The sequence below is a fragment of the Helianthus annuus genome, chromosome 17, assembly GCF_002127325.2.
Source record: "Helianthus annuus cultivar XRQ/B chromosome 17, HanXRQr2.0-SUNRISE, whole genome shotgun sequence".
NCBI classification, from domain to species: Eukaryota; Viridiplantae; Streptophyta; class Magnoliopsida; order Asterales; family Asteraceae; genus Helianthus; species Helianthus annuus.
Genome location: NC_035449.2, coordinates 183,532,396 through 183,604,484, shown reverse-complemented (window position 1 = coordinate 183,604,484; position 72,089 = coordinate 183,532,396). Strand labels below are relative to the sequence as shown.

Genomic DNA, 72,089 nt, shown 5'->3' with positions numbered 1-72,089 from the left:
GACACTTTGGATCCTTTTACTCACATATTTACATTGTTTGACAATTTTAGTCCCTCGGAAACAATTCCTTACACGTTTAAAGTCCATGACACGTGTCTTTATTATATTGGTCGTGATTTTATGAGGTGGTACATCCAAGCACGACGCGTTTCATCGTAAAATCATATCATCAAAAAAGGGTTTACAATTTTTTTGCTGCTAGTCTTCCTAAGCGTGGCTATACTTTTGAGTTCGCCGCTACAGCTGCAATAAAGCCATACCCTCATGAAGAAACACTGACCTGAACGGTAGGCTCCGAATAGGACTTTAACTCTTGGCGATCCAAACCACTAACTGCAAAACAGAACACCATTAGAACTCGTTACAGGAATGGGGTTTTTCCTGTAACCACCCTCCGGTGTGAGAATAAGTCTCGGTTTGGGAGTAAGAAAATATGTATAGAGAGAGAGAGAGAGAGAGAGTAAACGAGAGCAGAATATGCATACCTTTGATATTTACTTCTATTTATAGTTTACCATTAGGATTTCCTCTAACTTAGGATGGGATTCGATAAGTTAGGGATTTGCATGATCTTCCCAAAAGATTGGGGATTCGGTTACGTGGTTTATCCATGCAGAATAGAAGATTCTAGAATAAACATGCAGAATAGGGATCCGCGCCGTTCCGCCGTTATCATTGCCTCAATGCCGTAAGTTAGGCTGAAGGGGGTCTCATTGTTGCTTGTCTTGGGCATGGTTCGATGTGCCCTGAGGACGTTTGGCAATTCTTCTACCCAAGAACTTCCCTCGTAGCCTAAACTTCTTTTGATTCCATCCAGCAGACTTCTGTTTGCACTCTCCACTTGGCCGTTTCCTTGGGGGTGTGCAACCGATGTAAAGATTTGTTGAATCTGAAGCTCTACACACCAATCTTGTAGGACCTTATCTGTGAATTGTGTTCCATTGTCGCTTACAAGATATAGCGGCAATCCAAATCGGCAGACTATATGTTCCCATAGGAATTTCTTGGCATTTTCAGCAGTTATCTTGGCCAAAGGCTTTGCTTCAACCCACTTGGTGAAATAATCGATTGCCACGATTAAGTACTTTAGCTTTTCGGGGCCAGCAGGAATGGCCCATGATATCAACTGCCCATTTTTGAAAAGGCCAGGCCGCCGTAACGGGAATCAAGTTGTTTTTAGGGCGGAGTGTTTGTGGGGCATACTTTTTATAGCTGCGGCATTTTCTGAGTTCACCTACCGCGTCTTCATGCATCCCGGGCCAATAGTACCTAGCGTTTAGGATTTTAGCAATGACTGCCCGGGGTCCAGCGTGAATGCCACATATACCGGTGTGTATTTCTTGGATCAAGTACTTAGCTTCCGCTGGGGATACACATCATAATAGTGGTCCCAAATACGACTTCCTGTACAGGACGCCGTTGTTTACTTCATATTGTAACGCCTTTGTTTGTATCTTCTGGGCGTCGCCTCTGGTGGAAGGTAATTCCCCTTTTGTAAGGAATTTTAAGATGGGAGTGTACCAGCAAGGTTCTCCCGCTGTGACGGCAGACACTTCTCGAGACTCTATGGAAGGTGACTGGAGCATTTCCACCTTTACTTCCTTTTCCATGCCAGAAGTAGCTAGCTTGCTTAGGGCATCAGCTATTTGATTCTTTCGTCGACGAACGTGATTAAGTGTAACGTTATCAAAAGAAGCTATGAGTTCCTTGGTTTTAGCCAAGTACTTTGCCATCGTCTTATCTTTGGCTTCGTAAGTCTCATTCACCTGGTTATTGACCAGTAAAGAGTCAATATATGCATCGACCCTTGTTGCTCCCATGGACTGAGCCATTCTCAGACCCGCTACCCGCGCTTCATACTCTGCTTCGTTGTTGGAGCATTCAAAGTCAAACCGCATAGCGTACATCAATTTTATTTCATCCGGACTTATTAGCATGAAGCCTGCTCTGGCTCCTTTTCCACTGGAAGACCCGTCTGTGTATAACTTCCAGGTTTGCCTGGCTGTTCTAGATTCGGGTATGTCGTTGACCACAGGGTCTTGTATTACTTCTCCGTCAGGAATTTCAGCTAAGAAGTCGGCGATTATCTGCCCCTTTATTGTTGTTCGTTTTCGATATTCAATTTCTAGGACTCCCAACTCAATTTCCCATTTAGCTAACCTTCCCGAGATTTCTGGCTTGTGTAAAATTTGCTGCAGGGGATAGTTTGTTAAAATTTTCACGCGATGCCCTTGGAAGTATCTTCGGAGGCGTCGGGTGGCTTGTACCAGTGCAAGTACCAATTTTTCCAATGTTGGATACCGCGTTTCAGGGCCTACTAGTACCCGGCTAATATAGTATATGGATGTTTGTTTGCCATCCCTTTCAACCATGAGTACTGCGCTTACAACGTTGTGGGCTGCTGCCATGTACATCTTCAAAAGTTCCTCTAGGTATGGCGCTGTCAACTTAGGTAACTTTTCAATGAACCGCTTCATGTCTTGGAAGGCTTCTTCTGCTTCACTGGTCCATTTGAAGTTTTTCTTATTGAGACAGTCTTTCAACGTTTTTATAAATGCCAAAGATCTTTCGGCGTGTCTTGCCAAGAACCTGGTTATAGCCACTAAACGCCCATTCAGTGCTTGTGCCTCTTTTAAAGTTCTGGGGGAGGGCATTCGCGTTATAGTGGTTATCTTTTCCGGGTTGGCTTTAAAGCTGTCCCGGGTGACCACTACCCCCAAGAACTTTCCTTCTTCTACCCCGAATGAACACTTCTTGGGGTTGAGTTTAATGTTGTATTCTTTCAGCTTTTGGAAGGTTTCTTCGATATCTTCGAGCATTTGTTTTTCTTCCCTGCTCTTGATTACTAAGTCATCGACATATACCTCCAAATTTCTACCAATTTGCTTTTCAAATGCTTTGTCCATTAGCCGCTGGTAAGTGGCCCCAGCGTTACGTAGACCGAAAGGCATTTTGGTGTAACAAAAAATACCCACGTCGGTGTGAAATGCAGTTTTTTCTTCGTCTTCTCTTGACATCTTGATCTGGTGGTATCCCTTGTAGGCGTCTAAGAAGCACTTGTACCTAAAGGAGACCAAGGAGACAACTTTGAAATCCATCTCGGGCAGCGGATAGGCGTCTTTTGGGCAGGCCTTGTTTAAGTCTTTGAAGTCAATGCACATCCGCCATGTGCCATCTGGTTTTTTTTACCATAACGGGGTTTGATACCTATGTATGGTATTTTGTTTCCTGAAGGATTCCGGCTTCCACCAACTTTCGTACTTCTTTTACTACTGCATCTCTTCGATCAGGGGCCGTGCTACGCTTTCCCTGGGCCACTGGTTTTATGCCTGGGAGTGTAGCTAACCTGTGCTCTGCCTTATCTCGGGGTATCTCGGTCATACCAGAATGTTCAAAGGCAAAGATATCGGCGTTCCTCCTTAGCAACTGTTTCAAGTTGTTTTTGACTTCAGGAGAGAGGCTGTCTCCTATTGTAACTGTTTGCTTAGGGTGGCGTGTGTCACACCCCTTTCTACGGCGGAAGCACGAGGTATGATCATGAAAGGTTCTCATTGCATACGGAAGGTAAACATACTACATGCTCAAAAATAACTTCAAACATTACATTACTGAAAACATAAGTCCAGTGTTTACAACACGTGATATCACATTGTCTTAAAAGTTACAACTTTATGTAACAATAAACATAGCGACATCCACGAGCATGGGTAAGACCGCGCGCACATCCACTTCTAGTTACCTGAAATACATGTGAGTTTTTGGAAAAACGTCAACATAATGTTAGTGTGAATTCATGCAGTTTATGTATTGAACGTTTGTATACTTTGTATGAAGAACATGGTATATATTTTGTTTCGAATCACGTATTCATGTATGAGTCAAGTATCTCTATATGTATCAAGTGTTAATGGGTTGCAAAGCCATTAACATGTGACACGACATAGGAAGTCACCAAACCATAGGCATTTTTCTGTAGTCGATTCACAACTGAGACACAAAAACACTGCTTGGTTCTAGTTGTCACCAAGAGTGGGGCTGCCCTGGAACCCATTAGATCTAACCTTTTGTTCTACGGTCTTAGTATGTACACGATTAATGGTGCTTATGGTACCCTATTCGTGACATGATTTCTCGTATCAATTCTTGGCACTAGTTTTCGCGAAGAGTACTTCTCGTTTTAGTACACAACATACCAATTTGTAAATATTGAAGTATTTGTATGTGACAACCCTAAAAATTACGGGTATCCGTACAATTAGTTTATATTTAATTAATGCTTAATTACTGTGCTTGCTTACAATTGTGATTAAACTGCTACTTGATTTCTGATACATACATATACATGCATCATACTTTATCTCTGTTACTTCATTTATTACACACGAAACAATAGTGACAAACTTGATGCACAAAAGCACAGTTAGTACAGTAAGCGGATAACCCAATAAACTTGTTGACATTGTCAGCACTAGACAGACATTGTCTCTGAGGCTAGTATGAGCCGGGAATAGATTACTACACTAATAGGGAGTGTAGGGAAGTGAGAATCATAAAACTGCGTCACTAGGTGATATTTATAGTGACCGGATGTGCCTAAAACATGTTTTGAATACAAAATTCAGCACATTAATACAAAAATTCAGCAATTAAGCTAACTAGTAAAGTTCAAAAACATGGGAAAATAATACTAAACACTTTCCAAAGTGACGGGAATTCATTGTGTCACTAAAAATAATATTAAAGACACTCTAAATGCTTAATTAGCACTTTAACGGATCAATATCCAACCGAACAACCGGACTTTACCCGGAACATAAAAATATTGTCAATGACATTGTTTTTCCTTTTCTGAGCTAGTTAGGGTCCCCGAACACCCTAACACCCGTTATAATACATAACACTCTAGTAACTAGTTTAAACTCCTAACTATCTAAACTAGACACTAACTAGTTGGTTAAAATCAAACCATACCCCTTAACCCCCCAACCGATCGGTTTCCTCCAAGGGGACACACTCTTAGAAATTTTGAATATTATATTACTTGTTGTCTAATATCTTGGTTACATAATATATGATGGACAATGGGAAAATTTGGTCTATAAGTAAGACCCTAGGATCACCATCTCATTTGTGTCAACACTCAACAAACTTCTCTCTCTCTCTCTCTCTCTCCCTCCATAACCACTCACGGCCACCACCATACCACCACCAAACCATCACTTTCAATCTTCAAACAAGCAATCCAAGTGTACTTCTAGGTGCTACAAGGCGTTCAACGAAGCTCGGTGCTCACGGAATCACAAGGACCTCTCTACAACGCTATTATCCACCACTTTTACGCTTTGAAACTTCCCTAGCCTTGTGCTAGTGGTAAGCACTTAGATCCTTGTATTTTACTTGTTATTTAGGTGGTTAATGATGTTTAAAGATCAAAAACATAAGAACTCTAAAGAACATCATCAAAGTCTTGAAGTTTAAACTAACTAGAGAAGATATATGGTTAAATGATGTTGAAATCATGATAAATCTGAAATAAACAAACCATAATCTGCTGTAACAGACTTATGATCTGATTTTAATCATATTAGAATGAATGGTAATCGTATGTGTACTTTTTAATGGCACTTATACTATAAACAGCTTGCTGAATTGCCTTTTCAGCCGACTTTAACTGGCTGTAACAGGGCCTTAATAAAACGAAAAATGTATTTTCTGAAGTCTAGGTTTATGTACTATGAAATACGGTTCTAATGGCACCAGAATCATAATTTTTGGACTTCGTTTACTATTTTTAAAGCGTCGATTTGTAACAGCAGCTAAAGCTGCATTTTTACAGCAGTAAAAGAGAGTCATATTTTCAGTCATAACTTGAATTCTGTGTAGAGTTAGATCATAAAATTTATACTGAAGATAGTCACTGTTGTCGCCGTGATCCTCCAACTGGAATTACATCAAACGGACTTACAATAAATTTTAAATAAAATATTCCGTGCACTGCAGTCAGAAAAAGGTAGATCTGAATGCAGTTCGGAAAATGAATTTTTGTAAAATATTGGTGATGATTTGGACCACGATATTTTTACACAATAATAGTTGGAACGTATAAGACATTCTGTAAAAACTTGGGGATTTTCGGAATAAGATAACTATTTTATTAATATATATCCGAAAACAGCCCAGTTTTGTGTTTGAAAACTGAATCGGTATAAGTAGTATTTTGCATGCCTAAATGTCGGGTTGGTTATTTGGAAGTGATCTAACGTGTTATATGTTAAAGAAAATGATACGCTTGTAAGCGTGGACGCCTCCATTTACAAAGGGAACTCTGGCGAAATTTTTCTAGAAATATAACGCTTAGAAATATTTTCGGTGACAAGTGTTATAAATATATTTTTAACTTGTTTTCTAAAATATAAATTTCGCCATGATTTTATTACAAAATAACCAAGTGTCGGGGGTGGATTTTTGTAAATGAAACCTCTTAAATATATATTGAGAATATATATTTCATAATAAAACGCTTGTGTGCTTACGTGACTATTTTGTGAACTAGAGATATATTATTTTTAGGGTAAAAATAATATTACTTGGAATGCCATGAATATACGATTTCAAATAATACCAACGCCCTCACAAATAAATATTTAAGTTACGTTGGTATTGTTTTTACAATGCGAACTCTAAAATGTAACGCGCGTGTTTTCGGAAAATACTCTTAATGGTGTATTTTGAAAAAGTATTATCTTGGGAAATTGTATGGAATAAAATATAATATTTTTGGGAAAAATATATATATTTTGGAAAATTGTGAAGTAAAATATAATATTTTTGAAAAAAATATGTATATTTTGGAGACAGAATATTTTAGATAAGTGGGACTTAAAGTATATTTTCAGAATTATAAAGCATACATGTATAAATACCCTCATCCTTGGGAATGAAATACGCATATACAATACTTGAGAAGTATAACTCTAAAATAGTTGTCTAACTATTATCCCAGAACTAAATACAATTATTATAACTTGGAATAATACCAGAATCGTAACTCAAAGTCATACATACTAAGACAAGGCACTACCCGTTCGTCTAATAGGCATTAGACCATTGTAGGTAGTCGTGATTGCCACGGAGATTTGGGTTACAAGTACGAAGACGCAATACTGTGAGTTCATGTCCCCCTTTTCTTTTAATTGTTTTCAGTTTTACAACTTCGGGGGTGAAATACATGTTACATACTGTTTACAAACGCTTTTATACATGGTATAATTAGCTAAGGAATCTACTGGTAGATCACGTGAATGGATATGCTATTATCGTAAGACCATTAATCCTTGTATAAGGACCGAGAGGCATGAGTGATAGATCTATCGGGTGTTGCGAGCCCCACACATGGGCCAGCGTGTGGCTGCATGTGGTGACTATGTCGTTCCGCCGGAAGGACCGGTATGAAATACGCGTTACAGGTTTGAGTGCTTCCTAGGCCATGTCACTTATTAATGTATTAGCTACACATTAATCGATCTCTTTTTCCTTATTGCTACATACCGAGAACATACATCTATACAGACACGTTCTAACGATTTTTACTTACTCACTTACACATGAACTCGCTCAACTTTATGTTGACTTTTCAAACTACATGTATTTCAGGAAACTAACGGATCTGGCACGGTATGCATATATATTTCAAGTTGCGTTTGAATAAAGAAGTCATTCCGGGTTTAGAAGGTGTAACCTCTTCCTGGACGGGTTACATAACTCTAAATCTAGTATTGTTTAAAGTCTTTTGCTGAGTTTTAGGAACTCATTTAAATCAAGTCAAGGGTTGTAACTTATTTTGTGGTTGTGGTTTTAAGACAAGTATAAAATGGGATTCTTCTAAACTTTATTAATGGATGAATATCTCATGTTTTTATCATTTAGAATTGTTATGATTGTTGCAATGGTATTAAGAACTCACACCAAATAACCCACGCTTCCGCAAAGCCCGGGTGTGACAGCTTTGTATCAGACTCTCGATCATAGCGAACTAGGATTCTTTCTCGAGTCTAGACTATGATCATCAAGGCTCTCACGAAAACGTTTTCAAACCATTTTTACATTGCATACACTATACGTCCAGATCCAGGGAACAAACATTTTTACAAACAGAAAGGCACAAATACACATTCCCAAATTTAAATTTATAGTTCAGTCTGGGAGGGTGGGAAGTTAGTCTAGTGGGACTAGAGAGTTCAGTCTGGGAGGCTGGGAAGTTAGTCTAGTGGGACTAGAGAGTTCAGTTTGAGAGACTGAGAGAGTAATCTAGTGGGACTAGGAGGATCAGTCTGAGAGACTGAGAGAGTAATCTAGTGGGACTAGGAGGATCAGTCTGAGAGACTGAGAGAGTAATCTAGTGGGACTAGGAGGGTCAGTCTAAGAGACTAAGAGAATAATATAGTGGGACTAGGAGGATCAGTCTGAGAGACTGAGAGAGTAATCTAGTGGGACTAGGAGGATCAGTCTGAGAGACTGAGAGAGTAATCTAGTGGGACTAGGGGATCAGTCTGAGAGACTAGAAGGATCAGTCTGACAGGCTGGAAGGATAGTCTGAGAGACTAGAAGGATCAGTCTGAGAGGTTGGGAGGATAGTCTGAGAGACTAGGAAGTTCAGTCTGAGAGGCTGGGAGGATGATTACTTGCTTACAATAATTGAGACTTACATGCTTATTTGATTTAAGGTTGATGTACGTGCATATGTGGTAGTTGTCCGCATACACTAATTGTTAGCAATTACTATGAATATACATGCTACGCACTGGCACACAAGTCACTCTAATTAGAGAACGAATTATCAGACATTGATAACCCTACGACCACCGCCACAGATAATGAGACTACATATGCGCCAGAGACAATTACGTCAGATACTGAGAGTGATCCTGATATGCTAATGACGAGGACGACTTCCAACAGTCCGCACTACCAGATTTTGGTGATGTTTCATCTTTGCTGATGGTTTCTCTGACAAGAATCTTTCTGTCACTCTTGTTTCAATCCACGACCACTCCATCACTGGTGATCCCGATGATGGACACACCATGGTTCCACTCCTCGATGATGCGCCTCCTGCGGACATTTCTACTGAAGGTTGGCTACTCGACAAACGATATAGGACTACGTTGGCATGCTCATCGATGGCCCTCCTGCCGACGCCCATGATAATAGAAAATTAGACGAGAACACTGTTACTAACTTCACTTCTTAATACCCCTGTTAACAAGCCATCCTCTGAATCAAGCATGCATTCAGACTCCTTTGAGTCTGTGATATCTGCAACCTTACAAACAGCTGGAAAAAAGCATTCTACTACTAACACAAGACGACGATGACATGGCTGCTGCTCTATCACCTGCTCGAGACACCACACCGTTACACGACCCAGAGACTGCTCTTGAGCTAGCTTCTACACCTTTGGGTCAGCTTGATGTTACGCCTGCTGAACCTACACCTTTACGTGATCACGATCCTGTTTCTTTTTGGTTTGCCAGACATTGCACCCCTTATATCTACCTGCATCAAGCAATCTCCTCATTTGTTGAGATGTTTGTTTTTACACCTGCAACCGCTGACATTGCTCCTTTCCCCTATGAAGGCCGACATCCATTGCGCCAAGGTGCCTATAACTTTCTTTCAAAATATACCGACACCCCGGGAAGGTACTTCAGGTCAGCACCTGCATAACGATTCATCTGCTACAACAGCATTTTCCCAACTGCACAGGTCGCACCATTTGCTACATTCCCCTCTACAACGCCGGGCGAGCCACTTTGATGGATCTTATAACACGCTATACTGATTATAGACCTTTGCCATCCCCTCTCATTATGGATGCTATACACAAGATGAGTGTTCCTGTAACGTCAACTACAGTTGAGGATACGAGTCGCAGAATGTTGGAGCTTGAGCTGACGCCACAATTGGCAACTTCAAATACAAAACATTACATAACCGAAAACATGATTTGAGTGTCTACATCACAAGACAACATATTGTCTGAAAAGTTTATGTAAAACACCACGTCCTCCACCCTGTCTATCACCAGCATGTTTCACCGTCCCCAGGATTCTGATGCTCATTTCTTTACTGTCAAGCAGCAGATCAGCTAGTTACTTCGACGTATATACAAGCTCGAGGAGGGATTCATGCATATCGACAGTTTACTTTTCTTTCCTCCTCCACCTTAGTCACCAGTATAGTTGGTTTCTGGATTATGCGGATTGCATTACGCTTGGGTAAAGACACTAATGATAAGCCGGGATTGTGGAGACTTTTGAGGACCACTTCTGACTACGTAATTTGATGCACTAATATACTTGTTGGACAAGGGTAGGGTGACCCTGTGTCCCTTCTGCTGTGATGCATTTTGTAAGACGCAATGATTGTGGCCGGAGGATAGTGAAAGCCCGATCATCTTTAAACACGCGACAATACTTATAACTAATGACTAACGAAAAACTCCGTCGCTATGTCCCCACCAAGCACGCTGTTGATCTACATATTTGTGCTATAACTATAATGCTACATGCTTACTTGATGTGCAATACATGAGATAATATGTGATTGAATGTTATAACAACTGCATATATGCAATACACTTCAAAGGTCTTATTCGTTAAAAAGAGACTTGTGTGCTCGTGTCCTTACTAAGACCCGACCTAACCGACTTTCTTCTAGGAAGATGTCGACTCGAGGGAACACCGATATCAACAACCCTCTGCCGACGACAGAGGCGGAATTTCAAGAACGCCTCTTATAGTTTATCGCACAGTACGAGGCCCTTCGCTCCAAGAGCAGCAAAGGTACCTCAGGAAAAAAAACCACCCAACGGTAATGTTTAGTCCTTTAAGACACATTACAAAATGTTTGGACATTTCCACGAGTGCTTTGCTAATATCTTACGCGAATAATGTTGCTTATATCACAGGCTGCACCTACAAGCAGTTCTTGGGCTGCCAGCCCCTACATTTCGACGGCACTGGGGGTGCCGTAGCCTTCATGCGCTGGGTTGAGAAGACGGATTCTGATTTGCGTGCAAGCAAATGCGCCCCAGAGGATCAGGTCACGTACATTTCCGGGCTGTTCCGAGATGGGGCTCTGTCACAGTGGAAACTTCAGGTTCAGACGATGGGCGAGGCTACTGCGTATGCCTTATCATGGGACGAACTGAAAGAGCTAATGCATAAAAAGTACTGTTCGAGAGCAGAAAGCCAGAAGGTGGAAACTGAGTTCTGGAACTTGAAGATGGAAGGTCCAAAAATAGCTGAGTACGTGGAGAAGTTCCAAGTTCTGTCGCGTATTGTTCCATACATGGTAGATCCAGAGTTTAAGAAGATTGAGCGTTTCATTTGGGGATTGGCACCTCAAATGATGAGCATGGTGACGACATCAAAGCCTGCAACGATCGCTGAGGCCATCAATCTAAGTGTGGCCTTCACTGAAGAGGCAATCAGGATGAACAAATTTTCAACCTCTGAGGAGAAGAAGGAGACTCATGTAGAGTCATCTGGGGATAACAAGAGAAAGTTAGCAAATTTCAAACAGGGTACCCAGACGAGTAGCAACAACAAGTCCAAAAAGAGAAAAGAGTACATGGGTAAACTACCTAAATGCGACAGGTGCCGACGTCATCATATCGGGCGATGTAAAAATGGGAAGTGTGACAACTGTGGCAAAGTGGGACACAACCGGGAAATGTGTTGGCGTGAGACGAAGCGTGGGAAGAAAGGAAAGGGGAAAGATATGGGATGTTATAACTGCGGGGATATGAGGCACTATAGGAAAGATTGCCCAAGGGAGATTAAACAAAATTATGGGAAAGATATCTAACACCGGAGCTAGGGAAGCACGCCAGGAATCCAAGCATGGATATCGGTACGTCCCATTTTACTCAATGCTATGCATTTGCGCTACCTGATACTGCTGTAAATTTCAGCTTCGTATCTCTAGAGTGAGAGTATACTTGGTTTAGTAGCAAGTAAGTTAGATAATCCGCACACGATAGTACTAGCTAACGGGAAGCTAGTGGAAGCCAACGAAGTAGGTGGAATTGGCAAGATAGAACTTGGAGAGCGTAGGTTTACGCTAGATCTATTGCCAGTTGAGTTGGGAAGCTGCAACGTGGTAACTGGGATGGGTTAGTTGCCAAGCGATCTAACAAAGATTGATGTTCGCATCCAAATGACGAACGAAGAAACGATCGGGACTCACGAAGCAGGATACACCTCCACAGATCACGAATTGTTTGAAGGCACGAAAGTTGTTGTGGGAAGGATGTGTTGTTCTCCGGCTCATGTTGGGGACAAGGGAGCCGAAGAACTAAAACTCGAAGATACCCCCGTGATCGGAGAATATCCTGAAGTCTTCCTCGAAGACTAGCCAGAATTATCTCCTCAACGACAAGTTGAATTTCGCATTGATTTAATTCCAGACGCAGTGTCTGCTGTTGATGCACTTTAGCGACATACACCTTCGGAGATGCAAGGATTGCCAGTGTAACCTCAGTGGTTGCTAGAGAAGGAAGATAACAGACCAAGATTCCCTTTTGGGTAATCCTAATTCTACTCGTCAATAGGGAGGACGATACCTTCCGAACTGACATCAAACTACCAGGAGCCGAACGACCTAACCAACTGGGGTTGATAACTCTTGCTAAGAAGTAACGAATTATTTAACTTACTGTGAGGATTCAACTACTATTTCACGACTAACCGATGATCGAGTGTGATTAGCGGTGACTCCAGGAAGAAAGTATACCAGGGCGAAATTGTGGGACAATGGCTTATTCTTAGACGTAGACAAAATGGTGTTTCCTACACAAAGTACAAACCGGATCTACACGGGATACGAAATCTAGAGAATCTAGAAAGCTTATATCTAGGACCTTTGGGAACCCATGACCAAACTCGTGAGGGCATTACTTAGAAACCATATCTGTCAACTCAATCAAACGTCATTAACTTGACAAACTTGTCACTTCAGTTAACAAAACCGAAAGTACTTAAATTTGCTTCCGTGGAAGTCTTCACTTTTACTTCTAACGAGTAGATATTTGCATCTCTACTCCCCTCAAAGTAGTTGCATCATGCTGATTTCATTCGCTGAGAGCGAACACACGCTTGCTTCGTATACTTGGTCAGTTCTCCCTTTTGGTGGAAACACATCGCTTCATCACTTGAAAACTTATACATAACCCATGCACCTTTTGCTACGCATGCGGTTTCATTTCGAATAAACGCTTCATTAAAGTTCAAATGTTACGTTGCTAAATCTAATTACTGGTTTATGATTCGAATGACCTACGTATTGTCATTGTTGACTCTTTTGTTATCAAGTCAACACACGTTCTTGAAACCGCTTTCTTTCAAGTTACATGTTTGCTATCATGCCAAGATTCCCTTGTTGATATGTACGTTTATTGTAGGGTTATGCTGAAACTAAGTTCGATTGCTTGAACTTATCCAGTTCACATTTGTGATTTGAGACGCCATATGATGTATTGAGAGCATCATATTCTAATACTTTGGCACAGATTCTTTTGTTTCGAGTCGTAGTAGACTTGTTTGGTCTATGACTCCGTTAAATCGTTGATAGATTTCGATACCTTACAGTGATACTTTCACAGAATTGGGCTTGCGCTTATTTGGTTACTCACTTCGTACACGGATTTAATTAATTATTTGATAACTTGCCCTAAATCCGTTTTGTTTAGCACAATTAAATCACTCTCGACACACTTGCGTGCTGAGTCAAAGGTACATAAATTCATCTCATAAGCACAAAGTACCTCCTAACGATTCTTTCGTTGTCAATCAATGCCTTGCAGTACTTAATACTTTTTCATCTTCGATCAAAACAGTGGTTCTTTGATGATTCCGTATTCAACCAAAACTTTATGACATTGTGCAAATCAAATCTTTCGGCTTGTTTCGATACACTTTTCATCTGATCTCAAACACGGTGAACTTGTTCAATCACCGCTATTGTGGAATTATGTCATTGCGATACCTTGTGGTGTCATTACAAACTTGTAGCTAGTGCTAATCGTGGTCAACCGTTTCACACAAAACTGCATATACTTTAGTCCGACCTGTCATTTAAACATTTCTGATGCAACTACGAATCGTGATACACCAGATTCGCTTGTGTTCACTCGGCGTATTCTCACAATTCAAAATGTTCAACACACTGAATCTTACCATTCGTCTACACGGGAATTGACAGATCATTTTACTATTTCATTTGGGTTGTTGATTTTTTTGAATTCATATAGCGGGTGCTATGTTTCGTGAAACTCGCTGGCATATTGCGATCGACCGTTTGAGGATCTTATTAGTCAAAACCCCTCTTTGTGGAAGCCCCCCTACTAGTTGGATTACACTAGGCTATACGTGAAGTACGTCTTGTACCCATGACATCAACTACTATGAGCACACACCTTTTAACCCTAGAATTCGAGTTGATATATATATATATTCTTGGACTCACCAAATGTGAGTAAGGTTTGATTCAGATTGAAGATTATCTACCTTGATATTATTCATATACATACACGTGTGACGAAACCATAAGGGGGTTAAGGTAGTACAAATTTCGAGGACGAAATTTTTTTAACGGGTGGAGAATGTGACAACCCTAAAAATTACGGGTATCCGTACAATTAGTTTATATTTAATTAATGCTTAATTACTGTGCTTGCTTACAATTGTGATTAAGCTGCGACTTGATTTCTGATACATACATATACATGCATCATAGTTTATCACTGTCATTTCATTTATTACACACGAAACAATAGTGACAAACTTGATGCACAAAAGCACAGTTAGTACAGTAAGCGGATAACCCAATAAACTTGCTGACATTGCCAGCACTAGACAGACATTGTCTCTGAGGCCAGTATGAGCCGGGAATAGATTACTACACTAATAGGGAGTGTAGGGAAGTGAGAATCATAAAACTGCGTCACTAGGTGATATTTATAGTGACCGGATGTGCCTAAAACATGTTTTGAATACAAAATTCAGCACATTAATACAAAAATTCAGCAATTAAGCTAACTAGTAAAGTTCAAAAACATGGGAAAATAATACTAAACACTTTCCAAAGTGACGGGAATTCATTGTGTCACTAAAAATAATATTAAAGACACTCTAAATGCTTAATTAGCACTTTAACGGATCAATATCCAACCGAACAACCGGACTTTACCCGGAACATAAAAATATTGTCAATGACATTGTTTTTCCTTTTCTGAGCTAGTTAGGGTCCCCGAACACCCTAACACCCGTTATAATACATAACACTCTAGTAACTAGTTTAAACTCCTAACTATCTAAACTAGACACTAACTAGTTGGTTAAAATCAAACCATACCCCTTAACCCCCCAACTGATCGGTTTCCTCCAAGGGGACACACTCTTAGAAATTTTGAATATTATATTACTTGTTGTCTAATATCTTGGTTACATAATATATGATGGACAATGGGAAAATTTGGTCTATAAGTAAGACCCTAGGATCACCATCTCATTTGTGTCAACACTCAACAAACTTCTCTCTCTCTCTCTCTCTCTCCCCCTCCATAACCACTCACGGCCACCACCATACCACCACCAAACCATCACTTTCAATCTTCAAACAAGCAATCCAAGTGTACTTCTAGGTGCTACAAGGCATTCAACGAAGCTCGGTGCTCACGGAATCACAAGGACCTCTCTACAACGCTATTATCCACCACTTTTACGCTTTGAAACTTCCCTAGCCTTGTGCTAGTGGTAAGCACTTAGATCCTTGTATTTTACTTGTTATTTAGGTGGTTAATGATGTTTAAAGATCAAAAACATAAGAACTCTAAAGAACATCATCAAAGTCTTGAAGTTTAAACTAACTAGAGAAGATATATGGTTAAATGATGTTGAAATCATGATAAATCTGAAATAAACAAACCATAATCTGATGTAACAGACTTATGATCTGATTTTAATCATATTAGAATGAATGGTAATCGTATGTGTATTTTTTAATGGCACTTATACTATAAACAGCTTGCTGAATTGCCTTTTCAGCCGACTTTAACTGGCTGTAACAGGGCTTTAATAAAACGAAAAATGTATTTTCTGAAGTCTAGGTTTATGTACTATGAAATATCATTCTAATGGCACTGGAATCATAATTTTTGGATTTCATTTACTATTTTTAAAGCATCGATTTGTAACAGCAGCTAAAGCTGCATTTTTACAGCAGTAAAAGCGAGTCATATTTTCAGTCATAACTTGAATTCTGTGTAGAGTTAGATCATAAAATTTATACTGAAGATGGTCACTGTTGTCGTCGTGATCCTCCAACTGGAATTACATCAAACGGACTTACAATAAATTTTAAATAAATTATTCCGTGCACTGCAGTCAGAAAAAGGTAGATCTGAATGCAGTTCGGAAAATGAATTTTTGTAAAATATTGGTGATGATTTGGACCACGATATTTTTACACAATAATAGCTGGAACGTATAAGACATTCTGTAAAAACTTGGGGATTTTCGGAATAAGATAACTGTTTTATTAAAATACCCGAAAACAGCCCAGTTTTGTGTTTGAAAACTGAATCGGTATAAGTAGTATTTTGCATGCCTAAATGTCGGGTTGGTTATTTGGAAGTGATCTAACGTGTTATATGTTAAAGAAAATGATACGCTTGTAAGCGTGGACGCCTCCATTTACAAAGGGAACTCTGGCGAAATTTTTCTAGAAATATAACGCTTAGAAATATTTTCGGTGACAAGTGTTATAAATATATTTTTAACTTGTTTTCTAAAATATAAATTTCGCCATGATTTTATTACAAAATAACCAAGTGTCGGAGGTGGATTTTTGTAAATGAAACCTGTTAAATATATATTGAGAATATATATTTCATAATAGAACGCTTGTGTGCTTACGTGATTATTTTGTGAACTAGAGATATATTATTTTTAGGGTAAAAATAATATTACTTGGAATGTCATGAATATACGACTTCAAATAATACCAACGCTCTCACAAATAAATATTTAAGTTACGTTGGTATTGTTTTTACAACGCGAACTCTAAAATGTAACGCGCGTGTTTTCGGAAAATACTCTTAATGGTGTATTTTGAAAAAGTATTATCTTGGGAAATTGTATGGAATAAAATATAATATTTTTGGGAAAAATATATATATTTTGGAAATTTGTGAAGTAAAATATAATATTTTTGGAAAAAAAATATGTATATTTTGGAGACAGAATATTTTAGATAAGTGGGACTTAAAGTATATTTTTGGAATTATAAAGCATACATGTATAAATACCCCCATCCTTGGGAGGAAATACGCATATACAATACTTGAGAAGTATAACTCTAAAATAGTTGTCTAACTATTATCCCAGAACTAAATACAATTATTATAACTTGGAATAATACGAGAATCGTAACTCAAAATCATACATACTAAGACAAGGCACTACCCGTTCGTCTAATAGGCATTAGACCATTGTAGGTAGTCGTGATTGCCGCGGAGATTTGGGTTACAAGTACGAAGACGCAATACTGTGAGTTCATGTCCCCCTTTTCTTTTAACTGTTTTCAGTTTTACAACTTCGGGGGTGAAATACATGTTACATACTGTTTACAAACGCTTTTATACATGGTATGATTAGCTAAGGAATCTACTGCTAGATCACGTGAATGGATAGGCTATTATCGTAAGACCATTAATCCTTGTATAAGGACCGAGAGGCATGAGTGATAGATCTATCGGGTGTTGCGAGCCCCACACATGGGCCAGCGTGTGGCTGCATGTGGTGACTACGTCGTTCCGCCGGAAGGACCGGTATGAAATACACGTTACAGGTTTGAGTGCTTCCTAGGCCATGTCACTTATTAATGTATTAGCTACACATTAATCGATCTCTTTTTCCTTATTGCTACATACCGAGAACATACATCTATACAGACACGTTCTAACGATTTTTACCTACTCACTTACACATGAACTCGCTCAACTTTATGTTGACTTTTCAAACTACATGTATTTCAGGAAACTAACGGATCTGGCACGGTATGCATATATATTTCAAGTTGCGTTTGAATAAAGAAGTCATTCCGGGTTTAGAAGGTGTAACCTCTTCCTGGACGGGTTACATAACTCTAAATCTAGTATTGTTTAAAGTCTTTTGCTGAGTTTTATGAACTCATTTAAATCAAGTCAAGGGTTGTAACTTATTTTGTGGTTGTGGTTTTAAGACAAGTATAAAATGGGATTCTTCTAAACTTTATTAATGGATGAATATCTCATGTTTTTATCATTTAGAATTGTTATGATTGTTGCAATGGTATTAAGAAGTCACACCAAATAACCCACGCTTCCGCAAAGCCAGGGTGTGACATTGTAACATGTATTTCACCCCGAGTTATAAAACTGAAAACAGTTAAAAGAAAAGGGGGAGCATGAACTCACAACTTTGCGTTCCTTGCGTCGTAAACTTCACCGGATTTGCTTATCTAGCGTCGTGACCTAAACGTGTTTTTATTAACGTTAGTCACTGAACTTGTATCGCACAAGTACAAGTCACTATCTTTTGTGTACGTATTCTTGTGTTAAAAATAATTTATATTTTTAACTAAGTGTCTTACTTATATTATTTTCTCAAAAATAAATATAAGTTCCTTGTATTTTGCACTCGAATTATGTATCTTATATGTTGTATGTGTATTTTTGTTACAAAAATTATGGCGAGGTTTATATTCGAAAAGCATAGTTTAGAACGTACTAGCAAACATTTGTCTAGAAAATATATACTAAGTGTTAGGATTTTCGGAAATTTCGCCATAGTCTCCTTTGTAAATGGAGGTGTCCATGCTTAATTGCATACCATTTTCTTTTACAAATATCCCGTAGATCGTTCTCACATAACCAACCCGACAATTAGACATGCAATATATTACTTATGTCGTTTCAGCTTTACTACTCAAAACTGGATTGTTTTTGAGCATTTTAATAAAATATTTTAAACTTTTCCAAAAATTCTCAAATTTTTACAGAATATCATATAAGATCCAAGTTTTATTGTGTAAAAATATCGGGGTCCAGTTAGTTATTAATATTTTATAGAAATTCATTTACCTTACTACAATCAGATTTGTCACTTTCTGACTGCAGTCTACGGAATAATTCATTAAAAATTAATCGTAAGTCCGATTGATGAAATTCCAGTTGGAGAATCACCGCGACAACAGTGACCATATACAGTAAAAATTCCATGAGCTGTTTCTACTCAGTTGTTAAGTTATGACTCCGAATACAACACACTTTTTCTGCAGTGAAAACACAGCTTGAGCTGCTGTCCAAAAACAGTTCTTTAAAAATAGTAAACGACCTCGAAAAATTACGATTCCGGTGCCATTTGATCTGTTTTTCGAAAATACATAATTTAGACTCCAGAAAATTAGTTTTTCGAGTTATAATGATCAGTTTACAGCCGTTTGAAGTTGGCTTAAAATGTAATTCAGCATGTTTATTTATAGTTTTGGCGTTGCTAAATCGCATCAACTAATGTCCGAACAACGGTTTTAATGATCAACAACATGGATGCTTATACCAACTTAATCCAACCAGATTTTATGTAATTTTTATGTCCATTTTCTAGTTCATTCTCTTTTATATTCTTGTGTTACACATTAACTAAAACCTTTCGAATAATCAACGTAGAAGTGATTCATGAGTTAGATTGAAGACTTACAACTAGCACAAGGGCTAGGGATGAACTTGTGAACAAGAAATGATGGTGAAAGTGGCGTGAGAATGCAAGTGGTGATGTTTCTTCAAGGCTCCAAGCTCCAAGCTTCACAAGGTTCCTTCTAACACTTGATTTGGACTTGAAAAGGGATCAAATGGGTGGATATTGGAGTGGTGGCGGATGTGGGCAGCCGAGAAGAGGGAGAGAGGGAGTGAGGAGAGAGGGTGTTGGTGTTGTAGAAGATGAAGTGAGGGTATACTTATTTATAGATCCTTCCATGGCATATTCTAGCATATTCCCTTACACCAAATATTACTAAATCCAAGAATAATCATGAGAAATCTAAAAAAATCAAGCAATATATCTTGGGAATATTTGGTGGGGCCACTATATGGCCGATTACTTGCACATGGGGGGGGGGTGAGGGGGTAATGGGTAAATTTTGAACCATGTAGTTACTTGTAATTGTATACCAAGTATTTAGTTAGTGTAGTTAGTTACTATATATTTTAGTGTGTGTTAGGGTGTTCGGGGATTATGACTAGCTCAGAAACATTAAAATAATGCTTCTAGTAATATTTTGATGTTCCGGATAATGTCCGGTTGTTCGGTTATATACCGGTTCGTTAAAGTGCCAAATTGCACCGTTTAGTGTCCTTTTGCAACCCTTTTAATTCCCATCACTTAGGGAAATATTCTGGATGATAAGACATAATTCCTGCATGATATTTATTTGCTTAAAAGCTTATTATAGCTGAATTTAATAAGATTCCGCACTTAAAGTGCGTTCTGGGTGCTTTTTAGTGCGTATTTTAGTCTCTGGAAGGTCTATACGTTAACCCTTGTATGTACTCTTGGGTTTTAATGCATTCTTGTCGTTGGACCTACACCTAGGCCTTTGTTCTAATGTCTGACTGCTTTCTACAGAGTTGTTGACATATTGTGTTTTGCCGGTGAGTTTACTAGTATTTTTGACGCAATGCTCTAGTTAATGCATCAAGCAATATTTTGTAGTATTAAACGTGCATGAATTCACATGTATATAATGTAATCAATCAATGTTGACATTTAAGCACATAATTGCAGTCATTAAATAATTATTAAAATGTACGGAAATTACCGGTTTGGTGCCAGTTGTCACAGTCTCCCCCCGTTAAAAGAATTTCGTCCCGAAATTCAGGCCGAACTAGCTCTGGCAGGAGTCTTCTTGAACAGGTGGGGATACTTTTCTTTGAACTGGTCTTCACGTTCCCATGTGTACTCGGGTCCGTGCTTAGAGTTCCAACGTACTTTGACAAGTTTCACACTGCTCCTCCTGGTCTTGTTAACTTTCCAGTCGGTAACTTCAACGGGTTGTTCTGTAAATCGGAGGGCATCATCAATATGCACTTCATCCGCAGGGATGATCACGTTTTCTTGTGTTGGACTCTTCTTGAGGTTGGATACATGGAACGCATCATGTACTCCATTAAGCTCTTCCGGTAATTCCAACTTATACGCCACGGTACCAATTCTTTCCAGGATCTTGAATGGTCTGATGTATCGTGGATTCAGCTTCCCACGCTTTTCAAATCTTACTACACCTTTCCAAGGTGAGACTTTCAACAAAACTTTGTCTCCCACCTCGAATTCTAATGGTTTACGTCTTCGATCAGCGTAGCTCTTTTGTCGATCTCGAGCCGCCCTAATGCGCTCTCAGATCTGTGTAATCTTGTCGGTTGTCTCTTGCACAAGTTCAGGACCAACCATACGTTTGTCACCAGCGTCTGCCCAACATAAGGGTGATCGGCACTTGCGGCCATACAGAGCTTCGAACGGTGCGGCTTTTATGCTTGTATGATAACTGTTATTGTAGGAAAACTCAACCAAAGGTAAGTGAGTATCCCAGCTGCCGCCTAGGTCCATGACGCATGCGCGAAGCATATCTTCTAATGTTTGTATAGTCCGCTTGCTCTGGTCGTCTGTTTGTGGATGGAATGCTGTGCTTAGATCTAGCTGAGATCCAAAGGCTTCCTGAAAGGATCGCCAGATTCTTGAGACAAAGCGTCCATCTCTGTCTGAAATGATTGAGATAGGCACTCCATGACGTGTCACAATTTCCTTCAAAGTATCTCAGCAAGCTTCCCAGTGCTGTCTTTTTCTCGGATCGGTAGGAATGCGCAGACTTCGTTAGCCGATCGACTATCACCCATATCATGTCGTGCCCTCTAGGGGTCCTGGGTAATTTCGTTATGAAGTCCATCGAGATTTGCTCCCACTTCCACATGGGAATCTCTGGTTGTTGTAGTAGGCCGGACGGTTTCTGATATTCAGCCTTAACCTTAGCACAGGTTAGGCATTTTCCAACATAAACAGCAACATCGCTCTTAAGTCTCGGCCACCAATAGTATTCTTTCAAGTCTTGATACATCTTGTCCGATCCTGGGTGGATCGAGTATCTCGATTTGTGCGCTTCATCAAGGATGACTTCTCGTAGGCCACCATAGAGCGGCACCCAAATACGCTTCTTAAAGTATAAGGTTCCCTCTTCATTTGGCGCCATGTACTTCAATGCACCCCGGAGGTTCCGCTTTACGGTTTTCCATCTTAAGGGCTTCTTGTTGTGCGTCACGAATACGTGAAGTGAGGTTCGTTCGAATTGTCATTTCTAATGCTCGAACCCTTAGGGTCTTAACCCTTTCTTTTCGACTTAAAGCGCCTGCTACAACATTTGCCTTTCCAGGATGGTACTTAATCTCACAGTCATAATCATTTAGCAGGCTTTTGTGATCTGTGAAGATTGTACATCGAGTACCATATAGATAATGTCGCCAGATCATCAAGGCGAATACAACCGCTCCTAGTTCCAAGTCGTGCGTGGTATAATTGTTTTCATGTACCTTCAATTGTCTTGAAGTGTAAGCGATGACTTTTTGGCGTTGCATGAGCGCGCAACCCAAACCTCGTCGTGAAGCGTCGCAGTATACCACAAAGTCTTCTGTACCTTCGGGTAGTGACAGTATTGGTGCATCGCATAGCTTGTTTTTGAGTAGCTGAAAAGCTTTTTCTTGATTAACACCCCAGTCGTACTTCTTATCTTTCTGCGTAAGGGTCGTTAGCGGTTGAGCTATTTTTGAGAAATTCTCGATGAATCGCCGATAGTAGCCCGCTAAGCCCAAAAATTGACGAACTTCAGTTGGGGTTTGGGGGGCTTCCCAATTCTTTATGGCTTCAATCTTGGATGGGTCTACGTGAATGCCCTTCTCATTCACAACGTGACCAAGAAATTGAACTTCGCGAATCCAGAATTCGCATTTCGAGAACTTCGCATAGAGTTTCTCTTTCTTCAGTAGTTCCAGTTTGGTTCTGAGGTGTTGCTCGTGCTCTTCTTTTGTCCGTGAGTAGATCAGGATATCATCGATAAATACAATCACGAATTTATGAGATAGGGTTTGCATACGCGGTTCATCAGATCCATAAAGACCGCTGGTGCGTTCATCAGTCCGAATGGCATTACAAGAAACTCGTAATGCCCATAGCGTGTTCTGAATGCAGTATTTGGTACGCTTTCTTCTTGTATCCTTAACTGATGATATCCAGATCGAAGGTCGATTTTGGAATAGTAACTTGATCCTTGCAACTGATCAAATAAGTCATCAATCCTCGGTAGTGGGTACCGATTCTTGATAGTGAGCTTTTTCAGTTCTCTGTAATCGATACACATCCGCAGAGTTCCATCCTTTTTCTTCATGAACAATACTGGAGCTCCCTAGGGCGAGAAGCTTGGTCTTATGAATCCTTTATCCAACAACTCCTGGAGTTGTGTAGATAATTCTTGCATTTCAGATGGTGCAAGCCGATAGGGCGCCTTCGCTACAGGAGCGGCTCCTGGAACCAAGTCGATACGGAATTCAACTTGTCGTTGCGGAGGTAGCCCAGGCAGATCTTCGGGAAAAACCTCAGGGAATTCCTTCACCACAGGAATGTCTTCGAGTTTCGGCTCCACAGCCTTCTTGTCTATAACGTAAGCTAGGAAAGCAACACACCTTTTCCTTAAGCACTTCTGTACCTTCATGCAACTGATGATTCGCAGAGGCGCGTCTCGTCCTTCTCCGCGTACGATGAGAGTTTCATCATTCGTCAAAGGGATGCGAATGATCTTCTCATGACAAATAACTTCAACTTTGTTCTTGGACAACCAGTCCATTCCGACTACAACATCGAAGCTACCCAATTGAATAGGTAAGAGGTCGATGCTAAATCTTTGTTCACCAAGTTCTAGTATGCATCCTCTAACAACGTCGCCCGATTCAACAAGTTTACCATTGGCTAGTTCTATGGAGTAAGGAATATCCAATCTACTAGACTCTATTCCAAGCATACGTTTAAATTCCACAGACATTAAACTATAGTCGGCACCAGTGTCAAATAATATGGATGCAAAGTGATTGTTAATGAGAAACGTACCGGTGACCATGTTAGGGTCCTCGTGTGCATCCCTTGCTCCAATCACAAATGCTCGAGCCTAGGCGTTGTTTCTCTTCGGGCAGTCTTTCATGAAATGTTCATTGCTTCCACAACTGAAGCATCCTTGGTTTCACCCGGCTTCATTTCCAACCCGGTTACCATTGCCATTATGTTTCCACCGTTGTTTCCAGCACCAGTGTCGTTTCCATTTCCGTTTCTGTTTCCCTTACCCCAACAGTCTTCAGTGCGGTGACCCAATTTTCCACACTTGTCGCACTTTGGAACGCGACAAGCTCCTTCGTGATGTCGCTTGCACCGATTGCATTTGGGCAGGGTGCCCAGGTATCCCTTAGCTGGAGCGTCATTCCTGGCTGCAAGCGATTTCGCCTCCTGAGGCGGGTTGGGGTCACGCTTCTTGTTGGAACCCTTGTTGTTACGAGTTGCTTGGTTCAGGTTCGCATGTTTCCTTTTCTTGTCACCGGCCGACTCAGCATGCGTCTTAGTGTTTTCTGTTGGGTTCAAGGATAGCTTCTTCATACGAACACAATCTTCAGTAAGGCTGACAGCCAGAGTTACAGCCTCGGTGATTGTTTGGGGTTTGGCTGAAGTTACCATGCCGTGAAACTCTGGGGCCAGTCCCCAAATGTAGCGTTCAACGCGCTTAAATTCTAGAGTTACCATGTAGGGAATCACCCTAGACAAATCATGGAATCTTCGAGTATACCCAGTGATGTCAGCACCTACCATAGTCAAGTGCCGGAACTCTGTCTCCAACCTTTGGAGTTCGGCACGAGAGCAGTACTTCTCTCTCATCTTCTCTTTCAGTTCATCCCAGGTCATGCCATACGCGGCATCATCACCCAAAGTTTGAACATGCAAATTCCACCATGTCAGTGCTTCATCGACAAACAACCCAGTAGCAAAAGTGACTTGTTGATCCGTGGCACACTTGCTCATGCGGATAGTGGCTTCAGTCTTTTCCGTCCAGCGTACAAACACCACTGCTCCTCCAGTGCCATCGTAGTTCAGTGGTTTGCAGTCGAGGAACTGCTTGAAGGTGCAGCCTTCGGCTGCGTTTCCTCCAGACGAATTTCCGTTCCCGTTGCGCCTAGCATTGCTTGCTCCTCCACTGTCTTGAGTACGGTTCGCCTCGTATTGGGCAATAGCAGCGGAGATCCTCTCTTCCAGTAGAGCGTTCAGCTCCTCAGCAGTTCTTGGCAGTGGAGGAGGAGGAGGTTGATCACGAGCGTTCACAGCTTTCCTGGGTGCCATGTTCTGACGGAACATAACACAACAGGGTTAGCTGTTTGTTCGATATAGTCATCATAGTAGTATATATATACACAGGCATATACCACATAAATGACATCAAACAATTATTACTCTAGCAGAGTATTTAGTAGGCTGGAAGGGGTATTCACGTTTGACCTTTATCTTTCACTGGGGGAATCTATACGCGGTAAGACTTGCTGTGGTTTCTGTGCACTAAATTCCATAATTATGTATGCATCCATAATTATGTAACTCCTTGCACAGTCCTCACAGTTCGTTTCATCCTCGTATTTCTTCCTTCAGTTAGGCCATTGTTTTCAGGTAAAGTCATGTATACTAGTGGTATTCTACATCTAATACATGTATATGCTAATTATCACACATAATTGCAAGTAATGTCTCAGTTAAAGACATGTGCTACTCCTGTGCACCCTAAGTCTCGTAGTGTCTTTTCTAGACTCATGTAACCAGTTTCAGGCAGTGGATGTCGCGGGAAATTTTATGCAATGAAAACTCTTTGAAAAATCATTTTCGTGAGAGGATCCTAGAGATTGTAGACTAGACTCGAGAAGGAATCCTGGTTCACTACAATCGCGGCTCTGATACCAATCTGTCACACCCCTTTCTACGGCGGAAGCACGAGGTGTGATCATGAAAGGTTCTCATTGCATACGAAAGGTAAACATACTACATGCTCAAAAATAACTTCAAACATTACATTATTGAAAACATAAGTCCAGTGTTTACAACACGTGATATCATATTGTCTTAAAAGTTACAACTTTATTTAACAATAAACGTAGCGACATCCACGAGCATGGGTAAGACCGCGCGCACATCCACTTCTAGTTACCTGAAATACATGTGAGTTTTTGGAAAAACGTCAACATAATGTTGGTGTGAATTCATGCAGTTTATGTATTGAACGTTTGTATACTTTGTATGAAGAACATGGTATGTATTTTGTTTCGAATCACGTATTCATGTATGAGTCAAGTATCTCTATATGTATCAAGTGTTAATGGGTTGCAAAGCCATTAACATGTGACACGACATAGGAAGTCACCAAACCATAGGCATTTTTCTGTAGTCGATTCACGATTGAGACACAAAAACACTGCTTGGTTCTAGTTGTCACCAAGAGTGGGGCTGCCCTGGAACCCATTAGATCTAACCTTTTGTTCTGCGGTCTTAGTATGTACATGATTAATGGTGCTTATGGTACCCTATTCGTGACACGATTTCTCGTATCAATTCTTGGCACTAGTTTTCGCCAAGAGTACTTCTCGTTTTAGTACACAACATACCAATTTGTAAATATTGAAGTATTTGTAACATGTATTTCACCCCGATTTATAAAACTGAAAACAGTTAAAAGAAAAGGGGGAGCATGAATTCATAACATTGCGTTCCTTGCGTCGTAAACTTCACCGGATTTGCTTATCTAGCGTTGTGACCTAAACGTGTTTTTATTAACGTTAGTCACTGAACTTGTATCGCACAAGTACAAGTCACTATCTTTTGTGTACGTATCCTTTTGTTAAAAATAATTTATATTTTTAACTAAGTGTCTTACTTATATTATTTTCTCAAAAATAAATATAAGTTCCTTGTATTTTGCACTCGAATTATGTATCTTATATGTTGTATGTGTATTTTTGTTACAAAATTTATGGCGAGGTTTATATTCGAAAACCTTAGTTTAGAACGTACTAGCAAACATTTGTCTAGAAAATATATACTAAGTGTTTAGATTTTCGGAAATTTCGCCATAGTCTAAATGGAGGTATCCATGCTTAATTGCATACCATTTTCTTTTACAAATATCCCGTAGATCGTTCTCACATAACCAACCCGATAATTAGACATGCAATATATTACTTATGTCGTTTCAGCTTTACTACTCAAAACTGGACTGTTTTTGAGCATTTTAATAAAATAGTTAACCTTTTCCAAAAATTCCCAAACTTTTATAGAATATCATATACGATCCAAATTTTATTGTGTAAAAATATCGGGGTCCAGTTAATTACCAATATTTTATAGAAATTCATTTACCGGACTGCAATCAGATTTGTCACTTTCTGACTGCAGTCTACGGAATAATTCACTAAAAATTAATCGTAAGTCCGATTGACGAAATTCCAGTTGGAGGATCACCGCGACAATAGTGACCATATACAGTAAAAAATCTATGAGCTGTTTCTACTCCGTTTTTAAGTTATGACTCCGAATACAACACATGTTTTCTGCAGTGAAAACACAGCTTGAGCTACTGTCCAAAAACAGTTCTTTAAAAATAGTAAACGACCTCGAAAAATTACGATTCCGGTGCCATTTGATCTGTTTTTCGAAAATACATAATTTAGACTCCAGAAAATCAGTTTTTCGAGTTATAATGATCAGTTTACAGCCGTTTGAAGTTGGCTGAAAATGTAATTCAGCATGTTTATTTATAGTTTAGGCGTTACTAAATCGCATCAACTAATGTCCGAACAACGGTTTTAATGATCAACAACATGGATGCTTATACCAACTTAATCCAACCAGATTTTATGTAATTTTTATGTCCATTTTCTAGTTCATTCTCTTTTATATTCTTGTGTTACACATTAACTAAAACCTTTCGAATAATCAACGTAGAAGTGATTCATGAGTTAGATTGAAGACTTACAACTAGCACAAGGGCTAGGGATGAACTTGTGAACAAGAAATGATGGTGAAAGTGGCGTGAGAATGCAAGTGGTGATGTTTCTTCAAGGCTCCAAGCTCCAAGCTTCACAACGTTCCTTCTAACACTTAATTTGGACTTGAAAAGGGATCAAATGGGTGGATATTGGAGTGGTGAAGGTGGTGGCAGATGTGGGCAGCCGAGGAGAGGGAGAGAGGGAGTGAGGAGAGAGGGTGTTGGTGTTGTAGAAGATGAAGTGAGGGTATACTTATTTATAGATCCTTCCATGGCATATTCTAGCATATTCCCTCACACCAAATCATACTAAATCCAAGAATAATCATGAGAAATCTAAAGAAATCAAGCAATATATCTTGGGAATATTTGGTGAATATTTGGTGGGGCCACTATATGGCCGATTACTTGCACATGGGGGGGGGTAATGTGTAAATTTTGAACCATGTAGTTACTTGTAATTATATACCAAGTATTTAGTTAGTGTAGTTAGTTACTAGATATTTTAGTGTGTGTTAGGGTGTTCGGGGATCATGACTAGCTCAGAAACATTAAAATAATGCTTCTAGTAATATTTTGATGTTCCGGGTAATGTTCGGTTGTTCGGTTATATACCGGTTCGTTAAAGTGCCAAATTGCACCGTTTAGTGTCCTTTTGCAACCCTTTTAATTCCCATCACTTACGCTCTGTTCCCGAGTTAACTTAACGAGGGATAAGAAAGGAAAGCAAAAGTGAGAAAGGAAAGGACGAGAAAGGAAAAAAAAAGATGACTTTCCCACCGCTTCCTCCCAAATCGGAAGGAAAGAAAAATTAAAGAATTTAACCTAGTTTTCCTGTCATTTCCTTTCTTTTCCTTCCTTAAATGAAACTCGGGAACACGACATGTTTTATTTTCCTTTCTTTTCCTTCCTTAAATGAAACTCTGGAACACAAAATATTTTTACATTCTTTCTGTTTCCTTTCCTTTCCTTCTGTTAGTAAACTCTGGAACATAGTGTTAGGGAAATATTCTGGACGATAAGACATAATTCCTGCATGATATTTATTTGCTTAAAAGCTTATTATAGCTGAATTTAATAAGATTCCGCACTTAAAGTGCGTTCTGGGTGCTTTTTAGTGCGTATTTTAGTCTCTAGAAGGTCTATACGTTAACCCTTGTATGTACTCTTGGGTTTTAATGCATTCTTGTCGTTGGACCTACACCTAGGCCATTGTTCTAATGTCTTACTGCTTTCTGCAGAGTTGTTGACATATTGTGTTTTGCCGATGAGTTTACTAGTATTTTTGACGCAACGCTCTAGTTAATGCATAAAGCAATATTTTGTAGTATTAAACGTGCATGAATTCACATGTATATAATGTAATCAATCAATGTTGACATTTAAGCACAAAATTGCAGTCATTAAATAATTATTAAAATGTACGGAAATTACCGGTTTGGTGCCAATTGTCACAGCGTGTGCTCAAAACCCATCTTTCTGGGCCGATTGCGCCGGTAGGTCCCTGCCGGCATCTTTTGGTGTCCAAAACTTCCCCTATCTTGTCCTGGTAAACTGTTGCAATCCCCCGCGGTGTGGGGAACTTCATGAACCCACGTGCCGTGGAGACAACAGCGTCTAGTTTTCCCAGGGTAAACCTTCCAATTATTACATTGTGGTAGGATACAGCACGTACCACAAGAAATGTGAGGAGTATGGTTCTTTCGCGAGGGGCGAGTCCAAATGTCACCGGGAAGGTGATTTGGCCGATTGGATCAACCTTTTCTCTAGTGAACCCCTTTATAGGGGCGTGTATTGACTTGAGCAACTTTTTATCCTTCAGTTGCATCTTGTTGAAACAGTGTTCATAGATTATGTGTTCAGAGCTCCCGGTGTCTACCAGGATCCTTCTCCTGTTGTAGTCGCCTACAGCGGCGGATATGATTAGGGGGTCAGTAGTGTGGTGTACCTCAACACGTGGTTCGACCGTCATGGTTGCCAGCATCCAAGGTTCGAGTGTGGAGAAACTCTGTTTCGCTCCCTTTCCTTTATCGGCGTATACCATGTTTAACTCCCGCTGTCTCTTGCCCGCCCCTTTGTCAGCATCTTCCTTGTTGGGGGGCGGGCCCTGCTTTATATCTCAAACCAGGTGAGCCAGCTTCCCCGTCTTCACATAATATTCGATTTGCTTCTTCAACTGATAGCAATCGTTAGTATCATGACCGCTGCCCTTGTGATATTCACAATATTTGCTGGCATCTTTATTGGGCGTGTCTTTCAATGGCTTGGGAGGGTTGAGTTTTAGGTTCTCAGAAGCCAGGATTTCTGCCGGTGTTTTACTCAAGTTTGTGTATTCAGACCTTGACTTGGAGGAGGATTCGTTCCTTGAATACGAGCTCCTGGACCTGTCATACCGCGAGTCTGACCGGTCGCTTTTCTGGAACCTGTCTCCTCTATTCATGCCTTTGGAGTTCCGCTGCTCCCTATCACCTTGACTTTTTTGTGCTTCCTTTTTCCTGTTAGCAGCATGACTGGCCGCCACCATCTTTTCTTGTGTGACGTACACTTTAGATATTCTCAGGATTTCATCTATGGTTGAGGGCACGCCATCCCTTCCATATAATGTCCTTAGCAACTCATCAACGTTTACTCCTTGTAGGAAAGCACCACAAGCCAAGTCGTTTGTTATGCCTGGGATCGCCAGGCTTTCTTTGTGAACCTGACGATGAAACTTTCCACTGTTTCGTTATCTCGCCGATGTATGTGGAGAAGTTCGTTTCTATCTTTGGTGTGACGCCTTTGCTGACTGAACGGCAGCTGGAATTTGGATACGAGGTCTTCGAAACTATCGAATTCCCCCACAGGTAAACTATCCCACCATACTCGTGTTGCCCCAACCAGCGTTTAGACAAACATCTTGCACCAAAGAGGCATGGGCCAGTAGGCTACCTCCCCGTCCCTCTTGAACAGATTTAAATGGTCATCAGGGTCACTTAAACCTTCGTATTTTCCTACCGTCTGGGGCATCTTGGGCTTCTCTTTGATCGGGGCCTCAACGATCCTCCTTGTAAATTTGGATTTGAATGTGGCGTCTGCAGGCTTGTAAGGCCTGGTAAGGTCGTCATCTTTCACATTGATGGGCTGTACTTGTGGAGTTGCCCCACCCTGGCTTATTCCTTGGGTAACCGGGGGCTGTGATGTGGTGATGTTGAGTGTGGAACTGGGACCCCCGTTTGGAGACAAACGAGGCCTTGGTGTGTTACCCTTGTCATAAATAGGTTCCGCCGTAGGCGGGGTTTGGCCATAAGTTGGTTGTGATGTTGGAAAATACGACCAGGGTGGCATGTAGGCCGCGTATGGCTGTTGCTGAGTGTAACTTTGTGCTGTCATCTGAGGAGAGTATGCCTGGTTGTTTTATGGGGGTAGGTACCCATAAGGAGGTGCATAGTAATAACCCGGGAAATAAGCTTGATTCCCAGGCGTGACTGGGGCATTCATGACTCCGGCAGGCATGGTTACCGGCAGATGGGGTGGCATGGACACACTGCTGTAAGCGCCGCTGAATACAGCGGCGTCATAGCGTATGTGAGAGGCGGCTGATAATACTGGGCCATGTTCATTTGCTGTGTAATGTTGCCTGGACCTGCGGATGTAATAACGGGCATGCTGCTGTGACGTATAGTCTGTGCACTTGTCGTTGATGCTGGGGTAGAACCAATGGTGGTTGTTGTGGTTGGAGCCACCAGTCGTAATTGCCACGAGGTGTAAGAGAGAGGGTCTGCAGCTGTCGCCCCGGAAAGGACGACTGATGTCCTCGAAAAACCCGGTGGTGCTTCTGGTTCAAACTCCAGGTCCAGAGACCTGGTTATGGTGGGTGATGCCGGCATGGTGGTAACCACAGAACTCGTCATCAGCCGCGGATTACTGGTTATTACTGCTTGGTTTGGTGTTGTTGCCGTGTTTTGATCGCTTGCCATTGGGTCTAAGTTCACAGATGTTACCGAATGGTCCCACGGATGGCGCCAATACAGAAACACTAACCTGAACGGTAGGCTCCGACTAGGACTTCAACTCTTGGCGATCCGAACCACTAACTGCAAAACAGAACACCATTAGGACTCGTTATAGGAATGGGGTTATTCCTGTAACCACCATCCGGTGTGAGAATAAATCTCGGTTTGGGAGTAAGAAAATATATATAGGGAGAGAGAGTAAACGAGAGCAGAATATGCATACCTTTGATGTTTACTTCTATTTATAGTTTACCATTATGGTTTCCTCTAACTTAGGATGGGCTCCGATAAGTTAGGGATTTGCATGATCTTCACAAAAGATTGGGGATTCGATTACGTGGTTTATCCATGCAGAATAGAAGATTCTAGAATAAACATGTGTAATTATATATTTATAATAAAATAATAGGTAATGACCGGGTCGGGTTAGCCGTTTCGGGTCATACCTCGTCACCTCACGTCCTTATCTCCCTGTTTCTTCGACCGTCTAGTAACAATGACGTAACCAATTTTAATTCCCATTTTTGGCCCACAACTCCAAGTCATCTCGGGCATAAAATCCCGAGATAATGCCACGGTTAAACTTCTATTTATTGAAAAAGACATAAATGAAGAATTGTCATACCTAGTTAGTTTCATCGAAACTTACTGGTAGGGGGCTTGCTCGTCATCCACTGACTCCTACTTGATTTGTTCTACATAGTCGGGTTCGCCCACATATACATTCTTTGGATAGTTTTGCTAGGCGAAAGAAGGTTCACCGTCGTATTCGTTGTAGGGATAGTTTTGTTGTGCGTACGCAGCGTCACACCCGTATTCGTAACCCAGATAGTCGTATTCGCATTCACCGTCAAGGATAGTAAACTGAAACAAGTCAATGGTTAAAAGGTGACCATAAATCTAATGCCTAATGTAAATAAGTAACTAAATGCTTACCTCATTAGGTCTGGGAATAACGATTCCTTGGGATAATAACAAACGATGGACACGACCTTCTTATACCAGAGTGTTCTCTAGAACAAACATGCTTGTGTTAGAAATATAGAAGATGATTGTGGTTTGAACTATTGGATCGTTTGAATCGAATGATTTTTTGTATCCAATTAAAAAAATCGAATAAATTGTTATGGAGCCTTCGTTGTTATAAAGCAGAAAGAATGGCAAACCAATCATACACCTAACCCCTATACAACTCGTACACTAGAACACGCATCACATCCATTAGCTTTGTGTGTCTTTAGACCTCGTACATAGGGCTGTAAACGAACCGAACGTTCAACAAACAATTCGTGAATGTTTCGGCGGGGTATTGTTTACATTGACTCATTTAATAAAGGGTTATTGGATTGTATCACCCCTAACTATTGACTATTGGCCATTGTCACCCCCAACTATCACTTTGACGCTCGCCACCCCCAACTTAACACTTAGTGTGTTCTGTCACCACGTCATTAACTGATTACTAACTTTTGATCCTGTTACTATACATTAGGGGTGTCCTAAGATCCCTAAAACCTTCGTAAGATCCCTATGACACCCCCAAAACGTATAGTAACAGGATTAAAAGTTAGTGATCAGTTAACGATGTGGTGATAGAACACACTAAGTGTTAAGTTGGGGGTGACGGGTGTCAAAGTGATAGTTGGGGGTGGCAGCGGCCAATAGCCAATAGTTGGGGGTGATAAAAACAATAACCCTTTAATAAATGAAAGAACGTGAACAAGAAAAACAGAGGTCTTGTTCATTCAACTATGTTCGTAAACGTTCGGAAACGTGTTTGTCAATGTTCGTTTAGGTTCGTTTATTTATGTTGTTCGTTAAAAAATTTTGTACTTTTATTTACTTCATCTAAACTTTTTATATTATATAATTTTTATTTATTTTATTACCCAAACAACTAAACTAGGAAACCCTATTCCCACCTTGTTTATGCATCGTTCCCTATTCCATTCTTATTATTCACATTGACGAATACTATTGACCTTCATTACATGATTAGGGCTTCAAGTTCTATTGCCGCTCCCTCCGCCATCCACCTCTAGGCATTGCATTCGCCGAATTTATCTGTTTTCCTTTTGTTCGTGAACGCATTCAATTACTTAATGAATAGACACAAACATAAAATCTCGTTCGGTAAGTGTTCATGATCCGTTTGTGAACACATTAGTTTTCTTAACGAACGAACACGATGAAGACCTTGTTCGTATTCGTTCGGTTCTTTTACATTTCTACTCGTACAATATATGCATCGTATAGAGATATATGATGCGTATAGGGTTTTCATGTGACACCATATGGTAGGACTTGTCTTACTTTGGGATTTGTATTAACCCTATACGACTTGTATAAGGCTATACGAGTCGTATATAGGATGTGAAAATAAGAATTATCGGTGTTCCAGATCCTTTAAAAAAAACATTTGCTCATGTGGCGAGATTTAAAATTGTATGACTTGTACATTCTATAATTTCACAAAAATTACTACTAATTTCTCAGAAATTAATTAATATTTGTTGGAAAATAATAAAACTACCATATCCGTAGACATTCTATAATTTACTCACAAGTTTATTAATATTTGTAGGAAAATAATAAGATTTATTGTGACAAAATGATGGGTGAGAATAGACAAGTACGTGTTGAGTAATGTAGTGTGGTTACCAATTTAATGCACTCCATGTTAGTTTACATTTGGTAGGGCCCCCAGCTTAACTTCCAATATCTTTCGTTTCAATACAGTTGTCTATCAATACCAATACCTTTAATTCTAGACATGGAGTGGATTTGGGTCGAATCAAATAATTTAGCTAAATTCAATTTATTTCAACTTAAAAAAGATTTTAACTTTACCCAAAAAAAAAGAATTTAACATAAAAAATATCTTGCTTTCAAAAACCTACCAATGGTAAATAGAGTTGTCATGGGGAAAATAGTTTAAATATAGTTGATAAACTTTCAACAACATATCACGTATATGAATCTAACTGGATTTTTCCTTTTCTGGGTTTGGGGGTAATGCTTTCACTGTCGGTTAGACTACTTTAAAAGCTTTTTTGGGTAAAGTGACCAAACACTAGAAAGCGATGTTGGAAGTTTGATGTGAATGGAAAGTCTCAAGTGGTAAAACCACCTTGTCCCACATTGGTGTGGGAACAAAAGAAAAGGCTATTTATAAGGTAAAAGCTTGACCAAGCAATTGTAGCCTTATAACATGTTTTACCACAAATCTTACCCGTGCGCGCACAGGAGGGGATGCAAAAAATGGAACCGGAATCAGTTGAACTCTCGTATGCCCGCACGTCCTGCGGACACGAATGCAGTTCCGAAAACCTGGGTATTGCACTCTTGACTACTGAAAATGATTATCAGTTTCGTAACCGATACAAGAGCAGGATTTCGGTTATGGTTGGTCTCTACAACATTCCGGTTTCTTTTCAGGCAAGTGCTCAAGTCTGTCAGTGCGCGGTGCTGCTTCGAATCGGCGTACCCTGGGAACAGACGACAAATCTTTTTAAGGGAATTGTGTTAAACACAAGCCCGGTTCACTCGTTAACTGTTTCTTTATTTTTGTTTCTAATTATTTTGCAGTTCTTTCAATAGCATTTTTTTTAACAAGCGAGTTGCGCCAGAGGTTGGGGAGCTGCTTAGGCGAGTCCAAATGGTCATGCACAGTAATGTTATAACCCCAAGATTTATGATTGTAGTTTTTAAACGACTTGCCTTTGCTATTTAAAAAATGGTTAGTTTTTAAAAGATTTGGCTTTCCTATTTAAAAGGGATACTGACATAACTTGTTGCTCGTTTACCTTCCATATCGATATAATTTCGTTTTAAAGAGTTAAAAAATAGTATGATTTTATTAAATAGTAAAGTGTAAATATCATATAAAATAGTAGCTAATCTTTATTATTATTATTTCGATATGATACGACTATACGAGTGTAGATTATTATTATTATTATTATTATTATTATTATTATTATTATTATTATTATTATTATTATTATTATTATTATTATTATTATTATTATTATTATTATTATTATTATTATAACATATATATAATCAATGAAGGTTTTTAATATACGTTATTATCGTTATCAGTTGGTAATATGAAAACATATCGACGATGATGAACCAGTGGTTAATCAAGGGAGGTTAATTTACTGGTCTCGTCAAGTAGGGTTAATCCCTTCTTTTCGAGGATTGTTGATTGTACCGTCAGCTGGGCTGTCTTCTGCACAAGGAAAACACACCGTGACTCGTAACAAGAAGGAAGGGGTGGGGGTGCTCCTTGTTACCACTCTCCGGCGTGAGAATTAGTAATTTGCTTGTGAAGCAAAGTGTGTGATAAGTGTAGTTGTGAGAGAGTTGAGAAGCGATACCTCAAACCTGGTTTGGGATGGGTATTTATAGCCGAGGAGTGAAGGAGGGTAGTTGAGTGGTCAGACGGACGACGCGCCGCCCTTATGCAGGTGTGTCAGGCTTGTCGGTTGTGGAGGTGAAGCCGCGTCCTACTACGGTGTCAGTCTGTTGCTTACGTATGGGCTGACAGGCGACTGTCATTGGTGCCACTTGCTCTGTGGTGTCAGTCCCACTTGCCTCGTGGGCAGCATGCGGTGCTACGCCGCATCGCTGCCTGCGGTAACTGCTGTTGTTTCCACATTCTCACTCTATCGAAAACTGCTGGATGCGGTGCCAGGCCGCATCGCCACTTGTGGTGACTGTTGCTGTTGTCCAGATCCCTTGTCATGACGAAAATGTTCATAGGATGCGGTGCCAGGCCGCATCGCTATGTGTACACCCATTTTCATACACAAGGTAAGTCTTCTCATCACTTGACAGATTGGATTCGACTGCTATGTTCGCGCGTGCCCGCACGGACACAGATAAGTTCTTGCTGGTGGGGGTTTTTGATAAGGGTAATGGTCACTCGTGGTCATGCTGATGCGAGATCTGGGACCATACCCCTTCAAGTCCCCCCAGTCTAGTGTTGTTTCCTCATGCAAGTTGCATGTGGGAGGAATACTGGACTATGGTGTCTAGAAGGTAGTTTGGAAGCTGAAGAAGATTCTAGGCCAGATTAATGGCTCCTGCTTCAAGTAAATCAAGCTGGGGATCCGGTAGAGTCGTGTGACTTCTCTTCCGTACCGGTGAGCAAGTCCCGTCTGATGCGAAATTCTCAGCCGAGGATTTTGATCCGTTAGTATGGTCTACCTTTTTCTGATGTCATCAGGGTTGGTTGCCACCTGTTGGTGTGTCGAACCAACCTTTGAGATCGTGACTGAAGATGTCAGTGGCCGCAACTCTAGTTGTAACCTCTGCGGTAGCGGATGCAATGTTGTAAGTGCCTTGCTCTCGCTTTATGTTTATCAACTGGACATGCAACGATGATCCCTATTTGTGGGGAGTTCATGTTCCTCCGGTTTAGCTCTCAAGTAACCGCACGTCCTTTACGGTTACCTCGTTCCGTTACATTGTTGACCATGTTTGGGTTGTTGTTGATCGCTTAACCAAATCAGCTCACTTTTTGCCAATACGGGAAGACTACAAGGTGGAACGATTAGCCCGAATCTACACCGACGAGATCATTTGTAATCATGGGACGCCTCGGGATATCATCTCAGACCGTGACGCTCGGTTTACCTCGTGACTATGGGAAACGTTTCAAGCTGCTCTTGGTACTACGCTTAATCTAAGTACCGACGGTCAGACTGAGAGAATGATCCGTACTCTTGAAGACATGCTTCGTTCGTGTGTCATAGACTTCGGTGGTAATTGGGACACTTACCTACCGTTAGTAGAATTCTCGTATAAAAACAGTTATCATTCCAGCATTCAAATGACACCATTCGAGGCTTTATATGGAAGGAGATGTCGATCGCCTATTGTGTGGCACGAGATCGGACACTCGCAATTAACCGGTCCTGAGCTACTGCAAGAAACGACTGACAAAGTCCTCCAAATTCGAGACAACTTGTTGAAAGCTCGAAGTTGACAAAAAAGTTAAGCCGATAGACGACGCAAGCCCCTTGAATTTGACGTTGGCGACTACGTACTCCTAAAGGTATCACCTTGGAAGGGTGTGGTCAGATTCGGCAAGAAAGGGAAATTAGCGCCTCGATATGCTGGACCTTTTAAGATTCTGGAAAGGATCGGAAAAGTTGCCTACAGACTCGAACTACCGGAGGAACTTAGTAATGTCCACCCGACTTTCCACGTGTCAAACCTCCGAAAGTGCCTGGCTGAGCATGATTTAATTGTACCTCTCGATGACCTCCAAATAAACGAAATGCTACACTTCATGGAGAAGCCTGTCGAAATCATGGATCGCCAAACCAAGCAGCTCAGACGCTCGCGCATTCCTATTGTGAAAGTCCGATGGGAAGGCAAACGAGGCGCAGAGTTCACTTGGGAACTCGAAAGTGACATGAAGACAAATATCCACAGTTGTTTGTTACGGCTTCGGCCTAATTTCGGGACGAAATTCCCTCAACTAGGGTAGGCTGTAACACCCCGTGTTTCGAAAGTCAAAGTCAAAGTCAAAGTCAAGATTGAAGTCTAAGGGAGAAAAGATTGCTAATTGCGATCTGTCTCTCCTTGTTCAATTCCTGTTTTGACTTCTTTGACTATAGTTAGTCTATTTTATGTTTTACGTTAGTTGTATTAGGTGGAGTAATTAAGTATAATCGCAGTAATCGAGGTATATTTACCGCTACGAATCGCTTTACGACTGTGAATAATAGGAAGTAATGATACGATAAAGCCAACTAAACGCAAATCAATCTAATCTAAACAACATCACGCTCGCAACTCGAATTACGCATTTTGGTGATTATTATACGTGTGTGTGTGCCTTATGTGTTACTTGTGCATCTTTATTTATGTTATGTGTGGTAATCAATCAAAACGTAACCGAACTCATCGCAATCGAATCGCAATCGCAAAACGAATACAGGATGATTGTATGTAGATATAGTATGGTAATTAGTGGAAAAGAGATAGCACGAGATATGAGTAGTTGGGATTAAAAGTAATTTGACTAGGAAACTCTATCGCATCGCAACACTCGCAATCGAAACGAAACAGCAAAACTCATCGCACCGAACACTCGAACCAGGCGACCGATCGATCAGGCAACCCAGCCGATCGACCAGCCGTCCGTTCGGACTGCCGTCCGATCGGACAGGCTGTCCGATCGAGCTGCCTCGCCGATCGGCCAGCCCTTTCCTCTTTTGGAACTCTATAAATACCCCTGTCACTTTCATACTTTCTACTTTTGGAAACTCTCTGACTGACCAGCTCGTGCTCCTCACCTTTTCTCAGATTTCTCTCGATTCCGGTAAGATCTCGTCCTAAATCTTGTACTTTCTTGACCTACACACACTCCTACACCTTTCTATCTTTTGAATCTTAACTTTTAACCGTGAAATCACCAAGATTCAAGGTGTTCTAAGATGACGTCATCATGTGTTCTTGAAGAACTTCATGTTTTGGCCTCAATCCACAAAGAACAACTTAGATCAAACCGATTTCCACATAAACTAACAAAGATCTTTCATAGATCTAAACATATTCACAAAGAAAAGGTTTGAAAGATGGTTATCCAACTTTCTTTCAACTCTTTTACACTCAATACACTCAAAACCAATAGAAGCGATGCTTGTGCCGACATACTACTCATTCTCGTGGTGGTGTGGCTCAAGATCTGGATTCTATTCACGAGGTTCACCGATTTCGGGTTAAACATGAAATGTTGGTGCATGCGTCTGTCGACTTCGTCTTGTATCAAGTCTTATATGTATTAGATAGATCAGGGAACGCAAAACAAGAAAACATGTCAAAAGGCTAATTTCGTACGAAATTAGAACAAGTACTTTCGCATGAAATTACTTGGTAATTTCGCACGAAATACTAATTTCGTATGAAACATGATTTCGTTTGTGTAGGTTCGTGTGAAATCATCAGCCTATATATACCCCTGATTTCGTTTCATTTGTAACTTTCCGGCTCAAGTACCGAAGTGCTGCCGAAGTGTCGTCTGACTGTAAAAAGCTGTTATATCAATAGAAAAGGCATTTAAACTGAATCTGAAGCTGAATTACCTTGTTACGTCTGTTTCCACCTTTCGTTTCAAGCAAAAACTCTTCTGAACGACTCGTTTGGGTCAACAAACGATTCTACAAGTGGTATCAGAGCTCAGGAGGAAGAGTTCATACAAATTCAGCTTCAAAGTTCTGTTTTCTACACCTTCTTTTCACAATTAACAAGTTTTCACGGACAAAATGCTTTGAATTTCACACATTATGTGTGCATTACTGTTTTAACAAACCCTTGAAAGTTTCAGAGCTAAAATCAAACAATAACCTGATCAATTTGACAAAAATCTGTTCGAAATGATGATGTCAGCTGTATTTCGCACGAAATAGTATCTTGATTTCGCACGAAATCACATTTTGGGATTGATTTCGCTTGAAAGTGCTTGTTATTTTGCACGAAATTAGTATTTCGTGTGACTATTTCGTACGAAATCCCTATTTCGTTCCAAAGAGGTTGTTTTCGTTTGAAACCAATTTGATTTCGCATGAAATCATATTTCGTTTGGTATGTTCGCGTGAAATTACTATTTCGTGTGAAACTGTTTTGCAGGCTATTTCGTTTGAATAGGTTATTTCGCTTGAAGAGGTTTCATTTGAAAGGCTGATTTCGTGTGAAAGTGGTCTAATTTTGAAACTTGTTACCGAATCATGGAAGAGGAATTCTATAACGCGTTTGCTACATCCCCGACTACTCCGGCTACCATTGCTCAAAACATGAACTTAGAAAATGAGACTGGAACTTTGCAAAAACCCCCCCGAAGCTTATGGGAATCGAGAAGTATTATGGTTGGAAAGATAGATTCGAAAATTGGGTTCAAGCTAATCATTTGAGATCTTGGGAGTGTATTGAGAAAAAGTATGTACTGCTACGTACAGATTTGGGAGTTGAGAAAAAGATTTCTGAATTTACGGGTAAAGAACGAGATATGTACAAAGCTGAAAAGATGATGATAAGTTTATTACAGCAAGCTATTAAAGAAGACATATTCATATTGCTTCAACATGATAAAACTTCACGTTCAATTTGGGAAGCACTTCGAATTAAGTTTGCTGGGAGTGAAAAGATGATCAAGAGCAAAAATGCATTGTTAAAGAAAGAATTTGACTTATTTACAAGTTTGCCAGGAGAAGATACAAAGAAATTGATTGAAAGATATTGTCACTTAGTCCGGTCAATGTCATTGTTAGATATCAATAAAGATCGTGAGGAATGGGTTGATAAATTAGCTGATGCTTTACCTCAGAAAGAATGGGGTATATTTTTGATGATCTTAAAGAACACCGGAGAATATGATGGCTTAACAATCTCTCAGTTCATAGAAAAGATTGAAGGACAAGATCTTGAACAACAAAAGATTGCTAGAATGAGCAATCCAAGTGCACAACAAGATGTTAAGATGTACTTCAAAGGGGGTGTTCAAGATGTTGAATTAAGTCCAAAAATTCAAACTGCTTTTAGTGCTGAAAACTCATCTGGAATAGTCAATCAAAGTTCAAACAGTAGCAGTGGAGTTTCTTCATATCCAAGTGTTAATCCGAAGAGTTCAACTTCAAGTTATCAATCTCAAAGCTCAAAAAGTGGAAATGGTTGTGTGATACAGTGCAACATTGCATTGAATCTTCCAAATGGCCAAAGTTTTTCTGAAGAAGTTGCTAAAGATGACATGGCATTACTTGCTACAGTGTTAGAATCCTATGAGGGATTGGTTGCAGGAAGGATCGGAAATCATATGCTGACGAAAAAGGATTACGATCAGATTGACGCAAAAAAAATGGAGCTGATGGATATCAAGTGGTGTCTAGCAAGTGTTTTGAGAAGAGCTGAAAAGTTCAAAATGATTACAAGAAGAAATGATTTTCTGGATGCAAATGTTTCTACTTTGGGTTTTGATAAATCTAAAGTTACTTGTTTTCGATGCAGGGAGAAAGGACAGTTAAAGAAGGAATGTACCAATTGAGAAGCTGGAGGAGCTAAAAATCCATTCGGCAACAATGATTATTATCAAAAATCAATTTATCTTCAAGTTGCTCAACAGCCTCATAAGCAACAACCATATCAACAAAAGGAACCACAAACTGCACATGCAAAAATGATTAAAGAAGCAAACAAGAAAGCTTATTATGGTATCATTGATCAAGATGATGAAAAAGTTGCAGAAGGTTTCAGCTGGGACAAATACATTCCACCGTATTCAAAAGTTGTAGCTCTCATTGCACAAGTCATTCAAGAACCTGATTTGATGAAAGAATGGATGAAAGTGTTTGCTGATGATGAGAAGAATCAAGATGAAGAATCTAGTTCTTCAAATGATAGCTCAGAAAAAACAATAGTTTTTGATCAATCACCAACTGATGATAGTTGTGATGATGAGGAAGAAATGTATATTAATATTGCAAAAACTCATTTATCTCTTGAAAGTTTTCAATTTTATTTTGCAGATAGAATTGAGAAGCTAAAGGAAAAGCGAGCTGCAAAGAATCAGAAAGAAGTTAAAGTCGCTGAGAAGACGGTTGAAGTTGAGAAAGTTGTTGAAGTGGAGAAGATAATCGAAGTTGAAAAGATTGTTGAAGTTATCAAACCATGTTTAAAGTGTTTAGAATCTTGCAAACATTGTGAAGAAAAGGATAAGAAGTTGAGTGAGCAAGATAAGATGAAAGAAAAGTTATTGTTCGATCTCAACTATGTAAAAGAATCATATGATGTGTTGAACAGAACAGTGACTGGTCTACAAAAGACAAATTCTGAAAGAGAAGATGCTTTGACAATGATGAATGCTGTGATGATATCAAAGCAAAAGGCAATAAATCACTACATTGAAGAATGTGCAAAGTGGAAGCAAGACTTGGAAACTGAGAGGATTGAAAATGAAAGAATTAGAAGGTTACTTCAAAGTTATTCTAGTTCTGATTATTTGATTGATCAAATTTATCCAACTGTTGCAGGTCTAGAAGCATTTCAAGATGACAAGCTGAAGAAGAAGGATACTGGTAAGAAACAAACTGTCAGTTATAACAAGTGTCCGCCTCCGGTTTGGGAAGGTTATTCGCCCAGAAAACCAAATGAGGAGCAAGTCAAAATGGCAGTCGATATAAAGTTAAAATCCGAAAGAACTGATGATTTACCAGACAATATTGATGTCACATCGTCTGACACTAATCATGAGTCTGTGTTACTTAAGAAAATGGTCGATCAGGTGTCGGATAAAGATGAGGAGTTGGAGTCAAAGTCTGAGTCTGGAAGTTCAAGTTCGTCAGTCAACAGTCCAAAATCGTCGGTTAAACGGGTTTACAGCAAAGAATTTTTTCTATCAAAATCAAATTTGAATGACGAAACATTCGAAGTTGCATATACTTTGAATGGTTCTGACAAATTATATTCTGACAAAGAATTTCCAATAAGAGGTGTTAAACCAGATATGATAAAAAAGATTTTCAAATTAACAGAAATTAATATTTCTGAAATAAAAGATGAAAATCTTCCTGAAAATCCAAGACCTTACACCTCAAGAGTAAAACAAAAAGAAAACAAGAAAAAGGGTTACAATTCTGGTTCTGGTTATCAAAAGAAACCAAACCATAGCGATAATTTCAAAAGGAAGGGATTAGGTTTTATTCCACCCGAAAATTATAAAAATGAGAAAATTTCTAACATAAAAACAAAATTTGTTTCAGGGACAAGTTGTGAAGAGGAATCAAAGAGTTCTTTCTGGAAGCAATCAAACAGAGAGTTTCTTGCAGAAAGACAAAAGTTTGAAAAGAATGGAGCTTATCGGAGAAAGGAGACAAGGACTTGTTACCGATGCCAGGAAGTTGGTCATATTGCTTGGAATTGCTCAAAAGCAACCAACACAAAACAGGGAGTCTCTCAGAAACTCAAAGAAAAAGTTGTTGATGTTGAACCACCAATTGAATAATTTAAGGTTTTCAAAAATTCTACATACGAAGTTGGTGAATGTTCAAAACGATTTTACAAAAGAAGAGCAAATCTTGACAACCAAACATGGGTTGTTAAGAAATCTGAAGTGAAATCTGGCAATGAATCTGATTCCACAAAATCAGAGGAGCCACAAGTTGAGGTTAAAAGTGAGAATTCAGTGCCGCCAATGGATGATGTCAACTTTCCACCATTGCGGGCTGAAAATTTTAAACAAAAAGTTGGGAAAGTGTAGATCTCAAATCAATTCTATTCTGAAAAGAAAGAATTTGATGTTGAGAAAGCATTTAATGGAAATGTTAAAAAGATTTTTGGAAAAATGGTCAAGGGAAAAGTGAAAGGGGTAAAAGATTTTTATGAAACAAAGAAAGCAACTTATTACCCAAGTGAAGTTGAGGAGGAAACATCCAAGGTTGGTCAGACTTGGATGGAGGTTTTTCATAAGTAAAATCCTGACTTGCCGGAACTCCCAAGTTGGTAATTGGAGAGTAGGATTCGGCATCTTTCTTGAGAAATTCACAGGTTGGTAACTGTGATATTTCGATCTACTAGTGGTGTTTGTGTATAGTTACAAGTGGTTAATCAGGGACATTAAGTTGTGCTTGATTTTCTACAAGTGGTAGTTTCTTAAAATTGTCATATCTTTTCGAGTGGTACAAAAGTTAATTAACCAAGTGATTGACAGGAGGTTTATTTTTACAAAAGAGATTAATCAAGGTCATTAGTTTGAACTTGATGTAATCCTCATACAAGTGGTTGAAAAACAATGTGATGAACCCCTAACCTACAAGTTGTAAAATCAACAAAACTTATTTTCTGGAAAAACCATTTTGATTAAAACAAACTTAAGTGTTTTAAAATCTTTATGGGAAAATAGTTTGTTGTAAGGGGGAGTTCTGATTGTTTATGTCGAGTGAATGGCGAATTGAAGCAATTCACAACAGTTGTCATTTTATTTGTACAAGTTTATTTTCAAAATTTCTTTAAATGTGTTTGCATTTTAGGGGGAGTAGAAATTTTACAAAGAAAATCCAAAAACATTTGAAAATTTGAAAAATCCAAAAACATGATAAAATGAAAAATGAGTTTTGTTGTATAAAAGAGGAAATGATAGTACATCAGTGGACTGTCACAACATGCTAAAAATTGGAAAGTCAAAATGTGATAAACAATCTCACTGCGGATATGCCAGTAGGTTTTTATACATTTAGTAGATTGTTTTCGAAATATAAACCTAAATATCAAACTTGCTTATATCGTGGGGAAAATCTCTCGGATATATGGGTAACCCCCGAAATCTTGTTTGAAAGGTCCCTCTTTCTGAGATACTAGGTCTTTATACTCAGTGATATCTGGGGTATTATCCCGGGACTTCTGATATTGCGGAAGCAATGGCCTAGTCCCCGAATAATACTTTGCATTTGCTTTAATCTTAAAGCTAGCCCTCAGTACAAAAAATGATGAAACATTGTAAAATGCTAATCATCTGCTGTTGAAGAAAAGATTCTCTAAAGGGAACACACCTAAACTCGAACCATCGTCTCTCTGATTTTGCGGAAGCAATAGCCTGAGCTCTCATGGTTTCGCATTTAACCCTTTAACAGATATCATCTAGGTATACTCACCTGTAAGACTGAATATTGGGATCTGGATACAGGAGTATATTCAAGAGGTGGGACACATGAATAAGTTTAAGTCTTTAAAACACTAATATCATATCTCGGAACAGTTGAACTTTGTATGAAAATTTAAATGGACCAGTATGCTGACAATCTAAGTGAATTGTTTAGAACTTAAAATGTTTAAAGCTTAACGGTGTTAGTGTTTTGTCTCAAAACCTGATATGATCCTCTTACACAAACTCACAAAAATATTGGTTGTAAATATTTCTTTACTGCATTTCATTTCAAAAATCCAAAAAGATTTTTAGTGTGTTTTAGCATAAATTTTGAAAAATACAAAAAGATTTTCGACAACTGATGTTGGAAAGCTGATTTTCAAAATTCCAAGTGCTAAACGTGATGAACAACATGTGAGGGGGAATTTGTTTCAAATAAGAAAAGGATTTGAACATTTTGCATACAAGTGGTCATTAGAAGCTTATAATTATTAAATCATTCTAATTCTACAAGTGGTTCATCAGAAGATAAAATTATAAAATCATTTCATGATTGATATCTACCTGCAAGTGGTATATAAATTTGTCAAATTTTAAATTTGTGGAATTTATTATGAGGTAGAGATTGTGCAGGTAAGCTAGGTTCCGATTCCTAAGAAGTCTATGATTAGAGAAAGCCAGGTTTCAATCATAAGCAGAATGTGAGCCTGGTTGCGATTCTGAACCTGTGAAGATCAACATCCGGGGGGAGAGATGAGTCTGTTGGTGCTGATGTAAAGAGATGAAAGAGCCAGATCGAGATTCTGGAGATGGAAAGAGAAGAGAGATTGAGGATTCTTTACATTGTTAGATACTTCATAAGATTTCGAGAAGACTGATAAAGACTGAAGATTGAAGACTCGACACTGAAGACTTCGTCAACATTCGAGGGGGAGTCTGTTGGTGCATGCGTCTGTCGACTTCGTCTTGTATCAAGTCTTGTATGTATTAGATAGATCAGGGCACGCAAAACGAGAAAACATGTCAAAAGGCTAATTTCGTACGAAATTAGAACAAGTAATTTCGCACGAAATTACGTGGTAATTTCGCACGAAATTACTTGGTAATTTCGCACGAAATACTAATTTCGTATGAAACATGATTTCGCTTATGTAGGTTCGTGCGAAATCACCAGCCTATATATACCCCTGATTTCGTTTCATTTGTAACTTTCCGGCTCAAGTACCGAAGTGCTGCCGAAGTGTCGTCTGACTGTAAAAAGCTGTTATATCAATAGAAAAGGCATTTAAAGTGAATCTGAAGCTGAATTACCTTGTTACGTCTGTTTCCGCCTTTCGTTTCAAGCAAAAACTCTTCTGAACGACTCGTTTGGGTCAACAAACGATCCTACATGGAACCCGTCACGAAAAGTTAACTGACCGGATTTGGGTGGTTCCTGTCCGATCAAGAGCACCAAGTAGTTACAAGGTTACTGTTGTTTTGCACGTTAGCAAAATGCCTCGATAAAACGACAAACAATTAAAACAACCAAGTGTGAGATGACTGGTCAGCCGAACGACTTGCACCTTGGGACCCACACTTAACCATTTTGCCAATCTATGTAGTTTGAGCGTTGAACGAATCGCTGCCCGATCGGACTACCATCCGATCGAACTACCGTCCGTACCATGAAACACTTAAGCTTCCACACTCAAACAATTTTCAACATACTAGGAATGCCACCTCATCGAACTGTTGTCTGATCGAGTGACAACCTGCTGTGAACTTGTTCATGCTGAGGTGCCCAGCCGAACGGGTTTCCAGCCGATCGAACGACCGTCCGATCGATCGACCTGAAAGGTAGAGACACTTCAATGTTTTCAAATGCTACAACAAAAACTTCAAAAGTCAAACCATCATACATAAACACATCCTTCCCAAAGGGAGAAACAATCCACTCGAACGGCCATCCGAACGGACTATCCCTCGCACGGTCAGCTGTCCGATCGGACTACCAACCGATCGACCAGACCAATCGACCAGTTGTTCAACCAACCAACACTTGTTTTCGTTTTACGCGTCACTTATCGTTATGCTATCGAACTATTCTGGCTAAACTTACTCTCAAGCACTCCCTTCAATCCATCAACCGGTGTGAGTATACTCGATCCCTTTTTGCTTTACGCACTTTTGGGTGTTACATACGTTACTTATACAAATCACAATCGAACACACTACGCAATACTTTAAACGCTAAACGTTACCGCATGTTATACGTGACTTAATGAATGCTTGTTTGTTATGTTTACACATGGAATGTTGTCTACCTGCCTTAACGACGATAGTACTATAGTTTGGACTCAGCACCCGTTCACTCGGGGGTTGTTAAGGACAATTATATGCATGGATTACAGTGGTGATCATGTATTACGAACAGCCTTAGGTAGTCAACCCGCAGTCATTGGTATCGATGGGTTCATGTTGATAACTAACATGCATCGTTTTCCTCTGTGTACGTGCTGGTTATGCGTAAACTATTTCGAACTCTATATGCTATTATCAAACTTGTATGCTCGCCTTTACACCATGTGTATTGACTTTATTTTAACGTATGTGACAGGTGTTTAGGATGCTTATCTGCTAGGAAAGCGAGGCTAGAATAAGGTCCTAGAGGCCAACAAATAGTTGTCTGTACAAATGAAATCTGAGTTGTCGGAACAGAACTATTTGCCTAGATTTTGTCTGTAATAACTGTACTATCTTTTATGACATGATATGGGATATGTTGTTTTAAGTAATTGATAAATATAATTGTTATGGAAACTTCTGGACAATCTGTTTTGCTCAGTGCCACGCCCCGATGTTTCCGCCATCGGTTGGGGTGTGACACATCGGGTGGGAAAAACTGAGCAACTCGCAGTTGTGGGTGCTGCAGATGATGCTGACAAGGATGAGTAGGAAAGCAAAGCCGGTTGTGCGGGAGAAGAGTGGTGGTAAGTACCTTTCTTCCTGTGCGGTTTCTTACTTCCTTTTTTTTTTGTTATTGAGTTCTATAAATGTACTATCAGAGGATGCTGCCCTTTGGAAAATATTTGACCCGGACTTCAAAGGCAAGTTTGAGGTGCTTGCTTGTGCGGATAGTGAAGAGGGGTTCAACTTCACCATTCGCGACAACTTCCGTATTCCTGATCGTGAGGCGATGGAGGCACCACTGCCACAAGGCAAAGGTATAGTACATATACTTTCCTTGTTATGTAAAGAAGTTGGCCTTGCTGATTGCTTGTTGATGCGACAGGCGTTCCCAAGAAGCATGTGGAGAAAGCCGTGAGGGTCCGTACCTCGAAGAAAAAGCATGAGCCAGCTTTTGTTCCTCCTTTGGTGCCTCAGGCGGCATGTATCTCTAGTACTCATTTACGCAGATACATCGATTATGTGGTAGTCTCTGACACCCTTGAGGGTTTGGGTGTTCCAGGTGGTGGTGCGGCTGCAAGTGGATCCGCTGCGGCTTCCAAACCTGCTGATGATAAAAAGAAACGGAAGGTAGATGCCGCTGGTGCTGGTGAGCGGAAACGTCCGAAGTTAAAAACGACTCGGACAGCTGTTGTCTCGCAGCCGAAGCCTGTGGTTGTGGCTGGTAAGTTGATTATATGTTCATAAGTGTTTGTCATTTTTAGCTTGTAACTTATAGTCGTTTTTGCTTTGTTGTAAAACCACTTAAGGAGACTTTCTCCTTTTTTGAGGCTCGTTTTTCTCCTCCGCGAGATGCGGCTGCGGATTCGGGAGGCAATAAGGAATTTAGGAGAAGCACTTCTATCGAAGTGGTTACCGCGCCCTCTGCGCAAACGGAGGATACCAGGAAGAAGGCCATGGAGCAGACCATCTTTGATATGGTGGATTCTTCTCACAAATTGATCCCCCGCGGGATATTGATATTGATGAGGGGAATAATCTGAAGTTTGCTAACGCTGAAAATCCAAAATCCCCTGTTGCCGAGAAGGCTTCTGGTTCTGCCTCCGCGGGTACGGGCTTTGAAGAACCATCCATTCAGCCTGGTGAGTCTGAATTGGAGTTCTATTACCATACTTATTGATGGATGGTATTTGGATTGTGATTTATATGTGTTTAATGTCTAATCTTATGCATATTTGAATGTTTATATGTGTGGAATTGGATAACTATGAGAAAATGATGCTTTGCAGGTTAAATATGAAGATTAGAGGTGTTTTGGAGAATGCAAATGGAGAGTAAATAAAGATATCAAAGCATGATATGATAGAGAATTGGATTACAAAGACGTGGGCGCAAACGGGGAAGAAAACGAAGTTAAAACGAAGAAGTTATGAAGAAAACGGTTTTGTGAATAAGCTGCCGACAGTAGCCTACGGTTCTGACAGTAGCCTACGGTTCAGGGGTTACGGAAATCAGGTTTAATGTGCGAAAATTATGTTTATGAGGATCTTTTATTCCATTCGACCTGTGACGATTTTGGGGATACCATTAGGGGATTTTTGGGCATTCTTCCACCATTCCACACCTTCCAATCATCTTCTAATCATCAATCATGCAATTTCTCATCAAGATTGAAGATCAAATCAAGAGCATGAGCGGCTAAACCACCCATGATCATCTTCGGGACTAGGGTTTGTGTTAGGAACCGGGTTGACCTAGTTTTACAAACTTTTGGATTGAGATTTGACTAATCATTCGATTAGTTTATCTTTATTGTTTATTTGTTTTTGATTAAACATTTTTGGATTATCATTGCATACTCGTTCATCAGTTATTTTGTTTTGTCATCAACAATTGGGATTAAATTCTAAGTTGTCATTGTTCTTCAACCTTTAACCATTGAACATGTTTATGTTTATGAAATCTAGGATTGGTAATTAATTAGGTTACTATTCAGTTGCATCAATCTTTCGATTTCGATCGTGGATCATTGCAACCAAATATATTATCTGTTAATTATTTATCAAAACAAGTAGTTAGCAAATCATGTCTATGTGATTTCCAATTGGTAGTAATTAGGTTACCCGTGTTTCTACACAACCTGAAAACCCGGAGATTGGTCATTTTTCTCATAATTGTTTACAGCCACATTCATTACATTTGTTTTTCTAATAACTCTCTTAATCAGCAAAAAGCAATTAGTTTAGAATTAGATAATCATTAAAAACAACGAGCTTTCATACTTTCCACTGATTCCCCGTGGATTCGACACCCTACTTGCCCTTTACTAGTAAAAGGTGAATAGGACACTTTTAACTTATATTTTTGACCGACCTTACGACGTCGATCAAAATGGCGCCGCTGCTGGGGAATCGGTGCGCTTAGTTTAGTTAGTTGTTTTTGTTTCAAAAAATTAAAAACCTAAAAATTAGAAAAAACCAAATAACCAAAAAAATATTTCCTTTTGTTTGTCTTTTCTTTGTTTCATTCCATATTACGCTTGGTTTCTTGTTTGTCTGTGTGGAGGTGATTCTCGTGTTGCATGCATACCAGGTTTTCAAAGACGTCATCACCGCTTTTGTTTGATCCAGAAATTGAAAAGACTGCTCGACAGAATCTCGTTCTTCTACGTTCAGTAGTAAAAGCTAGAGCTCAGTCATCAACAGTTGCTCAAGACCTTGAACAAGCAGCTAACGAGATGGCTGATCAAGAACCACAAAACCAAGCTCAGAACGAACCAATTCCACCCATTCCAGATCCACCAATCCCTCAAAACCAAAACCAAAATCCAAACCAGAACCAAAACCAGCCTAATAACCAAAACCAGAATCAACCACCACCACAACCATTTCCACAATTCAACCTAGGCCCACAAAACCAACCGGGGAACCTAAATCTTCGACATGGGGAGATCATTCGTCACAACCAACCACAACATCAACACGGGTATGATGAGGGTCCCAACCACAGAGAAGGCAGTGTTCATACATGGGAATCCGGTTGGGAAGATGATGATTATCAAAACCAGTATGATGGGAGATATGCTGATTACAGATATGACGAAGGGTATAATGTTAATCAAGGATACCCAGTACAACAACAGGTCAACCAAAGAAATCACATCCAGCGGCTGATTCCACAAAATCAAGTTCATAATGGAGTCCCGCGGTTTAATGCGGGAAGAGCTAATAATCGGTTTAGGGGCGAACAGATACAATTTGTGGATGGTGTCCCACAAGTCATTCAAGGGACACCAATTCAAGGTGTTGAAGGTCATTGTCAACCCGTTGTAGTACCCAACTCGTCAGCTATAGTTACACCGGTGGGGAACAATAATCGACCTTTCGAGGTGAGGCCTCAATACTTAGGCCATTTGCAAGAATTCTATGGAAAAAGGACCGAAAAACCATACTTGCACATTGCAAGTTTTGATTCGATTTGCCAAACTATAGGAGGTTTAGGGTTTACAAAAGATGAGGTGAAACTGATGCTGTTTCAGTTCACCTTGAAAGACAAAGCTCGACAATGGTTCGCGACATTACCTCCAAGTAGTATATACACTTGGGAAGAGATGCAGCAGGTGTTTTTGGAGGAATACTACACCATGAATAGAACCAGTGAAGCTCGAGATGCAATCAGAGCATTCCAGCAACATTCAGGGGAACCATTCCATGAGGCGTTCACAAGGTTTAAGGAGTTGCTTAGGAAATGCCCACATCATGAATTTCAGACATGGGAATTAATTAAGGCGTTTTATGATGGGCTACTTCCTGATGATGTAAGAGATCTCATCGCCATTAGTAATGGTACGTTTCTTACAAACACAGAGGCTGCAGATTGGGTATACTTGGAGAGACAAAGTGCTACTTCTAAGAGACAGGCACAATCAAGCAGGAGGGCAAGATCAAGTTCAGCAAAGTCAGTTGATTATGAAGCTGAGGAACGGGTCGAGAAGTTGAGGCACCAAACTTTATTGCTTGAGTGGCAGGTAGCTCAAATGAATCTCGAAATGGGAGGTGAAGTTAAAACCGCCAATACGTTTGCGGTATGTACTGAGTGTGGAGAGTTAGGGCATCAAGTCGGAGAGTGTGCTGTGTTGGGTGGTCAGACTGATGAAGTGAATCAATTGTATGGTGAACGAAAGCAATATGATATGAAATCGAATACATATCATCCAGGTTTGAGAAACCACCCCATTTTTAGTTATGGTAATTCTGCTAATCAGTTGAACCCCAATTTTCAAGTACCTAACCAAGGAGGTCAACAGTATCAGAATCGGTAAGGAAATTACCAACAAGGAGGTTACCAGAATCGGGGCCAATATAATCAAGGGCCTCAAGCCAACAACCAACAACAAAATCAAAGCAATTATCAAGGTAATTATCAAGGGAGTTGGAGGAATCAATGTAACCAGCAAAGTAATTCTTCAGGTGGTAGAGGCGACTCGAGTGATTCGAAGCTGGATGCAACCATGTCGTTCATGAAAGATATTCAGAAGGATAATGAGGTGAGAGATAAGAGTTCTGCAGCAATGCAGAAGCAATTGGGGCAATTAGCAGAGGATATAGCCCAGTTGAGAAGAGACCCTGGAAAATTGCCAAGTACCACCACGGTTAACCCACAACATCAAAGCAGTAGTTCAGCTACCAAGAATGCACGTGTAAACCAGGTAAGTGTACTTCGTTCTGGTAAAGTGTATGATAATAAGGTTGGCACTCCACCACAATTTGTTGATGGAGTGGTGGAGGAGTGGGATGAAAATGAGGAAGAGGAACATGAACCTGAACCTGTAAGCCCTACGAAAGCTAATAAAACGACTTCTCAAGAAACTAATGATAGTGTATTAGAAAACGTATCAACTAAGGATACGGAAAAGGATGCTGGAGTTAAAACCAACTCGTTTCCTCAAGCTTTGGTAGAACCGGGAACTAAACCTACTAAAAGAGGCCCACAACAGGAAGAGATGTGGGAAGTTTTTAAGCAAGTAAAAATAAATATCCCGTTGTTAGATGCGATAAAACAGGTTCCGACTTATGCAAGGTATTTGAAGGACATGTGCACCCAAAAGCGGCAAAACAAATTTCCAAAGAAAATCGATTTAACCGAAAATGTTAGTGCCGTTCTGTCGGGTGCCATCCCTCCTAAACTCCGAGATCCAGGTGCTCCGTTAATACCCATTCAAGTGGGTGACTTTAAAATGAGCCGGGCATTGCTGGATCTGGGCGAGAGTGTGAGTATTCTCCCGGTTAGTCTTTATGATCAATACGATTTCGGACCGTTACAGAGAGCCGACACCACAGTAGTGTTGGCCGACTTGACTTTGAAATTACCACGGGGAATTGTGTGTGATGTCATTATCAAAGTAGAGGACTTTTACTACCCAGTTGACTTCTTGGTTTTAGACTATGTCTCAATTGATAAAACTAAACAACCTAATGTTATACTCGGTTGACCATTTTTAGCAACTGCCAACGCTTTAATTGATTGCACAAATGGAATAGTTGACATGACCTTTGGTAATAGGAAAGTCCAATTAAACGTGTTTTCCCGTGCATCTGATTCTCTGGTTAGTGATGAATGCTTTATGGCAGAGATCATTGACGAGTGTCCTCCTCATGAAAATGGAGTAAACACAACAGAGACGTGTGTTATTTGTGACAGGGAACAGGCTGAATTGTCGGAATGTTTGAATGAAGCTGAAAAGGAATTGGAGGTGATGGCAATTAAAGACGGGAGACCCACTTGGACTCATCAAGTGGAAAGTCTACCCGAGCACATAGATACGCATTTAAAGCCATCATTGGAATCACCTCCACAAGTAGAGCTGAAGGAGCTGCCGAAACACCTCAAGTACGCTTTTTTGGGAGACAATGACACCCTTCCGGTGATCATTGCAGCAAATTTAACAAAAGCTCAAGAAAAGGCTTTGATGGGGGTGTTAGTGGAGTATAGGGCAGCAATTGGATGGACGATTGCAGACCTAAAGGGGATTAGTCCATCTATAGTGATGCACCGGATAATCACCGAAGAAGGCGCAAAGCCGGCAAGGGATGCACAGAGACGTCTGAACCCGAATATGCGGGAAGTGGCGAAGAAAGAGGTACTAAAGTGGCTGGATGCAGGTATAATCTATCCTATATCTGATAGCACATGGGTCAGCCCAACTCAAACGGTACCAAAGAAGGCCGGCATACAAGTTGTGAAAGGTGAAGATGGCGAACAGATTGCCACTCGGCCGGTAACCGGGTGGCGGATTTGCATTGACTACCGGAAGTTGAATGCTGCAACTTCAAAGGACCATTTCCCCTTGCCTTTCATAGATCAAATCGTAGAGAAACTCGTAGGTCAAAAATTTTATTGTTTCTTAGACGGTTATTCAGGATATAACCAGGTTGTGATACATCCAGAGGATCAACAGAAAACCACGTTTACATGTCCTTATGGCACCTTCGCATTTAGGCGAATGCCATTTGGATTATGTAACGCCCCGGCCACCTTTCAAAGGTGCATGAAGAGTATCTTCTCAGATATGGTCGAGGATTCTCTAGAGATCTTTATGGATGATTTCTCCATTTTTGGTACGTCTTTCGATTTGTGTTTAGATCAGTTAACAAAAGTGTTAAAAAGATGTATCGAGTCTAACTTGGTTTTAAGTTGGGAAATGAGCCATTTTATGGTTCAAGAGGGGATCGTGTTGGGCCACATGATTTCAGGTAGGGGAATTGAGGTAGATCACGCGAAAATTCAGGTTATTTCTACTTTACCTCCTCCCACTAATGTTAAGGGTGTCCGTTCCTTTCTAGGACACGCCGGGTTTTATAGACGGTTCATTAAAGGATTTTCTGTTATCACAAAACCGCTATGTAACCTTTTGTTAAAAGATGTCCCATTTGTGTTTGATGAAAAATGCTTAAAAGCTTTTAACAACTTAAAACAACAATTGTTCGAAGCCCCCATTTTACAATCACCGGATTGGTCGCTCCCTTTTGAAATCATGTGTGACGCGAGCGACTATGCGGCGGGGGCAGTGTTGGGACGATGCGTTGACAAGAAACCCGTGGCTATTTATTATGCAAGCAAAACTCTTTCTGATGCTCAATTGAATTACACCACTACTGAGAAAGAGTTGCTTGCAGTTGTTAATGCGTTGGATAAGTTTAGGTCTTATTTGTGGGGTAGCAAAGTTGTTATCTATTCTGATCATAGTGCTTTCAGGTACCTCATGGAGAAAAAGGACGCTAAACCAAGGTTAATCCGATGGATTTTGTTATTGCAGGAATTTGACCTTGAAATTCGTGATAAGAAGGGTAGTGAAAACGTCGTAGCAGACCATCTATCACGGGTAGTGCATGAGATAGATGCACCGGATGTTGAAATCAATGAAACATTTCATGATGAACATATATTATTTGTTTCAACTAAACTGTGGTTTGCTAATTTTGCTAACTTTGCCGTTACAGGTGATATTCCGTAGTTTTGGCCCAAAAAGAAGAAGCAACAGTTCATAGCTCAAGCAAAAACGTACATCTGGGACGAGCCTGATCTTTTTAAGGTTGGAGCTGATCAGATAATCCGACGTTGCATTCTGGATGAGAAGATAAAGTGTGTGTTGGAGTTGTTGCACGCATCGGCGTGTGGTGGACATTTCAGCGGATAGAAAACTGTAACACCTCGAATTTTTGCGTCCAATAATGTGTTAACACGTGTCATTTGATTACACGTGGCATTTGTATTTAATAAAGGACTAATTTTGACAAACCTTGAAAGTATATAAATTCGAGGGTTATAAATGTCAACAAGGGTAAATATACTGTATAGTAACCCTAAATAATGCTTGAACCTTCAAACGAATAAATCATAGGTCGTACAGAAGCGAAACGCGAAAGAAAGTGAGAGATTTCAAGCTACATGGGTTAACTGTGTCAACATGTTTAATTATACCTCTGAGTGACCCTTTAACGTTCACAAGGCTTTGTAAAGGTATTATACACTCACTAAAATATAATATATAAATTTCGCGAAGTTTCGTTATGAAACGAGAAAGTTACGATCGAATTCGTAGGAGAAGGGTTAAAAGCGTCAATAATGAAAGTTAAGACTTTCTGAATAATTAATAAACAAACCGGGGACTTAACAACGCGGGTAAATAACACGAGGTCCTTAGTTGTAACTAACCGAGGGCCAAACCGCAAAGTTACCCCTTCAAACCCAAAAGGTCAGGTAAATCATTTCGAAAGATTTCGTTATTAATTACCAGGATTTCGTAATCATTTCAAAAGATTTTAAAAATCTGAAAAACAGGCCCCTCGCGACCCGCATTGCATTTGTGGTTAAGTTGAGGCGGGCCGCGAGCCTCCTCTTTTACTCGCCGGATATTTAAATCCCAGGCGACCCGCATTAGAAACGCATGGAACTCCCATGCGGGCCGCATTAGACGCCCAGATGCAGAATACTTGTAACTACATGCCTTTTGGAGCCTTTGAACGACCAACAACCAATTAATGGAGCATGGGCGCCCCCTACTCGACCCATAACACTTAGGGACACCTGCCCATCATCCATGATCAGTTGTAGCATGAGTTGTGATGATCTAAAGACCTTTTGAACATTATAAATAGCTACATTGTGAGCATATGTTCACCACACCTCAAACAACTCACCTCTGATCATTCTAAGGCTCCCAAGCATCCATCTCTGCTCTATAAGCAAGAAATAACTTCTGTAAGTCGTTCACAATCAATATGGTCTTGCATTTTCATAGTTATAGCTTATAAACACAACCGTCGTAACTAACGGTTGTCATTACAATAACTTGCAAATGGTTCAGTCTTATGACGGATCAAAAGTAGATATGAGCTGGTATTTATGTGGGTAATAAACCCCTAAAAGGGTTCCCTCTGATCACCACTCTAACTATATCAAATATCGAGTCAAACGCGTACTTAAAAAGTCAACAGAAAGTCATTTTGCCGTTTTCTACATAATCTGTAATGTATACGTTATGAAACCTGTTTTGATGTTCATAAAACATGATATTAAGCATATAAACTTGTTTGCGCTCGTTTGAATCGACCATTTGCTATATTGACCCGGTTCGGAGCCGAATGTCGCAAAAGTTTGACTTTTGCTTTGACTTCAGTTCTGACCCGTTTTAGTGAGGTATAGATATGCCTTAGGACCCTCTTAGGACCAGGTCACATGTTGGTCTAAACCTCTGTGATCGGTTCACGAGTTATCCGAGCCTTTTACGTGTTTCCGTTAATCGCCTAAAAGTTGACCGTAACGCCATTTTGAAAATAAAACGAGTATTTCGGACACGTGAACGGACCATAACCTTGCTTATTAAATTATAAGCATGTCCTTAAAGTTTCACGTCAATCCGAGGTCTAGAATGAGAGTTATGCTAATTAGCGCAATTAAAATAAACTTTTGTAATAAACGGCGCAATTAGCATGACGCCTATCTAAACCAAGATTTCGTCACCAAAACTTTTACCCACTGTTATAAATTAATAGTTTGGGAATTTTAAAGATTTTTAATAATTTTTACCTCGCTCATAACCTGCGGTTATGGCTACGGTTCGGTAAATACCGAATATCCCTTTTCGGCCAAAACTTGAGTTCTACAAGGTCTTTTGACCCGATTCCAGTTGCTACTGATTTTAAATAATAAATAAAGTATTTTAGACTTTATAAACTGTTCGGGAACCTCAGATTTTCTGTAGAACTCGAAAAGCTCTTTAAAAGTCTTTAAAATGACCGAAAAGCCCCTACGGGGCATGATATTAACTTAAACTCGTTACGGGCCTCACGGGAGGTATCCTACTGATACCACAACCTCTTTAGGGCATATTGACTTAGGAAATAAGCGTAAGACTCCCATGGTAAACCGTTTCGCCTATTGCGCGCACGGTTCGGCTTATGAAACTAGTTTTCATAAATTAGCCGATACGGGTCAAATTATATTATTTGAACCCCAAAATCCAGAGTGTGAACCTTGAACCCATATAAAACAAGTCTCTGAACTTGTTTGGGGCAGAATCACATTCCATTCTCAGTTTTCGCCTTTTCACGCGATTAAACCGTATTCACATATCGGAACCAACCGGTCTAGGCTACGGCCATTATAAAGACTCGTTAGGATTCTAAGAGGTTAATTAAAACCTTCGTTCCAGATTAGGAGCCCCGGTAAAAGCTATCGGCGATTTAATCGAATTAAGGATATATACTTGCAAAGGTAAATACTTTAACTTATTTCCCCTATATGGGCTTGGGTTACGGTATATTAATACCGCTTGATTGAGCATTATATTTTTCCATCGCTTAGGTGGTTAATTAAATAATATGATCGGCTCATTTAAACAGTTTTGTTTCTTAAAAGCCTTTGGGGGGTTTAATGACCGTTGTCCCGGATATCCTTGGCATCATTTTACGAAATGGCCACGACCATCGACATCCCGGTGTAGGCGTACACCCGGTATACATTGTCGACATTAAATTAAAAGACGTAGCCGTTGGTTTTTATACTACGGTTTTACGCAATGTGGTGTGTCTATAAATCTTTAACCCGGCACGACCCGGGCTACTGAACGCATAAAAGAACATGTAAAACGTTCACAAGATTTTAATAATTTTCCCAAGTTATAAAAGAGTTTGTGCCTTGTGCATTCAAATCAATTTTTATGAACATTTTCAAATGTGTCAGTTGAATGTATTTACCAGTGTAAACTGACGTATTTTCCCCAAAAAGATTAAGTGCAGGTACTATACGAAATGGGCCGGTATAGGCGTCCTAAGCATCGTACATGGTCTCGCAAACTCGATGCTGCATCTGAATGAACAATAATTTATTATTATTTTGATCCGCTGTGGATATATTCGACTTCTGTAATACATTTGATATTACAACCAGAGGTTGAAGTATATATTTATCTTAAGCTTCCGCTGTGCATTTATATAATTGTGTGGTTTGACTATATTGTTGCCAACATCGTCACGGTAATCCCCCACCGGGCCCACTGGTGAGACACGTGGAAAATCGGGGTGTGACAGGTTGGTATCAGAGCCAACATTGAGTGAATTAAACACTATCCTAATGTGTTTAATCTCAATGACACAATTGCACATACTTGAGTCTAGACAAGAACTTAGGACAAATTCGAATTGTTATTCCAATTTTGTCTTTTCTTTTATTACTGGAATTTAAAGTTTTATAAAGCAGGAAAATGCCACCTGTTATATTCCGAGGAAGAGGAAGGGGAAGAAGAGGCAGAGGAGATGTCGTGACACATCACGATAACGAAGCTGGACCATCAGGTACAAGACATCCTTCAATGACACGGAGTGAGGAACCACAACGACGAAGAGATCTTTACGAACCCGCGAGGCATTCCACCTCGCACAGCTCGACGCCATCTTATCGGCACTCCTTTGGGCCAAACTCAGAGAATGATCCCAACAACCCACAACCTTCCTTCATACCTCTACAACGTTCGGTATCGCACCGAAATTACGACGACCCTACTCCATACTACATAGGTCAGTTTAATCCGGCTGACTACATACAGGAACCTTCAGGCTTTGTTCCATTAGGGCCACAAGATCACTTCTCTGAAGACCATATGGATGAAGATACTGATCCAACTGAACCTGCCCGTGGTACGCCCACGCATCCGATAGAAGTCTCTGATGGGTCATCCTTCCATGGCACACCCTATCAGGGACCAGACAGTTTCCAAGCGTTGTTTGACCGACATGAGTGGTACTACACGCCACCTCAACAGACATCACAACAACCGCGACATCCACAGGATCCCTCTGAGGATTCACGCTTTGAGGCAGTTACGCCACCACCTCCGCCACCGGCACAACCAGTAATACCTGATCCGCCAAGGCGTAAGAGGACGAATGCGCGTATGTCCACACGAGGAGGAGGGGGTATCCACTTCAGCACCCCTCGACACTCTAGTAGTAGCCACTATCCGCCACTACAAGAAGAAGGACCTTCAAGTCCTATACAGGAGGCGAACTCCGCACCAGCTGCACCAATTTCGCCACCATTTGGGTATGACCAACCCATACCTGCTTACACGGGTCCAACGGCTTACAACCCGTTCGAACCGTCACAAGCACAATACAACTACAATTATGAACGCGACCCATATGTGGTGTCGGCTAGATATAATGCGCGCTACCCTGACGGAGCTCATGGGAACATGGGACCCCCGGACTACTCAGCTCATGGGTATCCAATACCTCCCAGACCCCCAGTTCCGCAACACGCGCCACAACCACGATTCTCTCCTCCTGAACAGGAAGAGATACTCCATCGACTAGATCGTGTGGAGAGAGAGTTCGAAGAAGAGAAAAAGAGCCACCGAGGATTTCTCAAGGGCTTGGCAAACCTACTAAAGGGCAAAAAGAAGAAACGTGACCACTAGCCCTTAATAGTTGTACTAATGTAATTTCTACTTTGAAATAAGTCCCTGCGTGGACACTTATCGTATTTCAGTCCCTACGTGGACTTATCTTTTAGTCCTTGCATGGACACCTATCTTGTATTAGTCCCTGCGTGGACTTGTCACTTATTTTTAAACCTCTATGGAGGTATGTACTATTTGAAAGACCCGTTTAGGGCAATATGTAATTGTATTTGAGATTTTGGAATGTATGTTATGAGTTTTGTTTTAATATGTAAGAAATAAATCAAAACCATTCCTTTTAAATTGATCTGCCTAAATAAAGAATCTTACGAGTGAAACCTAGCCTGGTGTCTTTTAAGATCCGGTCAAGATGGTAGGACTTAATTAAAAGATTCAGATTCCTTGTTAACCGCTGCAAGCATGTTAACAACCATGGCAGATGTGATTCGTTAAAATCACGCACGTCATTCTTATACAGTAATCCCTTAAGGATTTCAAAACCCAACTAAATGATTTATAAATCCTGGGTTAAATCACCAATGAAGGTGATCAATTATATTAAAACATCCATTAGTGATGTAGTGCCTACGGGCCAACCTTATTAAAACATCCATTAGTGATGTAGTGCCTACGGGCCAATCATATTAAACCATCCATTTGTGATGTAGTGCCTACGGGCCAACCCTATTAAAACATCCATTAGTGATGTAGTGCCTACGGGCCAACCATATTGAAACATCCATTAGAGGTGTAGTGCCTATGGGCCATAATAATTGTCTTATAAAGACAAAAGGCAGTGGTGGTCTATGACTCTCTGTCAGAAAGAGATAAAAGAACTACGGTTCAAATCTCTATGCCTTTGATTCTCTGAAATCTCGGCTAATAATATAAAACATCCTCGTAATTAGGCTTTATGCCGCCAATGTTATTGATATAGCTAAAATAGGATATATTCAAATCCTAAGATTTAATGAGTAATAAGTTAACCAAATATGGTCTCTGTTACCATGGTTGACAAATTGTCATGAAAGACAATTATATAATGAACTTCTAAAATTTTGTTATCTTCTGTAACAGATTCAAGTTACAATGGCGGATCCCAACGGAGAGAATAGCCATACTAATGATGATGACTACGACAATGCGCCAGTGCATCTGACAGCTGATTGTGGACAATGGTACTTGATAAAAGGTTGTTTGAATTCTTGCCAAGTCAAGGTTTGAACTCGATTTTCTCCAATCTCCTTACTATACGAGTCCCACCAATCTTTAGCCCTTCGCATGAGTTGCCCCGTGGCAAACATGACTTGGTCTTCCTTGTCACAATGACTCCGAATGAATACCCCTTCCATGTTAGCTATCCATCTTTGGCATTCTATGGGGTCGATTTCCCCGTCAAAGGTCGTAGGCTTACATGCCATAAAATCCTTGTAGGTGCACCGTCTTGCCTCTTTCTTGCCTTGAATTCCGGCTATCATTTCCTTCAATTCATCCACCTTGCCCGTGATCATGTTTTCTACCGTACTAAGTACTTGGCTCTCCACCTCTTGTGCTAGCCTTGAAACATTTGCATCAATTGCCTTCGTTACTTCATCGGAAATCATCTTGTTTAATTCATCTCGAGTTATACGTTCGGTAGTATGCGTATTTCCTCCACTTGCCATCTACAAATAAACATTCGTGTCAAGTATTATCACATTCGTTCTCCTCATCGTTCTATATACTATTCATTCTTAATAACTCATTCTCATAAGTCATAAACTTCTTAAATCTTTCCTTACAACATTCTAAGACATTAGTTACTTCATTCTTTTATATACATGACTTCCGTTCTTTTACACATTCGTCATTAAAACACGTTAATTATCTTAAATTCTTAGCTTCATAAACAATTTGAGGTGTTCTTTAGGTTAAACGAAGATTTAAGACTGAATTAAAGGTCTTTGCATAACAAACAAACAATTCAGGAAAAGCAGACAATGAGGGGCCGTCGCCGACGGCACAGGTGTGCGTCGCCGACGGTCCTCAGAAAGTTGCGTCGCTGACTTTAGCCCGTAGGCAGGAACTTAAGCCGTCGGGTGAAGGGGCACCGTCGCCGACGGTATAGGGGTCCGTCGCCGACGGCCTTTCTGATGTGCAGGCGCTGTAAAACCAAAATTTTCATTCCCAGCCCCCTTTTCCAACCCGAAGTGGTCTCGGGCAGCCCCGAAACCTTCCATAGAGCACCTTAACGTTCCCAACCATGTTACACCAGCAACTAAACCATAACCCAATCCCATTTCTATCTATAAACATAAAATCTTTAAATCACTTACTTGCGTGGCGCTTTGGATCGAACACATTTTCACAAGAGCTTTCGGTTTGAGTTCGAGCACCACAGCCTACTCGAATCTCTCAAACCTAGGCTCTGATACCAACTTGTAAGGGCCAAAACTTAAAAGACTCTAATGAACTTCATTCGGAGAAAACACCAAACGGGTCAAATAATTCATAAGCAAAAATTCTACATTTAACCATAACATGACTAACTAGGAGATGTTAAGTAACTTACAACCCAACATTCCATAAACAACTAACATTGTCTTTGACTACGAGTTTGACATCTAACAACGAACAAGTTTGTTACTTACAAAAAGACCCATTTACCAAAAGTATATTTAACAAAAGTTTTGACCCAAACTAATATCCTTGCGGAAGCGTGCATCATGGGCGTGTTCGATCCAAGCAGCGTCATTTAGCAAGTCGCTTTACCTACATACAAGCAATCCGTTAGTCGATCTTATTATAAGATTTATACAACATCAATTGTAAATATGAACCTCAAGTTAACCTCTTAAACCTTCTTTCTAAACATAAGCATCTTTAATTTCACCCATAACCCTTCTAGCTCATTTAACCCATACCTTGATTACATAACGGCTTACCATAACTTGTTACATAATACAACTTCAATCATTAAACAATAGTATACTACAACATTACATTATAATGATAATATGTAAGCTATAACTTACCTTTATCGTTCTTCGTTTGAGACTCGGAACGGCTTGTGCTTTCCTCCTTAATTCCTACAATCCATAATTACATACTCAGTATCATGTCTTTCTTTCCATTCCCTTGTTAATAGCTTTAATTTCACAACTAGCTAATTCTCTATTCTAGACATTTAGCAATATATAACACATGTTCAACTCATTCAAGCATTTTGACAAACACTTGGTGTGCATACCATTAGATAAGCATAAGGTACAAGTTTTGTATGCATAACATGACTAGTTCATGACAATAACATCAATATCAACAATTTCAATCAAAATCTCATACAACCTTTACCCTAATTCGATTCCACATAATATCATTTCGTTAATAACATCATCATACAACATAAATGTACTAACCTACACCGAAATTCCATGTTACATATCACTACCATTCTATCATAAGTGGGTTTTTCATGTTCAACATCAATTCATCCAAATACAAGTGTAATTTGTGTTCTAAGTGATGCAATCAACCATAAACATCCAACTTCTCATATAGATTCATTGAATTGTTGGAACTCTATACATTCATAACCATCAAAACATGAAATTCTTGTTACCTTATGCTTGAATGGACCTAGAAGATCAAGAATCTACCAACATGCAAGAGTAATTGTCTTGATTAGGGCCTCAATTTGTGCAATATAGTGAAACAAGAAGGGGGGTTTCATCCTGTGCTTGCTCCTGGCGACATAAACACACGCATATGTGTGTTTGTTTGTGTTAATTGTTCATTTAATCTCCTAACTTCTTTTATTTACATTTTCCCCCCTCCATGTATGCTCACTTACTTTTAAATGGCTCATAACTTACTCAACCTAGTTAGTAAACTTCTAATTCACATTCTCACTAATCTTACATTCCTAGTTATTTTTATAACGTATCATGGCAACGTACATAATTAAATTTTGGGGTGTTACAAGTCCACCCCCCTTAAAATAGGTTTCGTCCCCGAAACCCAATTACGTACCAAACAAAAACGGGTAGAACCTTCTCATCTCGTTCTCCGATTCCCAAGTGAGATCCGACCCCTTTCGGTGTTGCCATTGAACCAATATTTGCTTAACTTCTTTGTTGCGAAGAGTCTTTATCTTGGAATCCTTTATGGCTACCGGTCTTTCTATGTAATTCATCTTCTTGTCTATTTCGATGTCTCCAAGAGGTACGTGAGCCGCTTCATCCGTTAAACATTTCCGCAATTGTGACACATGAAAAGTATTGTGGATTCCTTCTAATGATGGAGGTAGTTCTAATCGATAGGCTACCTTTCCAATTCGAGCTAGAATCTTAAACGGTCCGATATATCGGGGACCCAACTTTCCTCGCTTACGAAATCGAATTATTCCTTTCCACGGAGACACCTTCAAGAATACTCGGTCCCCCACTTGGAACTCAATAGGGCGACTTCTTGTATCTGCATAGGACTTTTGTCGGTCTTGCGCTGCTTTTAGTCGGGCCCGTACAACGTCGATCTTTTCATTGGTTATCGCCACTACATCTTTTGGTGCGAGTTCCCTTTGCCCTACTTCTCCCCAACAAACCGGGGTTCTACATCTTCTTCCATACAGCATTTCATACGGTGCCATTTGTATGCTACTTTGGTAGCTATTATTATATGAAAATTCTACTAGCGGTAAATGTTCATCCCAATTTCCCCCGAAATCCATCACGCATGCTCTCAACATGTCTATGAGAGTTTGAATCGTTCGTTCGGATTGGCCATCCGTTTGCGGGTGGTATGCGGTACTTAGATGCAATTGAGTACCCATTCCTTCATGAAATTTCCGCCAATAGCGGGAGGTGAATCGCGTATCCCGATCTGAGACGATAGACACCGGCACACCATGGCGGGAAACGATCTCATTCACATAAACTTCCGCTAACCTCTCCGAGGAATAGGTCTCTCGAATGGGTAGAAAATGGGCGCTTTTGGTAAGGCGGTCAACAACGACCCATATTGCATCATGCCCTTTCTTGGTTCTTGGAAGTTTGGTCACAAGATCCATAGCCACATTCTCCCATTTCCACACCGGAATTTCTAAGGGTTGTAATTTCCCGTAAGGTTTTTGATGTTCCGCCTTAACTTGAGAACATGTCAAGCATTTAGATACATACTTGACAATGTCGCGTTTCATTCCCGGCCACCAAAAATTTTCTTTCAAATCTCGGTACATTTTAGTGGCTCCCGGATGAACTGAGTAACGGGACTTGTGTGCTTCTTCCAATAATAAGGTCTTTGCTTCACAGTATCGCGGTATCCAAACTCGCCCAAACCTTGTTCTTAATCCGCTCGTGTTTGCTTCAAGTTCACTTTCAAACCCTTTCGTTCTTTCACCTTTCGGATCGCCTTTATTCAAGGATTCGTCTTGCTCCTTTCGTATCGTTTCAAGAAGGGTTGGTGTAACTATCATTCTCATCGATTTCACTCGAATGGGTGGTGGGTACTCCTTCCGGCTTAACGCATCCGCTACAACATTAGCTTTTCCCGGATGGTAAAGAATGTCGCAGTCGTAATCTTTGATCAACTCTAGCCACCTTCGTTGCCTCATATTGAGATCTTTCTGCTCAAAGAAGTATTTAAGGCTTTTGTGGTCCGAATAAATGGTGCATTTCGTTCCATACAAATAATGCCTCTAAATTTTTAAGGCAAACACTACCGCCGCCAGTTCGAGATCGTGGGTTGGATAGTTAATTTCATGTTGCTTTAGTTGTCTTGATGCATAGGCAATGACCTTGCCCCGTTGCATCAAGACACAACCCAACCCTTGATGAGATGCATCTGCATAAACCACTAAGTCTTCTGTTCCTTCTGGCAGCGTTAGAACGGGGGAACTTGACAATTTCTCCTTTAATATTCGAAAAGCTTTCTGCTGATCATCATTCCATTCGAACCTTTCTTCTTTCTTTGTTAGTTTAGTTAAAGGGAGGGCTATTTTGGAGAAGTCTTGGATAAATCTCCGATAATAGCCGGCTAGACCTAGGAAACTTCTTACCTCACCTACATTCTTCGGGGGTACCCATTTCATCACGGCTTCTACCTTAGAGGGATCCACTAAAATCCCCTTTTCGTTAATTACATGTCCCAAAAACTGCACTTCCCTAAGCCAAAACGCACACTTAGAAAACTTAGCATATAATCTTTCCTTTCGAAGCGTTTCGAGTACCTGACGTAAATGACTTGCATGTTCAGACTCGCTACGAGAGTATACTAAAATGTCATCAATAAACACTATGACAAACCGGTCTAACATATTTCGGCATACCCTATTCATTAGATCCATAAAAGCGGCCGGAGCGTTAGTTAACCCGAATGACATTACCAAGAATTCGTAATGTCCGTAGCGAGTTCTGAACGCAGTCTTAGGTACATCCTCTTCCCTTACTCGTACTTGATGGTAGCCCGATCGCAAGTCGATTTTTGAGAACCAACTTACCCCTTGTAGTTGATCAAAGAGATCATCTATTCTCGGAAGTGGGTATCGGTTCTTTACCGTGAGTTTGTTAAGTTCACGGTAGTCGATGCACATTCTCATCGACCCATCTTTCTTTTTAACAAACAAAACAGGCGCTCCCCACGGGGATACGCTAGGGCGTATGAAACCCTTGTCAAGAAGTTCTTGTAATTGGACCATTAATTCCCGTACTTCCGCGGGTGCCAACCGGTAAGGGGCTTTGGCTACCGGTTTGGCATTTGGTTCTAATTCGATACGAAACTCGACTTCCCGCTCGGGTGGAAGTCCCGGCAATTCGTCCGGAAATACATCCGGGTATTCATTTACTACCTTAGTATCTTCAAGTTTTAAAGCTCCTAATTTGGTATCGACTACATAGGCCAAAAATGCTTTACTTCCATTCCTCACGTACTTAATGGCTTCTAGGATAGTGTAAAATTTTGCTCCTACTTCCCTTTCCCCATGAATGGTTACCCGTTTCCCTTTAGGGGATGTCACATGAATAATTTTGTTTTCGCATAAAATTTCCGCGTGGTAACGGGATAACCAATCCATACCTACCACTACTTTAAATTCTCCCAAAACCATGGGAATCAAATCAATATCAAAATCTTCATCATCTATGGTGATTTTACAACCTCTACATATTTCGTGCAAAAGGTAACTCTTACAATCGGCAATTTCTACTTCGAGAGGTGTACACATTCTTTCTATCGTGAATAAAGGGGAACGTACAAGCTCACTAGAAATGAATGACCTACTAGCTCCGGTATCAAATAATATATACATGGGTATAGAGTTTATCATATAGATACCTGAGACCACATTCGGGTGAGCTCTTGCTTCTTCCATGGAGATTTGAAACATTCTTCCCTTTGCTTTCGCAGTTTCTTCTTTCTTTCCTTCTTTCTTCGGCCCTTGTTTGAGCTTTGGGCAATCGGCTTTCACATGGCCCGATTCAGTACAATTGTAGCACACCCTCTTGGGATTCGGACAGTTATAGTACGGATGCCCTTCTTGCCCGCAATTGTAACACCCCTTCCTTCCCAATAAGCATTCACCGGAATGGGGTTTTCCACATGTTTTGCATCGTGGGAACCCGCCTTTGGAAGCTTCCTTCTTTCCTTGATCTTGCGTTTTGGGTTTCTTGGATGAGCCTTGAGTTGACCCCTTCTCGACTTGCCTTTTCTCCCCACGTTCATCTTGCCTCTTTATCTCGATTTCCCTATCCCTTGCTAAATCAATGATCTCGTCCAAAGTTTCACATTTGGAAGGAGTTATGAACTCCCGAATTTCAGCTTTGAGCATGCCATGATAACGAATAATCTTCTTCCTTTCTGTCCCAACTATTTCTTCACAAAACTTCAGCTGATCGAGGAAAGTGTTCGTGATTTCATTAACTGATTCATCCCTTTGTCGTAATCGGAGAAAATCTTCTTGAATCCGATCCACAGCTGATTGTGGACAATGGTACTTGATAAAAGGTTGTTTGAATTCTTGCCAAGTCAAGGTTTGAACTCGATTTTCTCCAATCTCCTTACTATACGAGTCCCACCAATCTTTAGCCCTTCGCATGAGTTGCCCCGTGGCAAACATGACTTGGTCTTCCTTGTCACAATGACTCCGAATGAATACCCCTTCCATGTTAGCTATCCATCTTTGGCATTCTATGGGGTCGATTTCCCCGTCAAAGGTCGTAGGCTTACATGCCATAAAATCCTTGTAGGTGCACCGTCTTGCCTCTTTCTTGCCTTGAATTCCGGCTATCATTTCCTTCAATTCATCCACCTTGCCCGTGATCATGTTTTCTACCGTACTAAGTACTTGGCTCTCCACCTCTTGTGCTAGCCTTGAAACATTTGCATCAATTGCCTTCGTTACTTCATCGGAAATCATCTTGTTTAATTCATCTCGAGTTATACGTTCGGTAGTATGCGTATTTCCTCCACTTGCCATCTACAAATAAACATTCGTGTCAAGTATTATCACATTCGTTCTCCTCATCGTTCTATATACTATTCATTCTTAATAACTCATTCTCATAAGTCATAAACTTCTTAAATCTTTCCTTACAACATTCTAAGACATTAGTTACTTCATTCTTTTATATACATGACTTCCGTTCTTTTACACATTCGTCATTAAAACACGTTAATTATCTTAAATTCTTAGCTTCATAAACAATTTGAGGTGTTCTTTAGGTTAAACGAAGATTTAAGACTGAATTAAAGGTCTTTGCATAACAAACAAACAATTCAGGAAAAGCAGACAATGAGGGGCCGTCGCCGACGGCACAGGTGTGCGTCGCCGACGGTCCTCAGAAAGTTGCGTCGCTGACTTTAGCCCGTAGGCAGGAACTTAAGCCGTCGGGTGAAGGGGCACCGTCGCCGACGGTATAGGGGTCCGTCGCCGACGGCCTTTCTGATGTGCAGGCGCTGTAAAACCAAAATTTTCATTCCCAGCCCCCTTTTCCAACCCGAAGTGGTCTCGGGCAGCCCCGAAACCTTCCATAGAGCACCTTAACGTTCCCAACCATGTTACACTAGCAACTAAACCATAACCCAATCCCATTTCTATCTATAAACATAAAATCTTTAAATCACTTACTTGCGTGGCGCTTTGGATCGAACACATTTTCACAAGAGCTTTCGGTTTGAGTTCGAGCACCACAGCCTACTCGAATCTCTCAAACCTAGGCTCTGATACCAACTTGTAAGGGCCAAAACTTAAAAGACTCTAATGAACTTCATTCGGAGAAAACACCAAACGGGTCAAATAATTCATAAGCAAAAATTCTACATTTAACCATAACATGACTAACTAGGAGATGTTAAGTAACTTACAACCCAACATTCCATAAACAACTAACATTGTCTTTGACTACGAGTTTGACATCTAACAACGAACAAGTTTGTTACTTACAAAAAGACCCATTTACCAAAAGTATATTTAACAAAAGTTTTGACCCAAACTAATATCCTTGCGGAAGCGTGCATCATGGGCGTGTTCGATCCAAGCAGCGTCATTTAGCAAGTCGCTTTACCTACATACAAGCAATCCGTTAGTCGATCTTATTATAAGATTTATACAACATCAATTGTAAATATGAACCTCAAGTTAACCTCTTAAACCTTCTTTCTAAACATAAGCATCTTTAATTTCACCCATAACCCTTCTAGCTCATTTAACCCATACCTTGATTACATAACGGCTTACCATAACTTGTTACATAATACAACTTCAATCATTAAACAATAGTATACTACAACATTACATTATAATGATAATATGTAAGCTATAACTTACCTTTATCGTTCTTCGTTTGAGACTCGGAACGGCTTGTGCTTTCCTCCTTAATTCCTACAATCCATAATTACATACTCAGTATCATGTCTTTCTTTCCATTCCCTTGTTAATAGCTTTAATTTCACAACTAGCTAATTCTCTATTCTAGACATTTAGCAATATATAACACATGTTCAACTCATTCAAGCATTTTGACAAACACTTGGTGTGCATACCATTAGATAAGCATAAGGTACAAGTTTTGTATGCATAACATGACTAGTTCATGACAATAACATCAATATCAACAATTTCAATCAAAATCTCATACAACCTTTACCCTAATTCGATTCCACATAATATCATTTCGTTAATAACATCATCATACAACATAAATGTACTAACCTACACCGAAATTCCATGTTACATATCACTACCATTCTATCATAAGTGGGTTTTTCATGTTCAACATCAATTCATCCAAATACAAGTGTAATTTGTGTTCTAAGTGATGCAATCAACCATAAACATCCAACTTCTCATATAGATTCATTGAATTGTTGGAACTCTATACATTCATAACCATCAAAACATGAAATTCTTGTTACCTTATGCTTGAATGGACCTAGAAGATCAAGAATCTACCAACATGCAAGAGTAATTGTCTTGATTAGGGCCTCAATTTGTGCAATATAGTGAAACAAGAAGGGGGGTTTCATCCTGTGCTTGCTCCTGGCGACATAAACACACGCATATGTGTGTTTGTTTGTGTTAATTGTTCATTTAATCTCCTAACTTCTTTTATTTACATTTTCCCCCCTCCATGTATGCTCACTTACTTTTAAATGGCTCATAACTTACTCAACCTAGTTAGTAAACTTCTAATTCACATTCTCACTAATCTTACATTCCTAGTTATTTTTATAACGTATCATGGCAACGTACATAATTAAATTTTGGGGTGTTACACCTAAGCCGAAGATCGAGGATCTTCCTGTCATTTCTGAATACCCCGAGGTTTTTCCTGAAGAACTACCTGGTTTGCCACCGGATAGACAAGTGGAACTCAGAATAGACATCATTCCTGGAGCAGCTCCTATAGCTAGAGCGCCTTAC

The 72,089-nt window shown here is 40.1% G+C and overlaps 3 protein-coding genes and 2 long non-coding RNA genes across 5 annotated transcripts; 2 read left to right on the top strand and 3 right to left on the bottom strand.

Moving 5' to 3' along the window:
* The first annotated feature begins 53,245 nt into the window (after positions 1–53,245).
* Positions 53,246–54,226, top strand: LOC110925328. The gene has a single exon (XM_022169283.1). It carries the CDS (start codon positions 53,246–53,248, stop codon positions 54,224–54,226), a length of 981 nt encoding a protein of 326 aa, XP_022024975.1.
* A 54-nt stretch (positions 54,227–54,280) lies between these two features.
* LOC110925329 lies at positions 54,281–56,248 on the top strand. The gene is made up of 2 exons (XM_022169284.1): positions 54,281–55,118; positions 55,377–56,248. The coding sequence occupies exons 1-2, from the start codon at positions 54,281–54,283 to the stop codon at positions 56,246–56,248; spliced, it is 1,710 nt and encodes a 569-aa protein (XP_022024976.1).
* Positions 56,249–63,754: 7,506 nt separating this feature from the next.
* Positions 63,755–64,901, bottom strand: LOC110926444. Its single transcript, XR_002585229.2, has 3 exons — positions 64,797–64,901; positions 64,210–64,263; positions 63,755–63,946 (listed from the first exon to the last, which is right to left on the bottom strand). It is a non-coding gene; the product is annotated as an uncharacterized LOC110926444 (long non-coding RNA).
* Positions 64,902–65,198: 297 nt separating this feature from the next.
* LOC110925330 lies at positions 65,199–65,822 on the bottom strand. Its single transcript, XM_022169285.1, has one exon. The coding sequence runs from the start codon at positions 65,820–65,822 to the stop codon at positions 65,199–65,201; it is 624 nt and encodes a 207-aa protein (XP_022024977.1).
* Positions 65,823–70,539: 4,717 nt separating this feature from the next.
* On the bottom strand, positions 70,540–71,686 carry LOC110926455. The gene is made up of 3 exons (XR_002585239.2): positions 71,582–71,686; positions 70,995–71,048; positions 70,540–70,731 (listed from the first exon to the last, which is right to left on the bottom strand). It is a non-coding gene; the product is annotated as an uncharacterized LOC110926455 (long non-coding RNA).
* Positions 71,687–72,089: the final 403 nt, after the last annotated feature.

Excerpts from the sequence above, each read along its gene's own strand:
- LOC110925328 (XM_022169283.1), top strand. The coding sequence starts at position 53,246 with ATGTCGTTCATGAAAGATATTCAGAAGGATAATGAGGTGAGAGATAAG.
- LOC110925329 (XM_022169284.1), top strand. The coding sequence starts at position 54,281 with ATGACCTTTGGTAATAGGAAAGTCCAATTAAACGTGTTTTCCCGTGCA. Across the intron at positions 55,119-55,376 it reads AATCGTAGAGAAACTCGTAG|ATCAGTTAACAAAAGTGTTA; the intron begins GTCAAAAATTTT and ends ATTTGTGTTTAG.
- LOC110925330 (XM_022169285.1), bottom strand. The coding sequence starts at position 65,822 with ATGGCACCGTATGAAATGCTGTATGGAAGAAGATGTAGAACCCCGGTT.